Raw genomic sequence first — 72,089 nt, forward strand, 5'->3', positions numbered from 1 at the left:
CAGTAGGATTGTACAGAACAAACTAAATCAAAGTATTATGGACCACATGGATGAGCACTAAGAAAATCCGGAAGCAACATCCGATAGCTTATATTATGGACCAATAAGGAAATCGCAAAATAAACAACCAGGTGGATGAGGATGACCCAAATTCAGAACTGGATGGACCGATGGAACTGTACAAAGCTTGAACCAGAAAGTACATCAGAGAGATGCTACTGGCACTCCACCAGAGCACATCAGTATTAAGAGGAGAGCAATTACTAATTGTACGTACAGTACGCGGTCTAATTCTACAAAGAAATAAACACAATGATAATTCATGTTACTTTTCATATCTTGACACATGCAAAGCTGAGGATGCCCAAAAAAATATCACCAATATGCATGTATTTATCTTTTTAGCAACGTTTTACAACTTCATTAACTGAATATGAAGAAAATAGCTGAAAACTGATTGGGAATAACGAAGTTATCAGTTCAAAAGAAGAATGGCAATGCACAAACTCTCTAGTAAATAAAAGTCCGTAAGATAAATGAAGTCACAGTCTCCCTTACTTGCATTCAACTGAAGTTTCTTATTTCAGCTGAGAAGGTATTCAACACCTATTATATATTCACATGCTCCCTATCAGATTTAGAGTAGAAAATGATGTGCATGCAAAGTTTGAAAATAAATGAAGCCACAATACACTGGTTTTCTCCCAAGTAAATAAATACCGAGAATGCTGCAGAAGAACCTTTTCCTTATGATTTGCATGTTCCCCTTATTTCTGTAGAAATGTCTTATACACCTGATGAACAGGATGATGGCGACCTGCCTCCTGGAGCGGAGCCACAGCGCGCCCGAGCCCTGGGAATCCGGCCTCTGGTGCCACTGCAACGAGCTCCCCCGTCCCTGCGCTCTGCACCAGAACGCGTCCGGATGGCGGTGGATGAAGGATCACGACCAGAAACCGGACGTGCACGCGTAGGATGAACCCCTCATCGTACTTATAGGCGGGAGGCTAAGATTGGAGGTTTGAATTTTGACGAGCAAAAAAAGGTGATGCAGAGCGGGAAGGAGATGAGAGATGAGGATTCTGCTTCTCTCGTCCTTCGTCCCTTCCTTGATGGAAAATAGTAGACCGTTCAGATTTCGTGGTGCCACGGATTACTGCCGTGGAAAAGAAAGCGTCCCATGAATTAGTATGAATTAATTGCATTAATTGCTTGACTGCATCCGAGGAGGCTTTTGCTTTGCCTCCTGTGAAATTAGGATTGATTACTTAGAGGAGGCTAAGAGCATCTCCCAGTCGCGTCCCCCAAACCGTCCCCCAAAGCGATTTGGGGCGCGCCGGACAAAAAAAGCGTTCCAGCCGCGTCCCCCAAAGCCCATTTTTGTCCGGCGCGGCCCGATACGGTGTCCGGCGCCCCGAGCCCGTCCCCGTCCCACAGGGGACGCTCCGGGGACGCCGGACACAACGAAAAGCGAGGCGGGGAGTGGCGGGGCCGACGCGTCGGCCGGCACGGCTAATTTTAACCTAACCGCCGCCTACCTCGCGACGGAAGTTATTCGCGCGCGCGTGACACACGGCGGCATCTTTGCCTTAATGGCGACGGAGGGGCAGGCGAGACGTCTCGTCGGTGCCGCGCGGCCTCCACGCGTCGCCGGCGTTCGCACGCCACCGCCCGTTCCCGCGCGATCTTCCCGCCTCTTCTCGTCTGTTCCCGCGCTTTCTTCCCGACGCCGGCGTCTATAAAAGGTCTCCCGGCTCATCAATGGTAGCCACCACACCCCGCCGGCAACAAACACAGCCCTCGTCGCTCCACCGCCGTCTCCTCCATCACCGGTGGCAATGGCGAACCGCCCCGGCGATGGCCACTTCCCTCCACCGCCGTCTCCTCCATTGACGAGCCGGCAGCGGCGTGCGGCACTCGAGGAGGCACTCGAGGAGGAGGCCCGCCAGCGGCGTGAGGCGCAGCAGGCGGCGGATCTTGCGGCGTTCTCCGCCCCTGCCTCCGCAGCTGAGGAGGCCGCGGCGGCAGCAGCGTGGCAGGAGCAACGAGGCGCGACACCGTTGCGGCGTTCGACGCCTCGACGGGACAAGAGGCGCGACGGCGCCGGTTCCGGGAGGACATGGAGCAGCGATGGGCTGACGAGCGCCGGCGCCGCCGCGATGAGCGGCAGGCGCTGTTCCGCGAACGGCGTGACTCGACCGAGCGCCGGCGGCGTGAGTCGATCGAGCTCCAGCAGCAGGCGACGGCGGAGGAGCGTCGACGGCGGGAGTCGGCGCTACGGCGCTATGGGGGAGGCGGGCGGAGCAGTTGGCGGCGGCCGACGCGTATGCGGCGGCGATGATGGAGGCGCCAACAGCATGTGGAGGAGGAGGCGCCAATGGAGGAGGAGGCCGAGGCGGAGGAGACCGAGGTGGAGGACGACGACGACGACGACGAGTTCGACTGGTCCGACGACGACGCCCCGCACCCGGACGAGACGGCCGATCAGCAACGCGCCCTCGTCGAGTCCTTCGAGTCGGAGAAGAAGCTCCAGGACGACGCCCGTGCCCGCGAAGAGGCGCAGATTCGTCGCGCCGTCGAGCTCTCCCTCCTGCCGGCCCGGCGGGGAGGGCGGAGGAGGACTATCGGCGGGAGCGGCACCGTCCGGCCACCGCCGAACGCAAGGAGAGGAGGCGCGCGCAGGAGGAGCTGCGGCGTAGGGGAGGCGACGACGGGGCGGGGCCGTCGAACGCGCCGCCGGGCGGTCGTAGCCTAGGTTTAGATGAAATCTAGCCGTTTTTATTCAAACTTTGTAATATATAATCAAAATTGAATGAAAACCTTTATTTTCCTGCACAAATATTCATTTGGGGGCGGCGTTTGGGGGACGCGGCTGGGGAGCGACGTCCCCCAAACGCGGCACGAGCAAAACACGTCCCCCAAACGCTCAATCCGGCGCGGTTTGGGGGACGATTTGGGGGACGCGACTGGAGATGCTCTAAGGGTACTAGGCCAAGTTGACTTGCTCTAACGGAACCACTCACTGCACACCATTTTTTAAAGAGAAAAAGGACACACACTCTATTATTTATTAGAGTGGTTGCTTAAATCTTGTGCATAGAAATAAAATGGCATATCCTCCCACAGGCAAGTTTTCATCCTCTTCCTCTCAAACCACATGTGTTGGACTGCATAAAACATATTTCCATTTTATATGGATGGAAGAGTAGCCTGAGATTTTATAACACTAAAGATACATATCCTTTTATTATTACCATTCATGAATTTTATATGGATGGAAGAGTAGCCTGAGATTTTATAACACTAAAGATACATATCCTTGCCTCTATTTTTTTATAAATGTATACATTCAAATATATTGAGTGGTGACTACTTGCAGGGGGGGTCAATCTCCAGTGTACTACGGAGTAGAGATACATTTTTTTTTTTTTTTTTTTTTTTTTTGAACACTGAAGCTTTATTGATCTAGCAACATTTTACAAAGATAAGCGTGCACTGGGTCACGCTAGACACTAATGTTACACCTGTATTCAGACAAGCTGCATTTTCCGTATCTAAACACCTGAAACTAAAAGGGTTGTTCTGGAGTTTAAGAGCTAATCTAGCCTGATGATGGGCTCTGAAATTGTAAGCTCTAGGAATGTGAAAGACCTTCGAGGCATCAAAGGAAGAGGTAGCTTCCATTTGAGCAAGTTGTGGCCTAATTGCCCAATGTCCTGGCTTGAGGAGAAGATCCTTAGTGGCAGCAGCCATTGCTAAAGTGGCATTGTCCGTTAGGTAGGTTGCCTCCTGAATATGGAGAAGCTCTGCAATTTGGATTGCAAGCAGCAAGCTAAAAGCTTCAGCCTGGATGGCTGATGATACTGGCGGCGAGATGGCTGAGATGCAAATTTTGGAGCAAGGTCTAACACCGGAAATCTGCAAAAATATGCCTAAACCAGCAGGCATTGGGTGACCGTCAAGCCCTGGAGACCAAGCAGCATCGGAGAAAACAATGGAGCCTGAAATGTTGGAGATGTTCCTGATTGTATTTCCTGGTGATGGAGTCATATGCTGAATTGACTCAACCTGCAGATGTGCAGCAGCGTCAACAGTCGCTTCAGAAATTGTCCCCATAGTTGAACTGAGGTCTTCAGGGGAGGCTGCAGCTTCTAACTTGGATCCCTGAATAATTGCATTTGCTGCCGCAAATACCTGAGTAGGCCTACACAATTTCCTGCAAAAGAGTGTGTCGTTTCGAGCTTTCCAAAGACACCATAAGAAAGTGTATAAGGAAGTGAGATTAATTTGTGGGTGGCCTGAGTTAAGAAGAGTTTGAATCATGTCAGGAATAGAGCAATGACCTGCAGCTATCAATTCAGTTTTAATATACCAAGGTGAACAGAACCAAGCTGCTTTAGAAAAAGGACATAGGAAGAGCATGTGCATTTCATCTTCAACATTACCACACCGAGAGCAATTTTCTTTGATACGTTTAGATAATTTACTTGCCCTCTTACCAGTAGGAAGAGCTTTCCTAAGTAGCCTCCAGGCAAATGTCTGAACTCGTGGTGCCATTTGCTTATCTTTCCATACCTGATTAAGAAGAGCTAAGGTCTGTTGAGGAACAATCTTGGGACGCTGCCTCGGAGGAAGCTGTAAGTTGTTGAAGCAGTGCGTATATGCACTTTTAGAAGACCAATTACCTGCAGGGGTTAGTTTCCAAACTAAAGTATCTTGTCCAGCCGCATTAATTATAGGTGTTTGAAGAATTGCACTTGCAGTTTGTGAAGTGAACAGAGAATTAATTAAGCTCGCATTCCATTGCTTTTCACCAGGGATCCAAAGCTCTTTGACCGTAGCAGGATATCTGAAAGGTTGGTCTTGTATAACAAGATTATCATAGATATGTTCCCAACCCAAAAACCACGGAGAGCTCCAAATCGAGGTGCTACCATCAACAATTTGACAAATGGAGGCTGATATTAAAAGAGGTTTTACCTTGAGAATTGCAGCCCAAAAGGCAGATTTTGGTTTATTTTGCTTGGCTCTCCATATGGATGTATCATGATGGTATTTTGCCTTGAGAATCTGGGCTATTTGGCTTTGTGGCTCCTTTGCTAGTCTCCAAGCTTCCGAGAGGATTAGGCCTTGATTAAGTGCCTGCAAATTTCGAACACCGAGACCACCAATATTTTTTGCAGTACAAATATCAGCCCATGCTCTAAGGCACAAGCTTCTAGTTGTTTGATCATCTTGAACACCTGTCCACCAGAAATTCCTTATGATTGATGTTAGTTTTGAGAGGAATTTCTTTGAGAAAAGGATATTAGACATATAGTAGACAGGGATAGAAGAGAAAACAGATTTTATAAGGGTTAATCTTGCTGCATGAGAGAGTCTGTTGGCTTTATATGAACTAAGCTTGGATTTGAATTTATCGTAGACAAAGTTATAGGCAGCGGATCTTTCTTTGGGGGGCAAAATAAGAGGGTGGCCTAAATGGACAAAAGAACCGTCAATATTTGGAGCTGGAAAGATTCTTTTAATATCCTCTTTAACCTGCATAGTAACATTTTTGCTGAACAAAATACCAGATTTACTCCAATTTGGTAATTGCCCTGAATCATGACAAAAGTGCTGAAAAATATTTAAGATTGTATTAGCTTCCTGCATGTCAGCTTTGCCGCAAATAATGAGGTCATCCGCAAACATCAAAGAGTGAATAGGAGGACAATCTGGTCCAAACGAAATACCTGTGAGGTGTTTGGCTTGCAGTGCATCCTGTAGCATTAGAGATAGCTCATTTACAGCAAGAACAAAAAGATACGGCGACAATGGACATCCTTGTCTAATTCCTCTGGTACTATTGAACTTCGCAAAAGACTGCCCATTAATGATCACAGAGAATGTTGGCGAGGAAATACAAGCTTTCACAAGGTTTATGAAATGACTATGAAACCCTTTACGAGCAAGAGCCGAGAGAACGAAGTGCCATTCTATTTTATCAAAAGCTTTGGCAAGATCAATTTTCAGCATAAAGTCAAGGCTTTTCCAAGAAGTAAGAGAAAATGAGTGGGCAATTTCTTGAGCCACAATAATATTATTGCTTATGCGTCTACCTTCAATAAAAACTTGTTGGGAGGGGTGAATGTAATCAGGCAAATGCTCTTTCAATCTATTAGCTAAAGATTTAGCAATGATTTTGTAAACCACATTACACAAGCTTATGGGTCTAAAGTCAGAAGGCAAATACGAAGCAAGCTTCTTAGGAACGAGGGCAATTTGAGTATCATTGAGATGTGGTGGAATAATACCTGTCGTGTAGAAATTTCTTACCATGTTTGTCACATCGTCTCCTATCCAACTCCAGGCCGAAAGGTAGAAGCCCACATTGAATCCATCGGGTCCAGGAGAAGCATTTTTCCTCATGGCTTTAAGAATTCCCCATATCTCTTGTTTGTCGGGGATCGAGTTGGTGAAGTCATTGGTATCTTGCGGCAACGTTGTGTGTAAGTCTGGCCTGTCATTGTTAGTGAAGGAGGAGCGGAAAATAGTTTTAAAATAATTCACAAACTCCTTTGCAATATCATCGGGATCAAACAGATTGTTGCCATGAGTATCTTTAATAGAAACTATACGATTTCGCCGCCTACGCTTTTGAACAGCATTGTGAAAGAAAGATGTGTTCCTGTCACCTTGAGTCGCCCAGTGTTTTTTTGCTCGTTGCCTGTAAAATTCGGTGAGTTTGGTCAAGTTCTCTTCATATTGGGCAACTAACCTTGCCTGAAGGGAATGGTCTTGTAGCTGCACTGGTTTCATCTGAATCTCATTGATCCGATCTTGAATACAATCAAGTTGTTGTTGTAAAGGTTTTTTCTTTTTGCACCACCTTTTCAAAATTCCTGCAAGGTTAGTGGTTCTAGCATGGAAAGATTTATTAACTGTAGAGGCCCAAGCATTTTTTGCAATTCCTTGAAAGTCTTCCTCAAAAGTCCACCAATTTTCAAATTTAAAATGAAGTTTAGGTCTACAAAAGTGGGACTCCGTGGAAATCAGAATGGGCGCATGATCACTCAGAGAATAAATGATTGGTAAATTAAACACATTAGTATTAGGATACAGAGCACACCATTCTGCATTAGCAAGACAACGATCAAGCCTCTCAAAGATAGGTCTAGAGGAAAAACGCATATTTGTCCAAGTGTAAGCCGGACCACTAAACCCCAAATCAAAAAGACCACATTGTTTGACATAAGAATTGATAGCACGGATACGATGCTGATTTACATTAGTAGAAGTGGTTTCCATATCACTCATGATATCATTTAGATCACCTAAACAAAGAAGTGGCTTCCCTAGATTTTCATTTGCAAAGTTAGAAATGTGATCCCATATCATTCTAGTGTCATGATGATGAGGATCTCCATAAACACAAGCGAGAGCAAAATCCACATTAGTTGTTTTATTGAAAACTAGAGCTAAAATCATATAATGGTTAGAGAACTTGATCGAGACATAAACTTCATCAGACCAAAGCATCCAAAGCCCGCCCGAACGACCATTGGACGGAACTACAAAGCTATCAGCGTTGTTGAAACGAGAATTAAGATGCGAAGAATTGTACCTTGATGTTCTTATTTCTGAAACAAAAGTTATTTGTGCACTCGTGGATTTCATAAATCTAGCAAGGTACTCCATCTTAGAGGAGCTATCGAGGTTCTTGCCCATACCTCGGCAGTTCCAGGCGACGAGCTTCATGACATCCCGAGACACCTTTGGTGCTTGCACCGCTGCCCAATTAGACGCCTTTGGTGCTTGCGCCGCTGCCCAATTATGTGTCTGGTTGTTTCTCGCCCGTGTGTGCCTCATCACCATCGAGCTCTTGCTTCCATATGCTCTTGTCTCCCCTGAATTTTGAAGAGTGGCAATGGCTTCATTGCGAGGCTTGATGCCCAAAGTGATATCAACTGGTCGGCTCTCTCCTCCATCTGTAGCTGCAGTGGGTGCAGCCATAGTGCAGGCGTCACCAACAGCGGCATCCAGAACAACATCCTGAACCTGGTGTGCTGTAATGGCAACTGAATCGGATGGTTCCCCGAGTGAGTTCGACATGAGCATCAGCTGCCAGTTCAGAGTGAAAGGGGCCGATAATCCATCATTTTGTCTTCCTATCAGGCGGGATATTGGTGGTGTCGTCGTCTTCCTTAGGGAGGCAGTTGCTCAACAAGCCTGCAGAACAACTGCTAGGTCCGGTAGAGGTTCCCTTTCAGATAAATGACCGCTCGAAACTGGACCAGATCTGGCAAAAATAGAGGCAGAAAGAGATGGGATTTGGGGATTTTTGGGGACGTGACTCACTAGGAGAACTGGAGGAAAATGTGAGGGAAGAGTTGGTCGTGGGAATGGATAGTCTGGGCGAGTGGAAAGATGAGGAAGTAGATGGTGAACGAGTGGAGCTGAAGTTGGTGGTAGGTGAGGGACGAAATGGATGAGGCACTACTAGTTAATTCACAGCATCATCTACCACCACAAGATTTAGGACAATAAAAATTACAGTATAAAACAATGCAGCATAGTCGGAGGTCCAAACAGAAACTGTTGGTCAACGCTTAAAGTACTGTATGAAACAAAATTAAATCAATGACCAACTCGACCAGATCGTTGTGCCTTCTTAACAGGTTTCCGGCCGGAATCCAGCAGCCATGACAAACTCCTGGACCAAAGCTTCACGCTTACAAAATGACCATGTCCAGGGTCAGCTCGTTAACCTTGAACCTTAACCAACACAAGCTAGCACTCTAAATGTCACTCTCCTGGACATAAACATGACGAGACTTTAGACCAGGGAAGACGAAAAGAAAAGCCAGCACTGCATCTCTGAACATTGTGAAACGTTCACTCACTTAAGATACACACAACCCAGTATTAGTGTACATGAAACTCTCAATCTCAGGCTTTGCCTTCTTTCGTCATCACTAATGGAAGCAGAAATAACATGTACAGCTGACAAGAATTAAACAACAAGTTCACTGCTAAAGGGTTGCTGAAGTTCTTCCTAGATATCATGCACCAGCATATCGTGCACAGCATATACCATCTTGGGTTTGATCTTCTCCAACTTGTCCATTGTCCATCACCTCCTTCAAGTGCTCCACGTTAGAGAAATCACCAACTGGAAGATCCACCAAAATTCGATCGACCAATAGAGTGAAAACAACGCATGGAAATGAGGTGAAGAATGCAAACAATTTGAATCCGGATCTGAGCACATGAAAACAATGTATCAGGAATCCATTTGATTACACTTCGACATACATAGAAAATAAATAACCATCTAGAGGAAGGTCAAAAGAGTAAGCAGAAAAGGAATAAAGGGCAATAAAGTATGGAAGTATGGAACTAAGTGAAAGTATACTGCAAAGGGTCACTTAGTATGTAGGGTCATTAACCGACTGTTCCAGTCTTCCGTTACAAGAAAATCTAGCTTTTTTGTCTTATTATCAACGGAATGGGCTAGCCTGCTATGTAACAAGATAAAGCCAAGATGCTATCCATCAATTTCCAAGCCATTTGCAAAGAACCTCTCGAAAACATCAGTCACACTAAGCTCTCCTACAAGCAGTAACTAACAAACAATGGGGATGAGATATTCCATTCTTTATTCCAATAAACCATCATTGTGGTGGCAATTATGGATGAGCAACCCTATGTAGAACTTCCCCAACTTCACAACTCGATGAAACCATGTAACACAAATGCTACTGAATTCATAGACACAATATTTTAGTTAATTTTCATTGAATTTCGGAAGAAATTCAGCCATAAACTATCTCATTTTTAATATATTCACATCAGTTTCACAAAGTAAAGAAAACTCATCAATGTTACGCAGGAAAGATAGTTACTTACAACAAGAATAGCCGGCTGCCTTGCACTCAATTCATTTGCTATCAACCTGTAATTACATAATAAACAACATCACAATGCCTGATTAGTTTTTAAAAGCAAAAAAAGGTAAAACTAAGAGATGTCCACACCCATGTAATCTATATCTCTTATAAAGCAAAACTCCACTAGAGGGTCATTTAAGTTGTCTATCTCAACATGAAAGCTATCCAAATCATCCATTCTATTAGCCATCCAATTATCCACATCATCAACTTTTAGCCACCAACTACATAACCATTTCAAGTCAGCTTTTTTAAGTTAGCCTCTTGACTATTTACGCCAATTGAATCCTGCACGTTCCTACAAATAACATCCTATTCCAATCAACTTATATCCTTTTGTTTTTTATAAAATAGAGTGATCGGAGAAATTCCCGCTGCAACGCGCGGGGTATCCTTCTAGTATCCAAAACATGAGAGCATCATGCAAAGCAGACACACAAGGCATCATCATTACTACTAAAAAATGGAACTTGGGAATCGGATTGCCTACATTCACAGTCAAGGAAACCATCTAAAACAAGATACGCAGCATTTCACTTAGCAGACGAGTTAAATCAACAAGGACTATACATGGCGTTTCACTTAAGTAACTGTAACATTCCACAAGGCACGAATAAAATGGGAAACAAGATATTATCCCAGGAAAACAAGATTGATGTATCAACAATATAACAATTCACACACCATGCTTCCAAACCTTAAACTGGCATCTCCTAAAACCTACCACCACAGCCCGCTCAATTCAGCTGAACCAGGCTATTGCAGTCCACATACACTCAACCTGATATTTTATATCATAAGCTTTCATAACTGAAGAGTGCTGACCACTACACATGTATATCCCTTGTTTCAATTCAAGCATTGAACTCTACATATATGCTCTAGGCTAGACACTCTGCAGCACTCCCCCGCTGCCGCTGTTGGTGGTGCCATCGACGGATGTGTGCACAATTGCAAGTCAGATACAAATACACCCGACAAAAGACTACATAGCGACATCAGGAATAAAAATCTGACCCAGTTATCACTTTAGAGAGCCTACTGTTCCATCAAATAGCATTCAACATCAAATTCAAAAAATAGCATTCGCCAGGTGAAACATTCTATTTGACATATGAGCTAAATACCAACACCAAAATAAACTAAGGTTCCAACACATCTCACAATTCTCACCAAGATAAGAAAACCACCAACAAACTAGGAAAATTTTCAGATACCTAAATAATATAGGAAGGAAAGGCTCACCAGCCAGTGCCAGCCTCCAAGACCGACGGCCTTCTTGGCAACACCCTGCAGGCCACACAATTAACACCCGCCAAATATGAATCAGTATGATACTACTACGGCATTTCATCGGCACATATTGTCCAAACTTGCCCAGCTGAAAGACGGAGAAGCTCCAGCATTGCATCCGGCTCCAGCTAGTTGAAGCAGAAACTTGGCAGCTCATCCATCCATCGCCTGCACAACAACAAGGCAAGAGTCATCATCTCCACGTACGGCATGAGACACTACTACTACGCGCTAAAGCAAGATATACCAGGCAGACTAGACCAACCATGAGACGTGCATAAAATGCTTATGCCCACTCAGTACCTGAACCAACGCGACACAAAGCACATCGCTAGCCACTACTCAGAATCTTTCCATGACAGTAGCTACATGAAAGATTGTACAAATTTGTGACACATGTATACAAGTAAAGAAAATACCTACATCATGCACTATGTTACTTGCATAGTAAAACAAGTAAACCAATGTCCAAGATATAAAGCCAATTAACAATGCTTGGTTATCTTAATCTGGCAGAACCTTCTAGAACACATGTCGATGCACAAACAACTCCACAACTGCTGCAAAAGCAAAAGAGCATCAAGATCATGGTAATTAAGGGAGTTTAACTTCTGGATTCTATGTACAGCAAGAACAAAATAATCCCACAAGTGGCGTCCTAAGCCGCCGAATCCTGGGGAGCGGCGGAATAATTGTACATACCAATTCTTCTATAACTGTAGGCATCTGCAACTAGAAAGGTGATAAAACCATCAAATAACACACATACATGGTATCCGAGTCTGAATCAATTCCAAAATCTATTTAAAAAGTGCATCATGTTTAGAAAAACATCTTGGAGAATGCATCGCTGCACCCCTGCACCCAAACTACACTAGTACGATCCAAGTACATCAACTAACATGTAACAGATTTCATGCAACACACAAGCATTGCAGAAATGGCAGGCAAAAGTCACACACAGAGCGATCAACATGCATGCCTTTTCATGGCTTCTTACATAACATAGTTGGGAGAAGTGCTCCATCTAGGCAACAATGACACACATAACAATAAATTTGTAACTGGATAAGGATAATTGTAACTAGATGAAACCTAGTGCACACGAAAACAGCGGGAAAAATAACATCAAGAATACACATATTTCCATTCACAGAAAAAAGGATTAACACAACACAGCCCCACTCAATCTCTCTCCAACATGTTGCTCAAGATAAAAAAAAATCTACAAATATGCAGGAACATGTCATGCTATCATCAACCAGGGAGGACTGTAGAAGAAGCAGAATAACGCACCAAGTCAGGGAATACTACTGAATTTAAGCATCAGAATGACAGAATATAGACACAATTTTACACTTGGCACAGTGGAGTGAAAGGCTAAGCATTTCTAAAATTAAAATACTTACTCTGTGGGCTCTTGGGCTCTGAATTGAGTTCCATGTATACTAGTGATGCTTTGATAACAAGAACGTGTTATCTGGGCTGGCACAGTCCAAACAAGAACAGTTCTAATGGGTTTTCCTTGTAAGATCCACATGGTTTACTTTCCCTAAGCATCCACAAAAGCAATGAGCTAATTGCTCTAGGAAGAGATGCTTTACAAAGGCTACTGTTGTTGCTTCCTTATTTTGATAGGAAAGCCTAACCCACATGCACACCACAATAGTAATGCAGCTGAAGCAGAACAGAGTACAACATGTGCCATACAAATCAAAACGACAGGATATGACACCAGACGAAACAAAGCGTTGCTCCGTGTATAATCTGAACTTACCCCCAATTGCGATGTCCGAGCATCTGCTCCAGTCGTTGAAGGGACCTGGCCGAGGAGGCGACCTGCTTCATCTAGGCCCTTCCCCTGACCTGACCCTAGCAGTCAGACTGGTAGCATGAGCACCGTACCAAACATGGACCGGCATTGGTGGCCACCGCTCTTTGTCGTGTTGGAGCCAAGCAGCTCTCAAGATAACATTTTCCTACAAACCAGAAGGACCAAGTCATCAATCACACAAGCTACAAAAATCTGAAGTAAAATTGCAGGTGCACACTGTAACTAAAGAACACACAGGTATCATGCATATATATTGAAAGTTGCAAAGTGATACAATTAAGCTTCTTTTAAAATTACACTTTCGTAGTATCATAACAAGAACAAGATATTTTTATATAAAATTGTACCACATATATATGGGGTATCTTGCCACTATGACATAGCTTCCAGACCGAATCTACCACTGGTGAAAATATTTGTACGAGCATATTCATGAACCAGTTCATGATGTACATGAAGTGGTGTCAACAACCACACAGATCAATCCGCAACAACCACACAGTTGAAAGGTAACTACAGACTGCGTACCGCATTAGGATCTGGAACTTCAACAAATGTCCCATGAGGAGCGTTTATTGCACTAAGAGTAGATCTCTGCAATCAGTACGGAAGTTGTTGACATGCCTTCACAATTACAGGAAGAAGAAACAAACATGAGCCCAAAACTTTCTTACCTTAAAGTGGGGAATCTTACAAATATCTTCCTTCGAAAGATGCAACAACCTAAACAGAAATACATGGAGACTCAGTTGAAATGATTATTATAGCAAAAAGAAACATTGTTGTGAATATAAGAGGTGGAGAATCTTACTTTTTTGTCCTTATTTACTTTGAGGGCATGCATTTTCTCTTGCAGTTTTTTGCAGAACAAGTTACTATTTGTCAGAGGATAAATGAAGGATCAGGTATTTTTATTGTTTATGTGCAAAGAACTTACGGTATTTTCTCATCCAACCTGTAATCTTCCTCGTATGCTGATTCAATTGCTTCCAGACTTCCTATACAATATCACAATCCAACAAGAAGTTATAAAATATATAATCACATGAAACTTTATGGAGAAGTGTAGGATTATAAATTTATAATGCTATGTTGAGGTCGACTGACAGGCTATCAGAAGATGCCATGCTTATTTGCATTTTGTTTACACATGGAAATTAAAGAAATGCATTATGTTGAAAAAACTCCGAACTTTAAGAAAGGGAGAAAGGCCCTAGTCGCAAGATGTGCTTGAGATCGATATGTTTACATTGACTAGGAAATTCCTTAAGGCATTTGCCGAAGCTGAGAGTGGAGCATCCACTAAATCGTTAACACGCACGATCCAGTACAGAAACTGAGAAACACTTTGCTGCTGCACTCATGGTTTGATTTGTGCCATACTAATTTAGAATCAAGGAGCTACATGCAAAAGTAGCCAAAAAAGGGCTAAATTTAAATATAATTACACTAGTTGGTCCTATGAGAGAAAAATTTCTTTCACCTTCATTATACTCTGTATAGCGAGGACTAAAACTATCTTAAATATTGTCCACAACGGAGACATAAATGCTATGGAGGCACTATAAGATGATGAAGATAGGGCACCCCTTGGAGTGCATTCTCGTCGGTCATCTATGGTACACGCCTCCTGGGTGTTCCTTTCCGCACCTTGTTTGTTTGATCACCACTATTAATTAGGACAATGGAAGATTGAAAGTTACAAAAAAAAATCGAAATAGGGTGAACCCTGCCTATGCATCAATTGATGCATATGGCTCCGTTACAAAAGTTTGTAGCATCATTAACGTCATCTATGATGGGATGTGGCACATTGTATGTCTCAATTGTAGCATCAGCTATACCACTAAGTACCGTCAAAACTGTCTACTTTACAACAGAACTAACATCTCACCTGCTAATGAAAAGAAAAAAAAATGACCTGTGATTCTGAAATTGTATACAAAGAAAAAAATGAATAGAACTTTGGCCTAACGACTAGAGTGTCAACACTTGGCGGGTTAAGCATCAGCACCACTTGCCTACTCAGCCTTGCCAGGACGCTCGGCGTGAACAAAGATGGCACCGCTGGTGCCCTTGGTCTTGCCAGGACACTCGGCGCACTCACCACCGGAACTGCAGGTGTGCTTGTTTGCAGGTGGCCTTGAGCTTGAAGAAAAAATGGGATGCTAGCCCTTCTATTATTTTGAAGTGCCATTGTAATTTTTTAAGTATTATCACTCTACTAAAAAATTTAATGCCTTAGAAGTTTCAAATGTAGTGATAGCCAAAACAAAACAAAATAAAAAAGAAAACAATGACAAAGAGGAGAATCTTGACTTTTTCATAGGACATTAACGCTACGTCTTCTGCCCAAACCGAGTGCATATGTTTGAGCATGCTTCTTCAGAAGGTGTAGCTATTAGTGCCCTGGATGAAACACCAAATGACCACTTCCATGTTCCGATTGAATAAAAGGTTAAGGGCACACAAACCTAGTACAAGCAGAGAGCATTATTTATTTGCCTATGTTCAAAACATGCAGTTCCATGTTCTTACTTATAGATGGGATGAGCCAGGCTGATGATGCATTGTTGGCACCGCGAGGGATGCTTCCCTTATTCTTCATTTTGTGACTTAATGCCACAACAAAAACCTCCTTATACACAGTGCCTACACTCAAAACGCAAGAATCAGCCACAGTTTTTGGCTTGCCATAACAAATATGAATAAACAGGAGTGCTACACTACTGCAGATACTCTCATGTCCTCAGAACCAAATACCTACTTTTATAATTAGTTAACACAATGAAGTCAGTCACAAGTCACAAGGACCATCTAATTCAAAGGACAACATGCAGAGAAGGCAACTTTACAGTGACAACATTAAAGTTGTCAACTATAATACTTGTGGGTATCGCAAATATTTGGCTGCATAAAGACCAAATTATGTTGAACTGCCATAATACATGCTAATTTTCTAAACTGAAATCCATTGTTATCAATACCTGCATTGTTGTCATGGCAATAAGGTGGACCACACTCGGCACCATCTTTTCCACTGGCATTCAGGAACAAGAACAATATTGCAATCCAGGGAAGCAGAAACAAATCCTCATCTATCTAAGATTAATAAATAACACCATGAGTATATTTGAGATGGGGGGAAGTTAATTTTGACTACTTAGAATGATATATGACATTAGAACAGAGTGGTGTACCGTGAGTGTCAAGTAGTGCGACCGCTTTGCCATAGGGGTGTTCAGCACAGAACTTCTTTGTTAGATTCAGTGTCAGTCTCTTTCCCCTGTAGAGTTTGACCTTCTTTGTTCAAACAAGTATAAGAACTTTGAGTATCCGGTATGCATAAGGAATTTTTAGCACATATAATTTAACGTTGTGATCATTTTTTTAGCGAACATGATGTCTCTATGAATTGAGCTGTAGACTTCTGTTGTTCTTACCAGTTTGTTATCACCATTAATCTCGACTATGCAACCATCCTGGCTCGTTTTGAGGTCACTGGTGATGGACAAGTTGGAATTAATAGAAGACCATTTAGTTTCCTTGGATTCTGCAAGCTGAAATGGCTTTTTTGATGACTTTGTTGCTCCAAACAATTCCAGAATGAGAGCCATGCCACTCTCTGCCTAGTTCTCCCTGGGTTGAAAGGGGTACTATTTAATTAGAATGACAGCTTCATACTGGAAGCATTTGAGATACAAATGCTAAAGAAATTCGACAGACTCGAATAAAAACTTCTTGTTGTTAGCTCAAAAAAATTTGTTTTTAAGGAGCCTAAATACTGCCACATAATTTACCAGTCAAATACCAATTTGGATCTGCAGTGATTATGTAGCAATACCATATGCAGTTAGAAGTATCAATTATCATGCAACAATACAAGAATAAAAGGGACTTGATGAATAATGATATAAACTGGCAATTAAATAATCATCTTGAGTCTCAATGAAAAAAGGGTTAAACAGAAACGATACAAAATCTAAAGTTTAAAACAGTATGAACAATATAAATAGACTTTCATTTTCAGGTTGACATTTGTATAGAGTTTTACAATGTTACCAAAAAGTTCAAGTTCAAACCAATGATAGGATAGTATGGAATTGCCCTTTTTCTATTAAAAAATGAAAGGATATTTACATTTGTGAAGCCAATAATTGATAATCCTTAAGTGGAACAACCCAAGTTTCACCAATGACAGTACAATTTAGGAATAAATGCTACTCAATCATGACTTTAATTAATTTTATCTGCATAAATTCGACAATATGAAAATTAGGAATGATGGAATTTTAGAACAGCGTGAAATGAACAATGTAGATGAAAAATGGTTACGAATTCAGCTAGCCAAGCTAACTAAGTATTTCTGACATGTAACCAAGCTAAATTGTTCAAGAATTATGATCTGGCCTGGAATCCAAACTCCTAAAAAAATCATCTCAAATGATCAAGAAGGAACTGCTTATCCACAACGAAAATCTAACAACCAGTAGTGGATTGCAATCCAATGAATGATGGCACACATCAAATCAATCCCAAACGCACAAGCATGACAATCTCTGAAGCAAACAACAGCAGGTAAGTTGACTCCCAAAATGTCGGCGTCCATGGAATTCGGAGAGGAATGAGGATGCCATGAAAACAGGGAAGCAGAGCAAGGAACATCTCTGATGGGCAATGGGAGGCCAAAGGTGAGACGCAAACGGTAAAGAAAGACAATTGCTCGCTGCACATTCTCAAACTGAATCTATTTTACAGAATCTGCCAATGTACATATTGAACGTTCAGGTGAATGTGATGCAGGAAGAATATCGATAGAAAACAAATGATGCGCAAGCTAATATGCATACGGATCAGTGGTGGCTAGAGTACAGCAGAAGAGGGGGGGAACACCTTTTGGTGGGCGTCGTCGTGGTCGTGGACGAGCTCCTCCTGGTCGGGCTTGTCCAGATCGTCTCCCTCATTGGCTTGCGTGTCGGCGTCGGCATCCATGCCCTGCAGAAGCAGCTCCACGCTCGGGGCGGCGGGGGCGGTACAACATGCGAAGGGCGCTGCGACGTGAGGAGCCATGGCAGCGGCTAGGGTGGGCGGCGGAGAGCAGAGGGACGGCGGCGGCGGCGCACGTTTTTGAGTGAGATTGGAGCGAGCGCTGAGTGATCAATAGCGGCGTTGGGTGAGTGGGGAATCGAGGAGGGGCGTTGAGTGCAGCGAGGAAGAATGGGGAATTGTGGAACGATGCCTCGGAACTCGGAGCGGGAAGACTCGAATCGACGGACTGAGATCAGGTGACATGCCTATGGCGTTGCTGAGTGATCAATAGCGGCATGGCGACGGGCGTTTTGTGTGTTTTCGCGACGGGCGTTGGAACCGAGGCGTCCAAAGGGATTTAGATTCGATGGAGTATTTGACACAACTCTAAGACATTGTAGATGGAGACGCGCACTGGAATATACACATAAGTAATACTACAGCTTTTTGCTTCCAAAAGATAAAGAGTGAATTCCATCTTTTACCCCCTAATTTGCCATTTGTGACACCATACTAGTCACAATGCATAGTATCATATAGAAGTATTATGCGTATGATACTACTACATGTTATTATCTCCACAATGCATGGTATCATATACTAGTATCATAGTCTTCATATATTAATTGTTTTGTAGAATCTCAATGCAAATATATGTACAAGATTTATTTGACATTAATTTTTCTAGTAGTATGTGCTATGATACAGTATCTACCTATGATACTAGTATCCTCTCTCTCATCCTTAATTGCACTGCCACATCAGTATTTTGCATGCATGGAATGCATGATACTACCTATAATACTTGGGTAGTCTTACCCCATTTAGTGAAGTTTGTGCCACAGTTTACCCATTTATGAGTTGAAACGTTCTGGGTTCACGTAGCATCAGAGATGTAGTTTATCCTGATGTTCACCACTTGCTCCTCGTCCACAGAAGAGGGAGCTTCTTCTGGAGCTCAGGCACCATATAACACTCCATTGCAACCTGCATGCACATGTAATTTGCCATGGATAGCTTCTTGCCATAAACATGACCGGTATGGATTGTGAGACGGCATCGCAGGAGTAGTATTTGCTGATTATAACATTGCAGCAGCAGCAGCTAGACGAGGTCGATCTATGCGTTGGTGTTGTGTTGGGAGTAGTTACGACTTGCGAGTATCAAGTATGCATGCTGGTGGCCGCTCATGGAAGAGCTCATGCTGGGTGCAGAAGCACACATGTAACGTGCCACCGCACCTTGCATGCCATTGGTGTTGGCTTTCCCATTGCGGAAGCAGAAGTTATATGCCGAGTTCACTCAAATACATAAATAAAATCTGAGCTTATACAAGTACCACTAAACACATTTAGGTTAAGGAAGCATCTAGAGGTTTTCTAGATATGTGCATAGAGGAAAAGACAACGAATAAAATACGCCTACTAACGGCTATGTCTCAGTCGACAAAATGCTCCCAAATCTTAAAAGAGGTAAATTGTGGCACAAACTTCACTAAATGGGGTAGTTAGAAGGATTTATTATTAAATTGGGTAATTATTGTCACAAACGATAAACTAAGGGGTAAAAAATGGAATTTACTCAAAGATAAATAAATACTACCTCCGGTTAAATTTAATCGACACGGGAAATAACCTACATATGCATACGTCCCTGCCAACTCCTCCACATGGCTTCCGAAACATGATGCTCTAGGTCTATCATCCCTGGCATCCTCTTACCAGCCGGTGTTGCCCCACACGAGCCGACCACCACCAATATCGCACACGGAGGACCCCTACAACTATCAAGTATGGAGAACATATCACTTATCGCCTACAGATGTTGCTTGAATACAAATCGTTATGTTGCGAGATATGTACTAGCTCTGCTTGTTACTACTTTTAATGTATACCATCGTCTTAATACATACTCAAAAGAGGCACTGTAAGTCGTATGTCTCTTTCCAACAAAAAAAAAAGCTATCCTCAAAGTGCAACTTGGGAAGTCGCTTCTAGCTTATGGTTATCCATCGCTGCTAGCTTACGGTTAAATGTCGCCCTAGGTAAAACACCGACAGCCCCTATAGATATCGAGACGAAGGTGGGGTAGAAGAACGAGAGGGGGAGGAGCACCACCATCATTCGTCGGAAAGGTAGGGGATCGCTGCACCATCAAACACACCTTCCTTTTTCTCTACCACCTCTACTGGCCTCCGCGCCCGCGGCTAGCACGCTTTTAAGGCGCCTCACTGCCCCACCTTGCCCCAATCTCCCCATCCGCCGCCCCGACCACCCCTCTAAGCTTCGTCGCCACCACGTTCGTCTCTCACGCCGACACACCCTACACCCACACCCCTAAGATTTTGCTCGTCACTAGCGAATCGGTCTAGTATTTTTGGGCGCCTTCTCCAACGAGGCTAGCCACGGTGCCGCTGGCTCCGTCGATGGTGTGGTAGCAATGCGAGTGGTAGCTGAGGGGATAGAGTCATGGCGTCAGATGTCCGATGGAAGAAGAGATATGAGAGAGAAAAGAAACTAAAGAGATACATGGAAACATGTATGTTCAAACCGGTCAGCACATACGTCTATAGATCCTTATGTGCATATAGTAACGAAGGGCGTACATGCATGCATGTGTGGGCAGACAACGAATGCATGCAATACCTCGTCTCTCATGTTGTGCCAGGCGGTCCTTATAGTCGGCCGTGCCCACTACCGCGAGGAGGATGCCTAGCGTCGGGAGGCAGTTGCGAGAGACGACATCAATGGTACCGCCGCCAAGGATGAAAAAGATGGTGGAGGGCAGTGGCGCCGAAAGATTTACCAGCATTATAATTACATGATGGTCATGTGCCTAGTAGAGTCCGATGGTATGTAGCCTTACTCTTTAAATCAACCTTATATATCCATAGTATAACTCCACGCATAAAGCTAGGGTTTTCGATGAGTTTTTTTTTTGCATGAAATCATGTGCCATTTGTTCTATATATATTCCCCGAAACGGAAACATGGTAGCTTCACCAAAAGTTATGATTCTGTTTAACTTTCTTATTTCTAGTTATAGAAGAATAGGACATAGGAATAAGACCAAGTCAAGAAGAACCCAAGTTCTTAGAAAAGTTTGGTTTAATTTTGTTCCTTCAAAGTGAAAAAAAAATCACTACAAGTTTACAAACTCAAAAAGATAGTCATGTTTGGAAGGAGGTGTCATGTAAAAGTTATGTATCCATTTTACTATGTACACGAACCGTACATACCCATATTGTGAGTCCACGCCAGAAGGCTAGGGTTTCCAACATTTTTTTGCATGATTTCATGTGTCCCCATGTCCTACGACCCCGACAAAGGAAACATGGTAGCTTTCATCCCAAACCGGTGATTTTATGTGACTTCCATTTTTGTTAGTGATGGAATAGCATGGAAAAAAGACCAACTCAGAAACATGCACATGATTAAGCTCTTACAAATGTTCATTCGGTTCCTTCAAAGTATAAGTTATGCCGTTATAAGTCCAAAAACTTCCTCAAGATAGCCTTGTTTCATTGTGAAGGAGGTTCCAATTAGAGTATTGACCTTCCTTTTTACATGCATCATTTGACTCCCAAAAACTAGGGTTCCCGAGGTTTTTTTTTTCACGTGATCTCATGTGTCCCCTATTCTACGACCCTCGTAACGGAAACACACAACCTTTCACCCCAAATAGGTAATTTTATGTGAATATCGTATTTGATAGTTGTCGAGGGGTGAGCTCGGCAATGTTCATGGATATGGACTTAGGGTTTCGGGGAAAGGTGGTGCGTTGGTGGTTTCGTCGATTGGTCCGACAAACAAGGCTTATCCGATAGATTGATTATGAAGCTAAAGCGTCATAAGCTAGAATAGGCTAGGGTTTGCAACAAACATTCGATAATCTCTTGCTGACTCCTCCTAGCTTTTATATAGGAGGCTAGGTCTCAGAGTCCAGTTCGGGGCAGTTTACATATGTTTCTTGCCTAACTAGAAGTATGTCGGCTCCCGTAGTGGGTCTTTCCTTGTTCGGCGAGCTTCATTCTGTGGGCTTCGGCTTCTATCATCACGGGCCTCTGTACAATACGCACCAGGGTAACACAAGCCATGGACCCAATTAGGCATACCCATGTCAATAGTTGTAGGATAACAAATTTTATTACCAAATTGGTTTGGTTGCTCCAAAGAGTGAGTTTTCCGCCATAAGTTCAGAAACTTCTTACGAGATAGTCATATTTCCTAAACGAGGTGTCACTTCAAAGTTGTATGTGAGATTTTCGTCTTTAACTCAATCTTATACATAGTTTAGAACTCAATGCTAAGAAGGTAGGGTTTCTGACGGTTTTGGCGTAATTTCACACGTGTCACCCTTATTCTACGACACTCATAACAAGAACATGCTAGCTTTTCACCTAAAATTGTATTTTATCTGACTTTCTTACTTTATATTAATATAAAATAGGGCATAATACAAAGGCCGCCTAAACAAAAGCCAAGTTGTTACAATTTTTTGTTTTGTTGATGCATGGTTTCGATCAAAGTCCAAGATACTTCTTGTGGGATATATAGCCTAGTTTGTGAAGGAGGTGTTGGATTCATCGCCCTATTGTGTTCGATCTGGCTTTTAACATTGCATTTTGAATGTTTCCATCTTAACTCTTGACCTATGTAAAAGAGTTCAATCATGGTCACCACTGGAGACGGCGCCGGTGAGTCGGCATCGTGCTCTTAGCCACCCTCAACAATCGTCGTTGCCGGAGCAGGCGCTCGTCGTGGCCATCGTTGTCCCTATTTTATTCTACAGGATAGTTGACCGTGGTCCTTGGAGGCATCATATATCGTTGGCTCTTTCCGTCTCTCCGACTCTTACGCTTTTGTATCGGATGGGCTAGGTTGTGTTCATGGTGTCCCATGCAAAGTGTCACCATGACGACCTCTTTCCGTAGGTCACCGTCATCCTTGGGCCACATTTGCTTCCCTCGAGGTGTCCACACCTGCCGTATAATAATTCGTGTTATCCCGGGCTTGTCGAAATTATTTCAACAAAATCAATTGGAAGTATGTATTTTTTCGATAAAGGGAATATATTAATATCAAGAAGATACCAATTACGCCCAGCCTCTGCAACAACGCACCACCCTAATGGCACTACGGATGCACACAGCCAAAAAACAAGAAAAGAAACTAAGAAACAAAAGTCCCGATACAGTATCTCGGGCCTCACAACAGCAATACATCCACCGCCAAGACAACACCTGAATTACAGACTCTTCAAAAACGACGCCTCCAAGAAGGGAATAGTGCTCAAACACTGTCGTCGCCTGATCAAAGATCTTAGGTTTTCACCCTGAAGATAGTCCCCGCTCTCAAAACAATGCCTCCACCAAGATCATTGCCAGGCACAACCAATTAAGGCCAGACCTTGGGTTTTCACCCTGAAAGGTAGGACTCTGCACTTCACCTGTGTTGTCGCCCCCACTTTCATACCGCTGCCGTGAAGCCCGGAACACCAAGCAAGTCCCTCAACAGCGCAGAGACTTGAACCTCCCTTAGCTAGTCCTCCCCTCCAGCCTTCATGAAATTCTCTTCTTCCGATTTTCATCATGGATCCATAGTCACTTGATGTCAACACAGAAAAAGAGCTTCGCGCCGCTCCCTCCAGAACCAAACGGTCGGAATAAAAACATGGGTGCGCACGACCGAATACCTCCGATCCAGCAAACTCCAGGCAAAAGCACTGTTACATTCGCCGGCGGAGCCTTCCGGAACTCAACACTCCGGCCAGATCACGAGTACAGGCCTCCGGTAGGTCCTCCTCTTCACGCAAGAGAGGCCCTAGGACCGCCGCCTTTATTCAGGTCGGACCCCCACGTCGGGGACCATCCTGGGATGGCCACTCCAACCCTCCACCGGCGACACCATCGCCGGCTTCCAAGCACCTCCATCTCGCCGCCGGAACGCGGTGATAGATCAAAAGATCCACCACCACCAAGCAAAAGCACTGTTACATTCGCCGGCGGAGCCTTCCGGAACTCAACACTCCGGCCAGATCACGAGTCCAGGCCTCCGGTAGGTCCTCCTCTTCACGCAAGAGAGGCCCTAGGACCGCCGCCTTTATTCAGGTCGGACCCCCACGTCGGGGACCATCCTGGGATGGCCACTCCAACCCTCCACCGGCGACACCATCGCCGGCTTCCAAGCACCTCCATCTCGCCGCCGGAACGCGGTGATAGATCAAAAGATCCACCACCACCAACCGCAGACCGATCCTCTCCGGCGAAGAAGAGGGTCACCTCCACCGTCGAACCCAAGGCTGCTGCCCCGGGCGACCTCGTACCGCGGGAGAAGCCCAAGATCATCGCCCCTCACCGGCGAGAGGCGGAGGGAAAGGCGCAGCCCGCCTCCACCAGCCACCACCGCCGGCATATGCCGCCGATGGGAGGCGGGGAGGCCGCAGCCCGCAGCTGGATCGTCCCCGGGAAGACTGCCGCCGCCCCTCCATCCTCGTCCGACCGCCGCCGCCCCGGGAGGCGGAAGGGCCGCCGCCGCGTGAGAGACTCCTTGGCCGCCGTTCCCGATGCGTCACGAGGGAGGGCCCCCGCCGCCGCCACGCCCCGAGATCTTTGCCCCGGCGGCGCTGCCGGCGGCGGCGGCGGCGGGAGGGTTGGGGTGCGGGAGGCTAGGCTAGGGTTGGGGTTGGGGTTGGGGTTGGGGTTGGGGTGGAAGTATGTATGGTCGTGATTAGAACTTTTAAATTTTGTTCACGTGCCAAACAGCATGAGTGGTCAATGTGGATCATCAATTAGTCATACCAGTGGTGATTTGTTGTGGAGAATGAGTAATAATGACGCATCAGAGAAAACAACAGCTTTTTTTTGAAATCAAAAGAAAATGTCGATGGAGTCCAGGGATTTAATTATTGGTTCCATCGATCAGCGAGCGAACGAAATTCGCGTCCCAAATATTGCCTCATTTATATATGGCGCACGCGTGAGTGGGGCTTTCTTTTCGATCGGTCGCATGCGTGGCAGGCTGCTGCACGACTTACTTCTCGCGTGATGAATTAAAAGCGAGGGAACGAACGAACGCAAAGACAATTAAAAGCGAGGGAACGAACGAATTAGTAAGAGGGATGCCGGGCCCTTCTTCGATCGATCGGTTTTTGCTCTACCGGCCGGCGCATTCACGCGTAGCCCCGGTGTCCGAATCCGGGAACATGCACGATTGCTCTACCTGGACGTGCCAACTGCCAAACGGAAGAGCAAGCCCAGGAATCCGATACAAGGTAGAGTACGTAGGGAACTCGAGTTGGCCGGCGGTATTCCTCCTCCATACCTATACTATATATGCCGCTCGTCCCCTGCCACATCTCATCGATCGCACACGACGCGCTTCATTCCCTGTTTCCACCAGCAGCTCCGATCGATCTGATGGCCACCTGCAACAAGCGGCCCGCCGCCGTCGACCGCCCGGGAGCGACCACCTGCCGCAAGAGGAGGCGCGTCGTCGGAACCACCGCGCACTACGACACGGAGGCGCGCCTCGGCGAGGGCATGTACGGGGTCGTCGTCAAGGCGCGCCATCGCGCCACCGGCCAGGCCGTGGCCATCAAGTCCCTCTGCAACCCCTTCAACGAGCACGAGCCCGCCGACGCCCGCGAGGTGCTGCGCGAGGCTCGCTTCCTGGAGGCGTGCGGCGGCCACCCCAACATCGTCGGCTTCCGCGGCGTCGTGCGCGACTACGTCACCGACGAGCTCGCCCTCGTCATGGAGCACGTCCAAGGGAAGAGCCTCCACCGCCTCCTGCGCGAGAGGCGCGGCGGACTCCCGGAGGACACGGCGCGGGGCTTCATGTGGCAGCTTCTCGCGGCGGCCAAGAGGATGCACGGCTGCCACGTCGTCCACCGCGACCTCAAGCCGGCAAACATTATCGTTAGCGGCGAAGAAGAAGGAATCACCAACCTCAAGATCTGCGACTTTGGTGCCGCCCTGTCCCTGTCGGAGGCGCCGCCGTACGAGAACGCCGGCACGGGGTGGTACCGGGCGCCCGAGATGCTCCTCGGGTTCTGCATCCACGACGCGCTCGTCGATACGTGGTCGCTCGGCTGCGTGATGGCGGAGATCCTCAGCGGCGAGAGGCTTTTCCAGGCGGACGGACCCGTCTCGCTGCTCAGGAGGATCTTCGAAGTGATCGGCGCGCCAGACGACGCAACGTGGCCGGGGTTCACTTCCAGTGAGTTCGCGCCCGAGGTGCAGCAGGTGCTAACGGGCCAACGGAGCACGCTGCGAGACATCTTCCCGGAGGAGAAGCTGTCCAAGGAGGGCTTTGATCTCCTCAGCGGCCTTCTTGCCTGCAACCCTGACAAGCGCTTCACGGCGGCCGCCGCGCTCAAGCTGCCATGGTTCGCCTCCGTTGCTGCAAACGCTCAACCTCCTCTTCTTCTTCCTGCTGCTGCTGCTGCTGCTACGACGGCCGTGTCCATAAAGGAGGAGGAAGTGGAGACCGCTCCATCGACGCTGCGCAGAAAGAGGGTCACCGCAAAGAAATCCATGCTGCCCGTAAAGAAGAAGACGCAGCTGATCGTTCCACCGGCGACATGATCGAAGACGGCCACTTCAGGCACCTGGAGTAGTTTTCTTTCGATAAAGAAGCACCTGGCATAGTTGTGGTTGAATCCCAACTGATTGTACCGTAGAGTAGACGTAGATGTAGTGCTATATGCCCTGGATCCAACTGACGTACTGATCAATTCCTTATTTGGTGGAATATTCAGTTATGTAATATATCTCGTTTGATGCAATTTGTGACAACTTGATCAAAGTGATTTTGCCTTCTTGGTTTCGCAACTCTCAAACTCCTGGAATACATACAGATTGTCTAATAGTACCAATTAGCTAGATCCAAGCAGATAGCTCTACCACTAACTTTTCGATCACATATATTCCAAGCATTTCGTTCGCAAAGTAGATATCTGAAGATATAATCACTAATTATTGTTACAAACGCTAAAATCAACTAGCCATTCGATTCATAGATATGATTATCTTGGCGGTATTCTAGTGACGAGCTGGATATATGAGTCAGCATCCGGTGACCAACATTTTCTTCTCTCACAGGATCCGGTTACCAACATTTTCTTCTCTCACAGCATTTCATTTGCAAAGTAGATGTCTGAAGATATAATCACTAATTATTGTTGCAAACGGTAAAATCAACTAGCCATTTGATTCAACTACTACATATATACTAGATGGACCCAGCGCGCTCTGCCGCGCCGTCCTTTGGTGAATCCCATTTCGAAAAAAAAACATAATTATCAAACAACTCAACCTGTATGGCAGATTTCTATAGTTAGAAAATCACAATATATTTTCTCAATCTAGTACAAATATGAACATAATGAGAGAAATCGAACAATCTAACAATGTAGTTGCCCGGGGTTGAGGTGGATGGCCCCAGCGGTAAGGCGGAGGGCGATGGGGCTGCACTCGCCAGCAGCGTTTAAGGCGCAGAAGTAGTCCATTTTGATGCTTATTGCCGCGCCCATTTCTCCCTATGTCATTTCATCTGATGTCAATAACTTCATTATCAAAGAAACAGTAGGATTGTACAGAACAAACTAAATCAAAGTATTATGGACCACATGGATGAGCACTAAGAAAATCCGGAAGCAACATCCGATAGCTTATATTCGCTGTGTTGTGTGCCGACATGGATGACCAATAAGGAAATCGCAAAATAAACAACCAGGTGGATGACCCAAATTCAGAACTGGATGGACCGATGGAACTGTGGGGAATACATGCAATGCAAGCAACCATTTTTTTCCTAATTCTCATGGTAATGGCTACCGAAGCTTGAACCAGAAAGTACATCAGAGAGATGCTATTGGCACTCCACCAGAGCACATCAGTATTAAGAGGAGAGCAATTACTAATTGTACGTACATTACGTGGTCTAATTCTACAAAGAAATAAACACAATGATAATGCATGTTACTTTTCATATCTTGACACATGCAAAGCTGAGGATGCCCAAAAGAAATATCACCAATATGCATGTATTTATCTTTTTAGCAACGTTTTACAACTTCATTAACTGAATATGAAGAAAATAGCTGAAAACTGATTGGGAATAACGAAGTTATCAGTTCAAAAGAAGAATGGCAATGCACAAACTCTAGTAAATAAAAGTCCGTAAGATAAAGAGATGACAAAGCAGTATGATCGACTGGCCGGAAATTACTGTGTCCATCGTAAAGAGATGACAAAGCAGTACAGAGCAGTACACCGTCTGTACTCTCCTTATCCCGGATGCTGCTAAGTTAGCCGTGACCCGTCCAGCACCTCACGAGCTCGCCGACTCCGGAACTCAATTAATCCCCGGCCAACAAGCTCATCCTGCATAACGGAGGCCTGGGGCACCCCGTGACCGAATAGGTGACTTGCCCCGGCGCGGTGCCTCGCGCCAGGGTCATCATCCTTCACTGATGTCGAGCTCCGAGACATCCGGCAAGGCCAGAGTCGGACAATGGCGGACGAAGAAGAGTAGAAGACTCGAGCAGGACCAGTCTCTTAGCAATTTGAGATTGGATGCTTATCTCATTATGCAGGATTGGTAAGAGGAAAGCAACAATACCAAAAACTGGTTGAGTAGAAGTGCCTCAGCCACTTGAGCGCAGGAAATATAGGAGACTAGATCATCATAAAAGGATGAACTGATTCATCATGGAACAAAGTAAAACAAAGAAACAGAGGATGGATTACCTACTGGAAGATCTCGCTCAGGATGGGAAGTAGTCACCGCTCCCCATGACAGCAGCTCGCGATCGTTCGGCTGTCCATTGCGCTCATTCCTCCCTCCTCTCCTCTCCTCGACAATGTCAAAGTCTAAGTCGCACACGATTCCCGCACGCGGTTGTTGACGGTGGGTGTGTACTTATAGAGGCAAACAAGTCTTCTCTTGGTTGCTTGTCAGTTGAAGAGAGCAAGAAATGGGCGGATCGAGCAAGCAATGGACGGATCAGATGTGCTACCCTATGGATCGCTGACGTGGACGCTGGTATCCCGTGAAACCAAACAAACATGTATAATTAATGGTCCTTAATCCGAGCGGCCACCCAATAACTATGAGCGTCACATTGATGGGCATGCAGAACCTTTACTTTTGTGCAGAACCTTTACTTTTGTGCTCTTCCTTGGAGAGCGGAAAGAAACGCTCCTTTATTAGGCCATATGGATCGCCCGGTCGCCCCACTCCCATCTCTTGATAAAAAAAGTGGAGATATTTATTTGGAGCCATACGAAACTGCACCTGAATAAGTACCATATGCACGGTATGTTCTTATTCCGCTCTACCATGTTTTTAGAATTGTGCACTTTAGATAAACACTAGGTGTGCTAGATCATACTCATGCATGGCTACTGCGGCGCTCCTGCCGCACCTTAGCCGGCCGCTCCCTAGCCGTCGTGCACGACACCACCGACACCACCGGAGAACGGAGGGTGAGAAATGCATCCGGTAGTAGGAGCAGCTCATGGTTGCTCACCATCTAGCTAGTGATTTTTGGTTTAATTGATCACGCATGGTAGTGAGCTAGCTACACCCAAGCCTAGTGATTTCTAGCACATAAAAAGGCATCCGAATTTTCTTCAAAAAACAAAAGTATTATTGGTTAAGCTAATTGGTCAATTCAAGTTTACGAAGCAATAGTGCTCATTTCTTTTTTGCGTGACATTTGCTCAGTTTTGGGACATTCAGATCACATATCAAAAAATGACCAATATGAATTCATCAGTTCTAAACTCCCAGACAACAAAAAATAGCTAGTTCGATGTCGGTACAATGCATCAATTCCAATCTTATAATCATTCAGATTAGAAATACATATCATCCATACCCATTAATCATTATAACCCGGAACAGCCACTCAGCCAAAGTCCACCTACTCATAGACGTTAGTTTCTTCAACTGAGGAATCAGCAGCCTGAGCAATGATTAAGCAAATACTGATTTAGGTATCTCAACTTTTCATGCAACAACAACACATGGACGCCATCCAGCCATCAGGGCCTCATATGGCTTCTTCACTATCCCATCAACAAAGATAATGGCTATTAACTCCGCAACCAACAACCCTACAGCTGGACTTTCTTGCAATGCCCATTCGTCCAGAGCTTGCTATTGTCAGCATGGTGGTCGGTCAAGCATCTTCCATCCACAAGCGTGCCGCCACTCATCAACATTGTCCTCGTCCAGTTTTGCCATTGCCCCGTGAGGCCTTAGGATTTTCTTCAGCGCCCAGCATCTTGTTTCAACACCTAGCAAGATGTCGCAGGAATCTGAAAACAGAAAGAGAGAACATAAAAGGTTTACAGTGGAATGATTTACTTCAAACTGTACCTTGTCAAAAAATAGCACTGTAATTAATTTTAGATTCATTATGTGATGCTCATGACTCTTATAGTCACTGGTTTAAAAACCAACTGATACAATAATTTTTTTTTTCGAGAACCCGTAGGAGATCTGCACGTCATTTCATTAAGATCGAAAAGAAGCAACAAACAGTTTTACAAGTCCAAAAGGACCACCAATCCACCCAACTGCCCGAGGCAGTGCCCACACTAAACTCCTCTCCAATGCCTACGCCTACAAGATAGCCACAATACCCAATCCTGCATAACATCCGCGAGAACCCTAGCAACCGGAGTGTAGATGTTATCGAAGACCCGAGTGTTCCGTAATTATTCCAAATTACAAAAGACAAAATAAACATTGCATGAAACAGCTATGCTTCTTTAATCATACTTACTTCAGCTAGTGCCATTGCCAGAAATACATCATGCGCACATAGCTGAGAATCAGGGCGTGGTAGAGCTGTCTGGGCAATGTCCAAAACCAGATTTTCTACTCCAACCTGCAAACAATTGTCATGTGGTATCTTACACTAACAATAAACAAATAAGCTAACATGACAAGTACATTCAACTGGGATGAATAGGGGCTACTATGGTTCTTCCATGCTTGAGTCTTTTATAATTTCACAAACATCAAACTGTTTATCTATCACATTTCAGTACTTAAAACCTACCTAGTCCAAAAGATGCGCATAATTCAGCATCTATTCCTTACATTAATAGTACAGATATTGACCATGAAGTTTCCATAATTCTGTTTTATTATTCTTCAAGAAAGCATACATAAATCATAAAAACTCTGAAACTGTTCAAACTGGCTGGATAAGAAAAACAAGAAAAACATTCAATGTTCAACTAAATGTTAAATGTTATTATGGTGATGACCATGAAGCATCCATAATGACACGAAAGTCCTAAAAGGTGTTGCTGGTAGTTCCATAAAGCTGCCATCAACCAAACAATGGAAGCTTCTTAGTTGGGTGTGATGGCGTGTATTTCACACGTTCGTTGGGCAACCCCAAGAGGAAGGTATGATGCGCACAGCAGCAAGTTTTCCCTCAGAAAGAAACCAAGGTTTATCGAACCAGGAGGAGCCAAGAAGCACGTTGAAGGTTGATGGCGGCGGGATGTAGTGCGGCGCAACACCGGAGATTCCGGCGCCAACGTGGAACCTGCACAACACAACCAAAGTACTTTGCCCCAACGAAACGAGTGAGGTTGTCAATCTCACCGGCTTGCTTTAACAAAGGATTAACCGTATTGTGTGGAAGATGATTGTTTGCAGAGAAAATAGTAAAAACAAGTATTGCAGCAGATTTGTATTTCAGTATTAAAGAATGGACCGGGGTCCACAGTTCACTAGAGGTGTCTCTCCCATAAGACGAACAGCATGTTGGGTGAACAAATTACAGTTGGGCAATTGACAAATAAAGAGAGCATGACAATGCACGTACATATCATGATGAGTATAGTGAGATTTAATTGGGCATTACGACAAAGTACATAGACCGCCATCCAACTGCATCTATGCCTAAAAAGTCCACCTTCGGGTTATCATCCGAACCCCTCCCAGTATTAAGTTGCTAAACAACAGACAATTGCATTAAGTATGGTGCGTAATGTAACTAGTGACTACATCCTTGAACATAGCACTAATGTTTTATCCCTAGTGGCAACAGCACAACACAACCTTAGAACTTTCTGTCACTGTCCCAGGTGTCAATGCAGGCATGAACCCACTATCGAGCATAAGTACTCCCTCCTGGAGTTACAAGCATCTACTTGGCCCGAGCATCTACTAGTAACGGAGAGCATGCAAGATCATAAACAACACATAAGCATAACTTTGATAATCAACATAACAAGTATTCTCTATTCATCGGATCCCAACAAACGCAACATATAGAATTACATATAGATGATCTTGATCATGATAGGCAGCTCACAAGATCCGACAATGATAGCACAATGGGGAGAAGACAACCATCTAGCTACTGCTATGGACCCATAGTCCAGGGGTAGACTACTCACTCATCACTCCGGAGGCGACCATGGCGGCGTAGAGTCCTCCGGGAGATGATTCCCCTCTCCGGCAGGGTGCCGGAGGCGATCTCCTGGATCCCCCGAGATGGGATCGGCGGCGGCGGCGTCTCAGTAAGGTTTTCCGTATCGTGGCTCTCGGTACTGGGGGTTTCGTCACGGAGGCTTTAAGTAGGCGAAAGGGCAAGTCAAGAGGCGGCACGGGGGGCCCACACCATAGGCCGGCGCGGCCAGGGGTGGGGCCGCGCCGCCTAGGGTTTGGCCACCCCGTGGCCCCTCTTCGTCTCGTCTTCGGACTTCCGGAAGCTTCGTGAGAAAATAGGCACCCGGGCTTTTATTTCGCCCAATTCCGAGAATATTTCTTTACTAGGATTTCTGAAACCAAAAACAGCTAGAACAACGAACCGGCACTTCGGCATCTTGTTAATAGGTTAGTTCCGGAAAATGCACGAATATGACATAAAGTGTGCATAAAACATGTAGATAACATCAATAATGTGGCATGGAACACAAGAAATTATCGATACGTTGGAGACGTATCAGCATCCCTAAGCTTAGTTCTGCTCGTCCCGAGCAGGTAAAACGATAACAAAGATAATTTCGGAGTGACATGCCATCATAAGCTTGATCATACTATTTGTAAAGCATATGTAGTGAATGCAGCGATCAAAACAATGTGTATGACATGAGTAAACAAGTGAATCATAAAGCAAAGACTTTTCATGAATAGCACTTCAAGACAAGCATCAATAAGTCTTGCATAAGAGTTAACTCATAAAGCAATAATTCAAAGTAAAGGTATTGAAACAACACAAAAGAAGATTAAGTTTCAGCGGTTGCTTTCAACTTGTAACATGTATATCTCATGGATATTGTCAACATAGAGTAATATAATAAGTACAATAAGCAAGTATGTAGGAATCAATGCACAGTTCACACAAGTGTTTGCTTCTTGAGGTGGAGAGAAATAGGTGAACTGACTCAACATTGAAAGTAAAAGAATGGTCCTCATAGAGGAAAAGCATCGATTGCTATATTTGTGCTAGAGCTTTGATTTTGAAAACATGAAACAATTTTGTCAACGGTAGTAATAAAGCATATGCATCATGTAAATTATATCTTATAAGTTGCAAGCCTCATGCATAGTGTACCAATAGTGCCTGCACCTTGTCCTAATTAGCTTGGACTACCTGGATTATCACCGCAATACATATGCTTTAACCAAGTTTCACAAAGGGGTACCTCTATGCCGCCTGTACAAAGGTCTAAGGAGAAAGCTCGCATTTGGATTTCTCGCTTTTGATTATTCTCAACTTAGACATCCATACCGGGACAACATAGACAACAGATAATGGACTCCTCTTTTAATGCTTTAAGCATTTGACAACAATTAATTCTTTTCTCATTAGAGATTTGAGGATATTTGTCCAAAACTGCAACTTCCACCATGAATCATGGCTTTAGTTAGCGGCCCAATGTTCTTCTCTCACAATATGCATGCTCAAACCATTCAACTCAGTGTAGATCGCCCTTACTTCGGACAAGACGAACATGCATAGCAACTCACATGAAATTCAACAATGAGTTGATGGCGTTCCCGATAAACATGGTTATCGCACAACAAGCAACTTAATAAGAGATAAAGTGCATAATTACATATTCAATACCACAATAGTTTTTTAAGCTATTTGTCCCATGAGCTATATATTGCAAAGGTGAATGATGGAATTTTAAAGGTAGCACTCAAGCAATTTACTTTGGAATGGCGGGAAAATACCATGTAGTATAGGTAGGTATGGTGGACACAAATGGCATAGTGGTTGGCTCAAGTATTTTGGATGCATGAGAAGTATTCCCTCTCGATACAAGGTTTAGGCTAGCAAGGCTTATTTGAAACAAACACAAGGATGAACCGGTGCAGCAAAACTCACATAAAAGACATATTGAAAACATTATAAGACTCTACACCGTCTTCCTTGTTGTTCAAACTCAAAACTAGAAATTATCTAGACCTTAGAGAAACCAAATATGCAAACCAAATTTTAGCATGCTCTATGTATTTCTTCATTAATGGGTGCAAAGCATATGATGCAAGAGCTTAAAAATGAGCACAACAATTGCCAAGTATCACATTACCCAAGACATTTATAGCAATTACTACATGTATCATTTTCCAATTCCAACCATATAACAATTTAACGAAGGAGAAACTTCGCCATGAATACTATGAGTAGAAACCAAGGACATACTTGTCCATATGCTACAGCGGAGCGTGTATCTCTCCCATAAAGTGAATGCTAGGATCCATTTTATTCAAACAAAACAAAAACAAAAACAAACCGACGCTCCAAGAAAAAGCACATAAGATGTGATGGAATAAAAATATAGTTTCAGGGGAGGAACCTGATAATGTTGTCGATGAAGAAGAGGATGCCTTGGGCATCCCCAAGCTTAGACGCTTGAGTCTTCTTGATATATGCAGGGGTGAACCACCGGGTGCATCCCCAAGCTTAGAGCTTTCACTCTCCTTGATCATGTTGCATCATACTCCTCTCTTGATCCTTGAAAACTTCCTCCACACCAAACTCGAAACAACTCATTAGAGGGTTAGTGCACAATATAAATTGACATATTCAGAGGTGACACAATCATTCTTAACACTTCTGGACATTGCATAATGCTACTGGACATTAGTGGATCAAAGAAATTCATCCAACATAGCGAAAGAGGCAATGCGAAATAAAAGGCAGAATCTGTCAAAACAGAACAGTTCGTATTGAAGAATTTTAAAATGGCACCAGACTTGCTCAAACGAAAATTCTCAAATTGAATGAAAGTTGCGTACATATATGAGGATCATGCTCGTAAATTGGCGTAATTTTCTGAGCTTCCTACAGGGAGGTGGACCCAGATTCGTGACAGCAAAGAAATCTGGAACTGCGCAGTAATCCAAATCTAGTACTTACTTTTCTATCAACGGCTTAACTTGGCACAACAAAACTCAAAACTAAGATAAGGAGAGGTTGCTACAGTAGTAAACAACTTCCAAGACACAAAATAAAAACAAAGTACTGTAGGTAAAAACATGGGTTGTCTCCCATAAGGGCTTTTCTTTAACGCCTTTCAGCTAGGCGCAGAAAGTGTGTATCAAGTAACGTCGAGAGATGAAGCATCAACATCATAATTTGTTTTAATAATAGAATCATAAGGTACTTTTATTCTCTTTCTAGGGAAGTGTTTCATACCTTTCTTGAGAGGAAATTGATATTTTATATTACCTTCCCTCATATCAATAATAGCACCAACAGTTCGAAGAAAAGGTCTTCCCAATATAATGGGACAAGATGCATTGCATTCAATATCCAAGACAACAAAATCAACGGGAACAAGATTATTGTTAACGGTAATGCGAACATTATCAACTTTACCCAAAGGTTTCTTTGTAGAATGATTGATGTCTACGTTCCCCCTCCTTTCCTGTAGACAGTGTTGGGCCTCCAAGTGCAGAGGTTTGTAGAACAGCAGCAAGTTTCCCTTAAGTGGATACCCAAGGTTTATCGAACTCAGGGAGGAAGAGGTCAAAGATATCCCTCTCATGCAACCCCGCAACCACAAAGCAAGAAGTCTCTTGTGTCCCCAACACACCTAATAGGTGCACTAGTTCGGCGAAGAGATAGTGAAATACAGGTGGTATAAATAAGTATGAGCAGTAGCAACGATGCCAGAAAAGTGCTTGGCGCGTAGTTGATGGTGGTGGTATTGCAGCAGTAGTAACTCAGCAGTATTTAGGAACAAGGCCTAGGGATTACACTTTCACTAGTGGACACTCTCAACATTGATCACATAACAGAATAGATAAATGCATACTCTACACTTTTGTTGGATGATGAACACATTGCGTAGGATTACACGAACCCTCAATGCCGGAGTTAACAAGCTCCACAATAATGCTCATATTTTAGTAACCTTTAGTGTAAGATAGATCAACACGACTAAACCAAGTACTAGCATAGCATGCACACCGTAACCTTCATGCATATGTAGGAGGAATAGATCACATCAATACCATCATAATGATAATTAACTCCACAATCTACAAGAGATCATGATCATAGCCCACGACAAGAACCACACGGTGCACACACTAGTCACCTTTACACACGTGCAGGGAGGAATAGAACTACTTTAATAACATCACTAGAGTAGCACATAGATAGTAGTGATACAAACTCATATGAATCTCAATGAGATCATTGTATTGAAGTACATGGAAGAGAGATGAACCACATAGCTACCGGTACAGCCCCGAGCCTCGATGGAGAACTACTCCCTCCTCATGGGAGCAGCAGCGGTGATGAAGATGGCGGTGGAGATGGCAGCGGTGTCGATGGAGAAGCCTTCCGGGGGCACTTCCCCGCTCCGGCAGGGTGCCGGAACAGAGATCCTGTCCCCCAGATCTTGGCTTCGCGATGGCGGCGGCTCTGGAAGGTTTTCGTGGGTTTCGTCAATTGGTATCGAAGTTTTAGGTCACGACGACTTAAATAGGCGAAGAGTCGGAGTCGGAGGGGGCCTGGGCTGCCCAGACCATAGGGGGGCGCGCCCCCCCTTGGGCCGCGCCGCCCACAGGTGTGGGGCCCCCCTGGCACCCCTCTGACCTTTCTTCGGTGCTCTGGAAGCTTCGCGTATTTCTAAGACTTTCGGCGTTGATTTCGTCCGATTCCGAGAATATTTCGTTACTAGGATTTCTGAAACCAAAAACAGCAGAAAACAGGAACTGGCACTTCGGCATCTTGTTAATAGGTTAGTTCCAGAAAATGCACGAATATGACATAAAGCGTGCATAAAACATGTAGATAACATCAATAATGTGGCATGGAACATAAGAAATTATCGATACGTTGGAGACGTATCAGCATCCCCAAGCTTAGTTCTGCTCGTCCCGAGCAGGTAAAACGATAACAAAGATAATTTCCGGAGTGACATGCCATCATAATCTTGATCATACTATTTGTAAAGCATATGTAAAGAATGCAGCAATCAAAACAATGTGTATGACATGAGTAAACAAGTGAATCATAAAGCAAAGACTTTTCATGAATAGCACTTCAAGACAAGCATCAATAAGTCTTGCATAAGAGTTAACTCATAAAGCAATAATTCAAAGTAAAGGTATTGAAGCAACACAAAAGAAGATTAAGTTTCAGCGGTTGCTTTCAACTTGTAACATGTATATCTCATGGATAATTGTCAATGCAAAGCAATATAACAAATGCAATATGCAAATATGTAAGAATCAATGCACAGTTCACACAAGTGTTTGCTTCTTGAGGTGGAGAGAAATAGGTGAACCGACTCAACAATAAACGTAAAAGAATGGTCCTTCAAAGAGGAAAGCATCGATTGCTATATTTGTGCTAGAGCTTTGATTTTGAAAACATAAAGAGAGCATAAAAGTAAAGTTTTGAGAGGTGTATGTTGTTGTCAACGAATGGTAGCGGGTACTCTAACCCCCTTGCCAAACAAACCTTCAAAGAGCGGCTCCCATTTTATTTTATTTTTGGGTGGCACTCCTTCCAACCTTTCATTCACAAACCATGGCTAACCGAATCCTCGGGTGCCTGCCAACAATCTCATACCATGAAGGAGTACCTTTTTATTTTAGTTTTATTATCATGACACTCCTCCCAACCTTTGCTTACACAAGCCATGGCTAACCGAATCCTTCGGGTGCCGTCCAACAATCACATACCATGGAGGAGTGTCTATTTTTGTTAATTAATTTGGGACTGGGAATCCCATTGCCAGCTCTTTTTGCAAAATTATTGGATAAGCGGATGAAGCCACTAGTCCATTGGTGAAAGTTGCCCAACAAGATTGAAAGATAAACACCACATACTTCCTCATGAGCTATAAAACATTGACACAAATAAGAGGTAATAAATTTTGAATTGTTTAAAGGTAGCACTCAAGCAATTTACTTTGGAATGGCGGAGAAATACCATGTAGTAGGTAGGTATGGTGGACACAAATGGCATAGTGGTTGGCTCAAGTATTTTGATGCATGAGAAGTATTCCCTCTCGATACAAGGTTTAGGCTAGCAAGGTTATTTGAAACAAACACAAGGATGAACCGGTGCAGACAAAACTCACATAAAAGACATATTGAAAACATTATAAGACTCTACACCGTCTTCCTTGTTGTTCAAACTCAATACTAGAAATTATCTAGACCTTAGAGAAACCAAATATGCAAACCAAATTTTAGCATGCTCTATGTATTTCTTCATTAATGGGTGCAAAGCATATGGTGCAAGAGCTTAAACATAAGCACAACAATTGCCAAGTATCACATTACCCAAGACATTATAGCAAATTACTACATGTATCATTTTCCAATTCCAACCATATAACAATTTAACGAAGAGGAAACTTCGCCATGAATATTATGAGCTAAGAACACATGTGTTCATACGAACCAGCGGAGCGTGTCTCTCTCCCACACAAGCATGATGTAATCCAATTTATTCAAACAAAAACAAAAACAAAAGCACACAGACGCTCCAAGTAAAAGCACATAAGATGTGATGGAATAAAAATATAGTTTCAGGGGAGGAACCTGATAATGTTGTTGATGAAGAAGGGGATGCCTTGGGCATCCCCAAGCTTAGACGCTTGAGTCTTCTTGATATATGCAGGGGTGAACCACCGGGTGCATCCCCAAGCTTAGAGCTTTCACTCTCCTTGATCGTAGTATATCATCCTCCTCTCTTGACCCTTGAAAACTTCCTCCACACCAAACTCGAAACAACTCATTAGAGGGTTAGTGGACAATAAAAATTAACATGTTCAGAGGTGACACAATCATTCTTAACACTTCTGGACATTGCATAATGCTACTGGACATTAGTGGATCAAAGAAATTCATCCATCATAGCAAAAGAGGCAATGCGAAATAAAAGGCAGAATCTGTCAAAACAGAACAGATCCGTAAAGATGGATTTTATTAGGCCACCAGACTTGCTCAAACGAAAATGCTCAAATTGAATGAAAGTTGCGTACATATCTGAGGATCACTCACGTAAATTTGCATAATTTTCTGAGTTACCTACAGAGAATTAGGCCCAGATTCGTGACAGCAAAGAAATCTGTTTCTGCGCAGTAATCCAAATCTAGTACTTACTTTACTATCAAAGACTTTACTTGGCACAACAAAACACAAAACTAAGATAAGGAGAGGTTGTTACAGTAGTAAACAACTTCCAAGACACAAATATAAAACAAAGTACTGTAGCAAAATAACACATGGGTTATCTCCCAAGAAGTTCTTTCTTTTTAGCCATTAAGATGGGCTCAGCAGTTTTAATGATGCACTCGCAAGAAATAGTAGTTGAAGCAAAAGAGAGCATCAAGAGGCAAATTAAAAACACATTTAAGCCTAACATGCTTCCTATGCATAAGAATCTTGTAAATAAACAAGTTCATGAAGAGCAAAGTAACAAGCATAAGAAGATAAAACAAGTGTAGCTTCAAAAATTTCAGCACATAGAGAGGCATTTTAGTAACATGAAAATTTCCACAACCATATTTTCCTCTCTCATAATAACTTTCAGTAGCATCATGAGCAAACTCAACAATATAACTATCACATAAAGCATTCTTATCATGAGTCTCATGCATAAAATTATTACTCTCCACATAAGCATAATCAATTTTATTAGTTGTAGTGGGAGCAAATTCAACAAAGTAGCTATCATTATTATTCTCATCATCAAATATAGGAGGCATATTGTAATCATAATCAAATTCACTCTCCATAGTAGGTGGCACCAAAAGACCACTATCATTATAATCATCATAAATAGGAGGCAAAGTATCATCAAAGAAAATTTTCTCCTCAATGCTTGGGGGACTAAAAATATCATGAAAACCAGCTTCCCCAAGCTTAGAACTTTCTATATCATTGTCAACAATGGTGTTCAAAGCGTTCATACTAATATTACTACCAAGCATGCAAATAAGATTTCATAGGTTTTTTAATTTTCGCATCAAACAATCCAAGTTTTAAATCAGGAAATAGAACAAGAAGCTCACTCTTATACATTATGCCAAACTAGTGTAAACAAGAAACAAAAAGTTGCAATTGCAGGATCTAAAGGAAATAGCTTTGAGCACACACACAACGGCGCCGGAAAAATACTTTACCTGGGACCGTAGTATGAGTGCCTTTTTACCTTTCCTCCCCGGCAACGGCGCCGTGAAAAGTGCTTGATGTCTACGTTCCCCTCCTTTCTCGTAGACAGTGTTGGGCCTCCAAGTGCGGAGGTTTGTAGAACAAGCAGCAAGTTTCCCTTAAGTGGATACCCAAGGTTTATCGAACTCGGGGAGGAAGAGGTCAAAGATATCCCTCTCATGCAACCCCGCAACCACAAAGCAAGAAGTCTCTTGTGTCCCCAACACACCTAATAGGTGCACTAGTTCGGCGAAGAGATAGTGAAATACAGGTGGTATAAATAAGTATGAGCAGTAGCAACGGTGCCAGAAAAGTGCTTGGCGTGTAGTTGATGGTGGTGGTATTGCAGCAGTAGTAACTCAGCAGTATTTAGGAACAAGGCCTAGGGATTACACTTTCACTAGTGGACACTCTCAACATTGATCACATAACAGAATAGATAAATGCATACTCTACACTTTTGTTGGATGATGAACACATTGCGTAGGATTACACGAACCCTCAATGCCGGAGTTAACAAGCTCCACAATAATGCTCATATTTTAGTAACCTTTAGTGTAAGATAGATCAACACGACTAAACCAAGTACTAGCATAGCATGCACACCGTAACCTTCATGCATATGTAGGAGGAATAGATCACATCAATACCATCATAATGATAATTAACTCCACAATCTACAAGAGATCATGATCATAGCCCACGACAAGAACCACACGGTGCACACACTAGTCACCTTTACACACGTGCAGGAGGAATAGAACTACTTTAATAACATCACTAGAGTAGCACATAGATAGTAGTGATACAAACTCATATGAATCTCAATGAGATCATTGTATTGAAGTACATGGAAGAGAGATGAACCACATAGCTACCGGTACAGCCCCGAGCCTCGATGGAGAACTACTCCCTCCTCATGGGAGCAGCAGCGGTGATGAAGATGGCGGTGGAGATGGCAGCGGTGTCGATGGAGAAGCCTTCCGGGGCACTTCCCCGCTCCGGCAGGGTGCCGGAACGGAGATCCTGTCCCCGCATCTTGGCTTCGCGATGGCGGCGGCTCTGGAAGGTTTTCGTGGGTTTCGTCAATTGGTATCGAAGTTTTAGGTCACGACGACTTAAATAGGCGAAGAGTCGGAGTCGGAGGGGCCCGGGCTGCCCGGACCATAGGGGGCGCGCCCCTTGGGCCGCGCCGCCCACGGGTGTGGGGCCCCCCGGCACCCCTCCGACCTTTCTTCGGTGCTCCGGAAGCTTCGCGTATTTCTAAGACTTTCGGCGTTGATTTCGTCCGATTCCGAGAATATTTCGTTACTAGGATTTCCGAAACCAAAAACAGCGAGAAAACGAGAACCGGCACTTCGGCATCTTGTTAATAGGTTAGTTCCAGAAAATGCACGAATATGACATAAAGCGTGCATAAAACATGTAGATAACATCAATAATGTGGCATGGAACATAAGAAATTATCGATACGTTGGAGACGTATCAATGATCAGCAAGATTAACATCCAAATAACAATTTTTCAGCGGTGGCAGGTCAAGCATATTATAAATTTTCTTAGGCATAACAGAAATACTTGCACCAAGATCACATAAAGCATTACAATCAAAATCTTTAACCTTCATCTTAATGATGGGCTCCCAACCATCCTCTAGCTTTTTAGGAATAGAGGCTTCGCGCTCTAGTTTCTCTTCTCTAGCTTTTATGAGAGCATTTGTAATATGATGCGTGAAAGCCAAATTTATAGCACTAGCATTAGGACTTTTAGCGAGTTTTTGCAAGAACTTTATAACTTCAGAGATGTGCCAATCATCAAAATTCAAACCATTATAATCTAAAGCAATGGGATCATCATCCCCAATGTTGGAAAAAATTTCAGCAGCTTTATCACAGGCAGTTTCAGCAGTTTTAGCAGTTTTTCGCGCTTTGCATTAGAAGTGGAAACATTGCTAACACCAATTCTTTTATTAGTATGAGTAGGAGGTGCAGCAACATGTGTAGCATTAGCATTACTAGTGGTGGTAATAGTCCAAACTTTAGCTATATTCTTCTCTTTAGCTAGTTTTTCATTTTCTTCTCTATCCCACCTAGCACGCAGTTCAGCCATTAATCTTATATTCTCATTAATTCTAACTTGAATGGCATTTGCTGTAGTAACAATTTTATTTTCAATATCCCTATTAGGCATAACTTTTGATTTCAAAAGATCAACATCGAAGCAAGACTATCAACTCTAGAAACAAGAATATCAATTTTATTGAGTTTTTCCTCAACAGATTTGTTAAAGGAAGTTTGTGTACTAATAAATTCTTTAAGCATGGCTTCAAGTCTAGGGGGTGAATTCCTATTATTGTTGTAAGAATTTCCATAAGAATTACCATAGCCGTTGCCATTATTATAAGGATATGGCCTATAGTTGTTACTAGAATTGTTCCGGTAAGCATTGTTGTTGAAATTATTATTTTTAATGAAGTTTACATCAACATGTTCTTCTTGTGCAACCAATGAAGCTAACGGAACATTATTAGGATTAATATTAGTCCTATCATTCACAAGCATAGACATAATAGCATCAACCTTATCATTTAAGGAAGAGGATTCTTCAACAGAATTTACCTTCTTACCTTGTGGAGCTCTTTCCGTGTGCACTTCAGAGTAGTTGATCATCATATTATCAAGAAGCTTTGTTGCTTCACCAAGAGTGATGGACATAAAGGTACCTCCAGTAGTCTGAATCCAATAAATTCCGTGAAGAAAAATTTAGTCCCGCATAGAAGGTTTGGATGATCATCCAAGTAGTCGACTCCATGGGTTGGGCAATTTTTAACCAAAGATTTCATTCTTTCCCAAGCTTGAGCAACATGCTCAGTATCTAATTGTTTGAAATTCATTATGCTACTCCTCAAAGATATAATTTTAGCAGGGGGATAATATCTACCAATAAAAGCATCCTTGCATTTAGTCCATAAATCAATACTATTCTTAGGCAGAGATAGCAACCAATCTTTAGCTCTTCCTCTTAATGAGAAAGGGAACAATTTTAATTTTATAATGTCACCATCTACATCCTTATATTTTTGCATTTCACATAGTTCAACAAAATTATTAAGATGGGCAGCAAGATCATCGTAACTAATTCCGTAAAATTGATCTTTCATAACAAGATTCAAGAGAGCAGGTTTAATTTCAAAGAACTCTGCCGTAGTAGCAGGTGGAGCAATAGGTGTGCATAAGAAATCATTATTATTTGTGGTTGTGAAGTCACACAACTTAGTATTTTCAGTGGTTGGCCATTTTAGCAATAGTAAATAAAGCAAACTAGATAAAGTAAATGCAAGCAAACTAATTTTTTGTGTTTTTGATATAGCAAACAAGATAGCAAATAAAGTAAAACTAGCAACTAATTTTTTTGTATTTTGATTTAGTGCAAGCAAACAAAGTAGTAAATAAAACTAAGCAAGACAAAAACAAAGTAAAGAGATTGAGAAGTGGAGACTCCCCTTGCAGCGTGTCTTGATCTCCCGGCAACGGCGCCGTAAAAAGAGCTTGATGGGTGTATTTCACACGTTCGTTGGGCAACCCCAAGAGGAAGGTATGATGCGCACAGCAGGCAAGTTTTCCCTCGTAAAGAAACCAAGGTTTATCGAACCGGGAGGAGCCAAGAAGCACGTTGAAGGTTGATGGCGGCGGGATGTAGTGCGGCGCAACACCGTAGATTCCGGCGCCAACGTGGAACCCGCACAACACAACCAAAGTACTTTGCCCCAACGAAACGGTGAGGTTGTCAATCTCACCGAGCTTGCCGTAACAAAGGATTAACCGTATTGTGTGGAAGATGATTGTTTGCAGAGAAAATAGTAAAAACAAGTATTGCAAGCAGATTTGTATTTCAGTATTAAAGAATGGACCGGGGTCCACAGTTCACTAGAGGTGTCTCTCCCATAAGACGAACGAGCATGTTGGGTGAACAAATTACGATTGGGCAATTGACAAATAAAGAGAGCATGACAATGCACATACATATCATGATGAGTATAGTGAGATTTAATTGGGCATTACGACAAAGTACATAGACCGCCATCCAACTCGCATCTATGCCTAAAAAGTCCACCTTCGGGTTATCATCCGAACCCCTCCAAGTATTAAGTTGCAAAACAACGGACAATTGCATTAAGTATGGTGCGTAATGTAACTAGTGACTACATCCTTGAACATAGCACTAATGTTTTATCCCTAGTGGCAACAAGCACAACACAACCTTAGAACTTTCTGTCACCGTCCTGGTGTCAATGCGGGCATGAACCCACTATCGAGCATAAGTACTCCCTCTTGGAGTTACAAGCATCTACTTGGCCGAGCATCTACTAGTAACGGAGAGCATGCAAGATCATAAACAACACATAAGCATAACTTTGATAATCAACATAACAAGTATTCTCTATTCATCGGATCCCAACAAACGCAACATATAGAATTACATATAGATGATCTTGATCATGATAGGCAGCTCACAAGATCCGACAATGATAGCACAATGGGGAGAAGACAACCATCTAGCTACTGCTATGGACCCATAGTACAAGGGTAGACTACTCACTCATCACTCCGGAGGCGACCATGGCGGCGTAGAGTTCTCCGGGAGATGATTCCCCTCTCCGGCAGGGTGCCGGAGGCGATCTCCTGGATCCCCCGAGATGGGATCGGCGGCGGCGGCGTCTCAGTAAGATTTTCCGTATCGTGGCTCTCGATACTGGGGGTTTCGTCACGGAGGCTTTAAGTAGGCGGAAGGGCAAGTCAAGAGGCGGCACGGGGGGCCCACACCATAGGCCGGCGCGGCCGAGGGCGGGGCCGCGCCGCCCTAGGGTTTGGCCACCCCGTGGCCCCTCTCGCGTCTCGTCTTCGGACTTCCGGAAACTTCGTGAGAAAATAGGCACTCGGGCTTTTATTTCGTCCAATTCCGAGAATATTTCTTTACTAGGATTTCGAAACCAAAAACAGCAGAAAACAAGAATCGGCACTTCGGCATCTTGTTAATAGGTTAGTTCCAGAAAATGCACGAATATGACATAAAGTGTGCATAAAACATGTAGATAACATCAATAATGTGGCATGGAACACAAGAAATTATCGATACGTTGGAGACGTATCAGGGTGGCGAATTACCTCTTGGGTGGCAGACATCTATGCCACAAGGCCCACAAATCGTGCTCCTAATTACAACACAACAGAAATAGTGCTCCTAAATTCATAAATTTTATGAAGCACTTTACTTCAAGGCCCCATCATACTTCAAAACTGATCAACGGTTCATGTTCTAAAATAGAAAAACCAATATTATTTATACCAGAAAACACAAGCACACTGGATGCTACCAGATTGCATGCCAGCAAACTGTTTCACCATCAATACAATGGACAAAAGTTGCTGGGAGATATTTACCATCAGTATGTGCATATGCTTGGACCTGTAGGTCCTACGAGCTGCAGCTGAAGCCTAGAACAAAGGGCGAGTGATTGAGGCATCCCCACTCCACTTCTTCATCCTGTAAATAGACCTCGAACATGAAGTCAACAAAATAACTAGAGTAGAAAAAAAATACCACTACTGTTGGAGTAAGTAGTAAACATATAGAGCTGTAGGGTCTAAAGTGTAAAAGGGGTTGTCCATATAGAATAGCTGAGAAGGATCGAGAGGATAGAGGAGAAACAGAGAAGTACTCTCCCGTCCTCAACTCTGTAAGCCTAGTACAGACTACAGATCCAAAAATCAAGAATCTGAATATTTCCTGAGTGTGTTTCTACAACTACGAAAACAGGTTTAGGTTAGAGAATCTAACTGGTTATCCAATGTGAACATTCTATAATCATTTTTGTGAATGGGAAAATCGGCAGCACTGAAAAGAAATTTGCAGTGCATGCCCCTCTCATAGCCCAACACTCAAACTCCCACACCAAAATGGAATCGAAACAGAGCAGCCCCTGCGCAGAAATATGAGTGGATGGTGGAAATATTAAGATGGTAAGTGAAGCGGACCTTGTTGGTGGTCATCCTCGTTGTCAGCGGCACTAAATTCGTAGTGCCCAGACTGGTGTCGACATTGAGCCACTTGCGCAGCACCAGCCCACGCCATCCCTGCCTAGCTTGGCATCATCTCCTCCGTATCGGATATCATTTGAGAAGGGTAGTTTAATGTGTCTTGCTGCCTCATCCAGTATACTCGAATTTTAAGGTCCACAGAGCTGTGGAGCCACTATCATGTCTTCTAGATCCCATTTTTCTATCAATGTACCATCTGTCTTGTTGTACACCTATATCTCTACCTGCACAAGTAGCACGATTATCAGCATGTATGAGGTAAATAACTGCACTATAGGAAACAGGCAAACATGGGAACTGGAATTAGCTCAATAGGATAGTTCAAATACTTTTCTTGTTTCGCACAGGTCGCTAACTATGCCACTGTAGTAAACGATCTAAATGAACATTTTGTCAAGTCCATACCAGAATATGGTCAACAAACTAGATGAATTTGCATTTCTGCTCCTACTACAGTATGGCATACGAACAAAAACGCAACTCAATGGATTCTGTGCGGCCACAAATACAAATTTGCTGAGTTTTTTTTTTCGAGAAAACGCAAAGCTTGCGTTTCATTGCATTGATAGAAAGAACAACGTTACAAGCCTAAGACAAGGCCAAACACCCGACCACTCAAGACAAGATGACGTCCAACGGCTGCAAGACACATTACAACAAACGCCACCGAACTACCACCGGCCTAGATGCCATCCGACAAATGCACAAGACGCAGCATCATTGTGGATTTGCCTCGCACTTCAGGGATGTCCCGGCCATGCCGGGGCGACCTCGAACCCCCACGAGCTATCCAGATGGTGTGGACCATTCAGTGGGAGGAGGAGACCCCAACAGGCCCGAGAGACTTCCACCGACTGCAGAGGCCTTGAACCCGCCAGCGCTGCCCACGGCTTGAACATTGATCCACCATGCCCTGCCGCACCCCTCGCTTGTAGCAACATACACCTGCAGCCATCAGCCGAGACTCGTCGAGTGCTTCCATGTGTCCGAGAGCAGCAGTAAGGATCCTCCGCGGTCCACAATCCATGTCCACCGGGGCAATCATGTTGGCATGACACTAGCACATGTAGGAACTGCCAAATAGAGTCCAGGCGACCGCCGCATCCTCGCTCACCAACCATGGGTCATGTCTCCAAGAACTACACCTCCAAGAAGGTCGCAACATCAATGATGTCGCTATAGTCCGATCCCTGCTCAAAGCCGGATCAAGGTTTTCACCCGGAGGATTAGACCACAAGGACGGAGAAAAATCGGGGCTCCTCGACGACGCCACCAAGGAGGAAATGACGTGCCCAGACGCCATCATCGCCTGCACCGACAAGGTCGAGCAGGGCTTTCACCCGGAGCACCACAATCATCACTCACGTAGCGGTGGCAGCCTCCCAAGGAGACATTGGCAAAATCCAAACACCTCCAACAATCATGACATCTCGAGAACCCCGCTGACCCACCATTCTACCAACAAAGGCCACCAAGAGCCGCTCATCGAGACCACCATGGGACGACCGTGAGGACAACCCAAGGAGTTGTCCGACAGCCAAAGGGCCTGTGCACCGGACAACCCAGATCCACGGTGAGGCCACCAAGATCTGCGGCAAGTCGCGATAGCACACAGCAACAACCCGAGGTAGAGCACAGCAAGAGATGCCGGCTGCAAGCCAAAGGGCGCTGCCAGATAGGAGCCAAGACCACGCCAGAGAAGACATGGCATCGACCACCACATCAGGCCGAAAGCCAGCGTGCGCCTCCAGCCGAACGCCAAACACCCACGTATGGCCAGCCAAACCGGCCATCACGCACCAAGCACGCCTCCGAAAAACCTACAACCCTTTGTCGTTCCGGCAGCCGCGAGAACCGCGCAACCAGCAAAGCCAGCCCCTCATCATCTCGTCGTCAGCCACTCTGGAGCGTCGGAGGCCAAGCCTAGTGGCCACGCAACCACTGTCCGAGGACAGCGCCACGCCGGCCCTCAAAGCAAGCACCTTCTATCTCTGGAGCGCCGGCCGCTAAGCCTAGCAGCCGCGCGGCCACAGTCCAAGGACATCGCCACGCCGGCGCTCAAAGCCAGCATCTTCGTCGTAAGCCACCCAAGCGTCCGAGGCCAAGCCCAGCAGCCGCGCGGCCACCGTCCAAGGACAGAACCACGCCGGGGCTGCCTAGCGCTGCAGCACGACCTGCCCACGCCCCAGCCATGACGGGCTCGCAAGAGCCAGCCGCACCGTGGGGGCAGGGTCGCTGTCCAGGACGTACCTTGCCGGGGCTAAACACGAAGTAGAGGATTTGGGGAGGAGAGGATGAGGTTGGAGGAGGAGGGTGCTGGACACCCAGCCGGACCTGGGCCCGAGGGCACCAGATCGACGGCCGCCGAGCTGCAGCGCCGCCTCGCACGACGGGCCGTCGAGACAGCCTGAGCTGCTGCCATGGCCACCCGCACCTCGCCGACCAACCGCAGGGCACCCGAACGCCGCGCCGCCACCGCCCCACGGCCGCGAGGAAGGACCCGCCGCCGGCGGCTGCCGCACGGGATTTTTCCGGCGACGAGACCCCGACGGCGGCGAGGGAGGACACTGGAGGGGGAGGGACGAGGGGATCTAGGTTTTCCGCCCCCGAGTCGCTGCTGCGGAGCGACGCGGGGGGGGGGCAAGGAGGATGAGGAGAAGGAAGAGGAGAAGGAGAATATTATTCTGCAATGGGAGCCCAAAAATGAGACCAACCCAGGCACTGGCACCCGTTGGCATTTTTATTATAGAAGAAAAACTCCATGAGCACCCCGTTGAATCCAGCATTCGAACCGGGGCGGGCTGGGTGCGCTCCCGCACCTCAAGCCACCAGAGCGACGCTCTGTTCTCAACAAATTTGCTGAGATTAAACTCGTTGTTATTTAGTTGTCATAAACTGAAGTCCTTATAAGAATCTACCAGGTCCTGCTGCCGTGCAACCTTCGAGGGCTCCTCTGCCCGAGAAAGTGTGGAAGCTGATATAGAAAAGTTGGACACCGCCGAAAGTGAAATTCTTCCTATGGCTTGCCCACATGGACAGATGTAGGACCACCGAGAGATTACAACGGCGGAGCTCGCATAACCTTCTCCAGGCAGGTTTGGCACGACATTGGCCTGGCTTCGAATGACATGCAAGCCGCCTGAACATGACGCCTCCCTCAATGAATGGTGGCTGCAGGCCGAGCAAAGGACACCCAAGCCTTTGCGCAAGGGTATCGCTGCTGATGGCTTGAATGATCTGGAAACCGTAGAGCAACTCCGTCTTTGATGGTGACCACCCCTCTGTACCTCAGCTGCTTGAGCGAATCAGAACAGAAGCGGCGCTTTGGGCTAAAGCTGGAGCTGCTGGCCTGCGAGTAGCCCTGCCAGCAACATGGGAAGTGCACCGAATTCCTGTAACACATGATGTAACCCGCCTCCTAGGAGGCTTGTAAACTCTTCTCCTTTTCGATGAAATGAAACGCAAAGTCTTTGCGTTTTCTCAAAAAGAAAAGTCCTTATAAGAACGTAAGAGCAACTATAGAGTGCGCAAAGAGTAAACAGAACAATCAAAATACTAATCAAGCTCCAACAAACTGGCAGTACTTTAGCATTTTGCTGCAGAAAATGAGACTGCCATTTGTTTTCAAGGTACACAGGCATGTCAAAGGGTCAAAATTGCAAATAGTATCCAAAGCCTAAATGATGTCAAGATCCCTATAAGTAACACTGTAAATAGCAAGTATTTGAATTGCAGGACCCAAACTGAGCACTTGTTATGTTGAAAAAAAAGATGCACTATTATGTTTTCTATAGAATAGCATCTATTTCTATAGTAAACGATTTGGTGCTGATGAACTATAGACGATCGAATATATATCTACAAAATTCTTGAAACAACCTTACAAAGTGATCTGCTATAACAAACCATTTGGTTAAAAATATATCATAGAAAGTGTGAAAAGGGCATGTGACTGAAAAGGCGATGAGCAGGAAAGGGCATGGGACTGAATCTGTTGTCAAAACTAGAACCTGAACGCAAGTAGATGCAAAAGATTTTCTTGAAAGAAGCTTACAAATGAATTGTTGAAGCTCAAAGAGACATTCTAACAACGAAGCTGTAGTTGGCAAAACAATAAAACATAGGTAGATTTTTACCAACAATCCTAAGGAATAAAGCATCAGGGTGTAAGAATAAGAAATAAAGCATATAGCTTTATTCCTCCAAACAGCAATGCCTTTATTCATGGATATGGCTACTTTGCACATAATCCAAGTAGAAACATAAGAGCATCGTAAAATTTTGATTTCTTGCCAGAAAAGTGGGTCATATTGAATACAAGAATAGATAAAAATGGTGAAAAATTACTAGCATTGTAATACCAGTTTCAAATTCGTTTAGGCATTAGAGAAGAGGAAACAAATGCGCTATTTACCATATGGGATACAACCTTGATTAACTATCAAGTGGAGGCTAACTCGCAGGGGCAAATAATAGTTACCTATTAATAATACTCCACAAAACATGCCTCAGGTAGCCAGCTAAGAGAACAACCATGTCACACCTATGCCATCATTGGTGGACAACCAGTCACCAGGATGAGCTGGTGAGCTCAATGGGCCCAGCGTCTTTGTCTGTGTGTTGAGAATGAGCTGGAAAGGGGTGGCCGTGTGGCCTGTGTGTAAACGAGTTGGAGACCACCCCAGGTTATAAGGGGCCCTCCATGTACTGAACAGGATATGCGAAAAGATATGGAAAACTGAATTCTCATCCTCTCTGTTTCCTTGCCCGACTGCTTGCTCCTCCCATCCCAAATTCCCCAATTCCTTTTACCCGAAATCCCTAGAATCCCCTAGCTTTTGGCTGCTGTGATGACCCCAATTTCAAAACCAACCAAAACCCAATTTTTTGCAAGCACGGAGATAAAGTATGATCAGACGTACGCAATTCACTCTTTAACATCGAATCTATGGGTAAACCGTAGGCATCATGGATTAGAAGGCTCTATAAGTTGCTCAGAAGTCATGTGACCACCAGTTTAGGGAAGAAATTTGTCTGTGTTAGCACAAAAGAGGAAAATACATGGTCTGGGGAAGGAAGCCTATAAGATTAGTCTTATGGAGACTGTTCATGCTCATTTTAACTCCTCAGAGTAAAATAGAAGATGCTTATATCTGTAGAAGAAAGAAATACTCCATATCATGATTGCCCGTCATAGACAGGCTCTTTCATTCAGGTATAGATGGTCTCAGGTTGCGGTATAAGTAGCGCGGACTTTAATGTACCTATGTGACCCTCAAAGTAGTACTGTATTCAACAACTTCAAATCCACATTAAAGGTGGTGCTGATTTAAACTGTCCTTTATATGTGCTCTTATTCACCAAAGTGAGAGCTTAGTTATCTATTTTTTCCTTCCAATTAAACATTTGTGAAATCTCCCTGACTTGAGTTTTTAAGGCCAAGTTAGGTTAGGACATAAAAGAGGCCAGAGTTAAGATTAAAGGAACGAAATATGGCTTCTATGTTTGAAATCGCTGAACTAAACTACTGAAGAACATACCAGCTGTTCAGATTAGCAACTCTAAAAGGCACAAATGATAAATTATTTAACATCAGAAAGATGATAATTCATAAATAAGCAGTATTCTTTCTTTCTTTCCCTAGCAAGCTAGGCATTAAGTATGCACAGTGAGAACCATAAATTCATTTACTCCCAAGAAGAACTCACAAGGAAAGCTTAAGTATTATCTAATGTTCATTGGAGAAAACATCACCATATTAATTATTTTTTTCTTTCTTTCTAACCAGCTAACCCTGGACCAGTAAAGTATGTGCAAAAAAAACTATGCAGTTGTTTATCTACAGGAGCCACAACCACAAAGAAGTCTATTCAACTAGTATATACAAAAGAACACAAATTAATGTCGGCAAACTCTAATATAGATTAAAACCATTCACTAAACAACAACACAAAAAAAGAAAAATATTTAACAAATCCAGCGACGAACCAAGTATGCGATAATGAAAGCAAAGTTCAAATCACCCACTAATCGAGAAAGAATATGCGAGAGGGATGGATGGACACTCATTGGCAACCAAAATAGCAAACCAAGCAAAGAACAAAATATAACAGGCAGCCAATTTTTTTTGGCAGTGCTAGTTGCGCATGAACCAAACATACCCAAAGCCTTTTTTGGAGGAGTCATTCTCAGCGCCTTGAAGATGAGCGCGTAAGTGAAGGCATCTTCTTGCAATTTGTCAAATCTGCAAATTAAAAAATAAAAGTTAGGGTGCAAATGCAATGTTATTTCTTTTGGGAACAGCAAGGAACAACAAGAGCAAGCGCTGAAAAATAAATAGAGAGGAAGTAATGTCTCCTTCCTATTTACCTCCCCAACTTGGAGAAGTGCCCAGCACCGAGCTCACATTAGCAGGAGATTGTCGTCCGTTTTCGCCTCCCTCAGCTTCACCACAAATTTAGCAGGATCCGAGTACATCACGCGAGGATCTGCTTGTCAAAGGGAAGTTAGTTGTGAGGATGTGGTGTAATAGCTTATCGCAGCTTACAAATCTCAGAATCCAAGGACTGTACCGTTTAAGCCAGCAGTGATGAGAATGTGGGGATAATCTTGGGCTTTTACCTGCAGCATGCACCTCAGGTGAACACATTTCTGCATGTGCAGCAAGTTGTCTACAACAAGCCTAAATAGCACGTGCAGGAAGTAAACATATATAGCAATGTACGGACTTGATTCACACGATGACTATTCATGAATTAACTAAGTCTTGTCCCAGCAAAAATTTATGCATCCAAGGAACATCAGTGGTGCCACGACAAACATCAGCACTCAAATTATTAACAAACAGAAGTAAATGCATTGACGGTAATCTGAATTTAGTAAATTTGCGTAGGAACACACAAGGATAAGCGCTTATATTATCAACAGGAGAATAGGACTTGTAAACATATGCATACCGCAAGACCAATTATGGGCTTAGAACCAAATTGGTAGACAAAAGGTCTGGAGAAGCCGCAAGACCAATTATGGGCTTAGAACCAAATTGGTAGACAAAAGGTCTGGAGAAGCCACAAGATCAATTGCTTGGTTAATGCAACTTTCCATCAGAAGGAGATCTCTCCATGTAGTGGACCAACATTGCATGCCAACAGCATTCACAGAACACCCACCGAAGCTGGGAGGTCAGGGCTCATACTCACAGGCATGCGGCAGCAGCAGACCATCAGGGCCATCATAGGAGAGGAGCAGGAAGTCAGCCCGCTTGTCACACATCTGAAGGAACAAGTGCCAGAGCTGGAACGGTCATGCCAGGACGAACAGCCTACTGCCAGGAGTAGCAGGTCGGAAAGGGAGGACCAGGAAAAGCCACGCGAGGAAAGGCTTCACCTTCCTCAATAGTGACCGACACGAAAGCCAACCGAGTTCTCCAAAAGAAATGTAATTATTGTTTACTGAATTACTATCCAAACGAGTGACCCAGATACTGCATCCAAAATGAAAGAAACATCATTGCATGAGCTATCTGACACTACAAAATTATAAGGAATTTTCTATTTATAAAAGATACTAATATGACACAGTCCATACCAAATGTGAGCCACATCAGTATAGCAGCATGTGGTCTGAGCCATCAAGCTTCACCATATCTTTCTGTACACAATGGTCATGGGAAACTGAGTTCCATCAGAGCCAGCAGCCCATTTACATAGACCTAGAGCATTTACTGCATAAGAGGACAATGCTTGCATCATGAGTTACAAATCAAATCACTGATGAAAGCCTCTTATGAATATTTCCCTTGCCATTGAAAAAGCATGTCATAGTTGTCTATGTATAGTAAGACTTATGCAACTTTAGCCACTGTTTTAAGCAAAAGAAATATGTTTCCACATAAAGATTATACTAGTAACTTAATGCCAAAATATTTTCAAAACATCAAGCCTTCCATAAATTCTGCTAGCATAGATAGAATAGACAAAAACAGACTCCAACTGGAACAGGTAGCAGCGCGCTAGTATATTCTAGTTGTTGAGTTCTTCTGCAGAATAAAAATATGACCAGTTGGCCACCAGATCGATGTGAGCACCGGCGGAGCTTCGTAGGGGCAAACCCGGGTTGTGGCCCGCCCAAGAATTTTACCAAAAGCATGTATACGTATGTATCGGTGACTCTCAAATCTCAATCCACTAGTAATGGCATACACAAGATAACTAAACGAAGAAGGGAGAAGCACCAAGCGGGCAGCCTTCTACCGCTTCTGAGCGATCCAACAAACGACGACCGAGAGCTTTCTTATTCCCCACTATGAAGAACATATACAAAGTACTAGGTAGCTAGAGCATCTCTAGCTAAAATCCAAAACGATTTTAGAGCACCAAAATGCGCCACTAAGGGTCGGGACAGACTCTAGCCGAAACCCAAAAACACTTAAAGGAATGAAAAATAAGAGAGTGATCTCTAAACGAGAGGCGCCTCTCCCATATTTCTTCCCCGTCCAACTTGGTTCCAAAAAATTGAACTCCCGCTGACCGGCCGTCCCTCCCGCCCAAGTTTGCCGCCCGTCATCGTCGGTGCCACCGTTCTCTCCTTCTTCGGCCGGAATGGCACCAGATCTCATCCCAGCATGCCCACCGGAGTTTTCTGCCGGTGATTCACCGTCCGATTTTACCCTCGTGACGCCGTTGATGCCGCGGAAGCGGTTGGGCAATACCGGTGCGGTGCAGCCGGCCGCTGGCGGTAGCGACCACCAAGGCCACCGGCAAGTCCTCGGCCATGGCCAAACCGCCCATTGCGCCGGTGTTGACCGGCCCGCGGTCGCGGAAGCCGACAGCGGCGATGCAAGCCCACTCACAATCTATTTGTAGCTCGGCTACAAAACGCCGCATCCATGCGGCTTAAAATCTCGTATCTTCGCTAGTCTAGCATGTTTTACTTTTCTCCCCTTCCTCAATTTTTTACTACGAGTATATGATATTTCACTGAGATTTTCTGCCAAATTCGTAGTAAGTGAAAAAGATAGTGCTCTTTTTTTAGTTTGGCCCGCCCAGCTATTTCTTCGAAACTCCGCCACTGGATGTGAGCACTCCTACATTACTATACTGCTTAGGAACATAGCACAACATAATTTGGCAAGACATATACAAACATGAAGAGTATTATGACAAGCAAATTGCACTAGGCATCAGGCAATCTCAATGAATGACGATTTTAGAAGTTAGAGTTTGTGACCATTGAAAACAGAGGTTCACAAGCCATACTAAATTTTAAAGTGATACAGATCAGAGCTATACAAGAAGAATCGGATGGTGCTGTCCATGGCAACCAGTTTCAACAGATTCTTGTCAACGAGTAGCTTAATACCAGTAGCTAGTTGGCACAATCAGGCAATTTTACAGCACACTGCACACGAGATGTGCACAAGCAACAAATAATAATTAAACAGTGACACCAACCAATTCATATTAACTGGGAGTACCTTAGGGAGGTGTTCGGGGAAGTCGCCGGCAGGAGCTCCCCGTGAACGCCGGCAGGAGCTCCCCGTGAACGCCGGCAGAAGAAGCTCCGGGAGGAGTCCAGCAGCTCATCCTCTAGGCATCTCCGCAGCCAGTCTTGCGCCGGCCGCCGCGAGGTTCTGCCGGGCCCGCTCCTACCGCCGGCCGCCATGCTCGTTCCCACCCCAGAAGGGGAGGGCACCAATGGTCCTAACCGGCGCGCGGGGTTGGTCCGTTCACCGGTGTGGCGAGTCTGTGTCGGGAGTTGGGTAGCCGTAATCCAGCGCCCGGGCTAGGGTTGGTCGAAGGTTCTACGTCGTGCATCCGGTGGAGAAGGAGGCGTTGGTGCCCGGGAGGGGCTCCTCAACAGCACGGGACCTCGCCGGAGCCGGGAGGAATCGGCCGGCGACTGTGGCGGCGCAAGGAGGGGATTTGGGGCGCAAGGAGGGGATTTGGGTAGTGCCTAGTGCGTGCTCTTTGTGTTAGCTATTGCTTTGGCTGGGCGTTGGCCGTTGGATCGTGTATAAGAGCCAAATGGACGGCTCGGATCGTGTTGTGTGGGGCCATCCGGACGACTCCCATCTTCAACTTCTTTTATTTATTGATTGACTGGAGACGAATCGGCAAGGGATTTAATTCCTGCGGCAATAATCTCGCGGCGTTGGGTTCAACATCATACTGTAATTCCCAAGACGAGAGCAATTGATCATACTATCGGCTAATTCTTGGTCACCTGCATGGAATCCATCGGAGCACCAAATCTACTCCCTCCATCTGATTTCAACGGTCTATGAGTTTTTACCGATTTTTTATATTCCTCAAATTTGAAAGGAAATAGAAGTTTTTTCAGCTTTTAGATTCCAAATAAAATATAACCAAAATTTAAAATGTGGCCAGCCACCACCTACCCCCACTACCCTCTTATCCACCTCCCCTTCACCCTCCACACATTCCTCTCCTCCATCCTCTTCTCATCCTCCTCTCCTCCGTTCTATCCCCATTCCTCTCCTCCAACCACTATGGCGCCCCTCCCTCCTCTTCGGCCTCCTCTCTTTGAAGTACTTTGGTGCCCCTCCCTCCCCTCCGGCGATACTCTCCTCCATCCTTCGAGGTAACCAAAATAAGTTTTATAACAACCAATAATCCTTTATAGTTAATCTAGGGTTTTGTTTAGGGTTCAGGCCTAGGGTTTAAATCTCGAATATAGATCTTGGGTTTAGGTCTACATTTTAGATCTAGGAAAAAAGATAAGAAAATGAAAAGGAATATGAACGTGTCGGAGCTCACGCACTCAAAAATTGAGGCAACCTTTTTAGGGTCCTTATTTGTTTGCTAGTAAATGAGTATTACCTATCATCTATTGTGTCATTTTTGTTGTCGCTTGTTTTTATTTTGTGCATTACCTATCATTCCATGTGACTTCTCGTTCTCGTGTGTTACACTTTTCATCAAAATATAGCACAAGACCCTACATTTCACGTGCAATCTTGTCGCCACAGTCATATCGGGGGCTCATGGCCCTCTTTTATGCTTGAATACATCTATTGCCAATTATTCTATGTGTGCCATATCATTTTCAAATTTTAGTATTCTATGCTAGGTGGCAACTACTATGTATGATATCATTTTCCTTTGTGTTGTTAGGGATTATTTCTTTTTATGCATGAAACGATAGTTGTTCCCTGTCGTTTGATGTGCCATCTCGTTGCCGTGGGCATCCGAAAACGGAACAGGAAATGCTCAAGAACTGTGATTTTCCACGACACGTCTTTATAGCACACAGTTGATGACGTGTCGTGCCATGGAAGCGCCGGTGCGGGCAAAGCTAAACCTTAGGTTGGGCCGTTGGGGGAAGATGGCAACAATATCATCGGTAAAGATGGAATGCCCTCTGACATAGGGTGGTGGCTAGGGTGCCCGCCAAACCGGCAATATTTTTCCTAGTTGCTTATTCGATGGTTGTTGTTACCTACTTTTGAAATGCATTTGGAAGCTCTGCATTAGCGAATCTTACTCTATGTTTGGATCTTCCATCTAGTGAAAAATAATTTAACTTTAGATGGTGTACATTTGAATGCAAGTTGAATAGATTTGAGAAATGATGAGTTTTGTTGTTGTGTACTAACCATATCTTGTTGATTTTCTATGCGTAAATTTGTATGTTACAATCTTTGTTTTGTCACTTGTAGATCTTTTCATGTCTAAATTCGGGTAAAATGTAGCAAAGAGTAATTCTAGAAATGCAACGATGTTGGCAAACTAAAATACTTTAATAAATATGTTTGGGACATTTGTTTGTTGCAATAACAAAGTTTAGATTGAGAAGCTTTCACAAATTCCCTATGGAAGTTTGAATAGTAGTTCAACTACCCACAGGTAACCAGTAGACTCTTATATATATATATAATCTTTATAAAGCTGGTGTAAAAGGAAACCACATGGAATCACGTGTCTAAAACCCCAACTCCTTGGCTTGGAGTCCTAATATTGGTGCATAATGTTGGTGTAAAGAGGAAAATTCGATATACAACTTTGAAATTGCACCTCCTTCACAAATTAGACTATCCATTAGGTTTTTTTTTTTTGCGAGAACTATCAATTAGGTTTAGATCGAGTGAAAACTCCGAGTTGGAAGCAACTAAACTAATTTTGTATCAGCTTGGAATATGGTTGAGCTTTCTTGGTCGTACTCCCTCGGTCCTCAAATAGGTGTACTTGTAACTTTTGAAACTTTTTTTTTTTACTTTTGACCAAACTTACTCCATCCCATAAAAGATGTCTTAGGATTGTCTAAATTTAGCGGCGGAGACACCATTGTGCGTCCTCGTGGCGCTTCTTCTGACGCCGGCGAACTGGTGGCATGATTTTAGGATTCAAGATTTTGGGTAAATGAAGTCGATCGATTGGTAAAATGGTGAGATTTTCGATACGTTTGGCTCATAACAAAATAAGTTGTCCATGCGTGCAAGCAGATGCATGTCACGGACAGAGGGGTATTTATTTGATCCCCGCGCAAATTAGTGTGTTGCATAGTCTAGTCTTGTTTCCACCTTGAGACCTGGAATGAAGAAATTATTTTTGTTGGTGGGCAGCCAAGTTTGGTTCAGCGCGCGTGAAGGAAGTAACAGGTAGCTGCTAGTTAAATACCCATCGAATTTCAGTGTTATTGATTTAATAGAAAAACGAATCGTGTCATCTACTGCTCTGTACGGTTCTTTCAATGGGACTGGTTTATACCGTAGAACTTCTACAACTTCTGCAATAATCTCGCAACGGTTGGGTTTGGAATCATAATTCCCAAGACGGACGACGTGGGCTTAGCCCAGTGGTTGGGGTCGCAGTGGCGCACCCCAACGACCGGAGTTCGATTCCTGTCAGGGACGAATTTCGGAATTGTCACGCCAAGTCCCGCTTCTACTATTTTTACTATAACGCACTTTGGTGGTCGTCATTGAAAAGATCCTGGCCGTTCAATCTAAGTCAAAGCCTCCGCTTAAAATTCATCCGTCCGATCAACTTTCCACTGTAAGTTGCCCCTCTTTCCCTTTGTTGCCGCTAATCAAGATATAAATAATCAATGCAAATTAAGTAGGAGATATATTGTCAGAAAAAGAGACATTATAATCTGAAAAGCTATCTTATCGTATCTTTTCAATTTAATCTTGATTCACATCTTCCCATAAAGAAAAATAGAAAACATCACCTTTCCAATCCCATTAGCTACAAGCCTACAAACTCTGTCCTATGGATCTTGGCACCCACGAGCCACGAGTGCTGACACCGGTGAAGATGGGATGGCCTCGTTCTCGGCACCCACGAGCTTCGGCGCCTGCGAAGATGCGCGTCACTTGTGTGGCGCCGAGGTAGTCGACTGTCGAGGGAGAGGGCGCGCGGTCGCTTCCATGTTCCCGTGAAGATGGGCGACAGTGCGTCGCTCGCCTGGCGCCGACGGAGTCGAGGAGATGGCGACCACCTCCAGGTCCATGATGAACGCGGCGGCAAGGCGTGCTGGTGAGGGCTTAAGGCCGCCAGTGAGTCGCACGTACTCCTCCCTTCCGGTGTGAAACGCCGCCGCTACCGTCGCCTATCGCCTCATGTCGCGCGGTTTTCAGGGCTTGCCCAATCAACTACAAAATAAGGATGAGAAAAGTTGTTTGATTGAGCCCCGATGGTACCGCCGGAGGCACGGTGGTGCTGGTGAATAACATCTACCTCTCTTGCGCCACTGCGACCCTACGTGCGCGGCCTGATGCAGGACTTCCACAACTTCTACATGCCTTGTTCCACCCTGAATCGGTTAGTTTTTCTCCAATCTTCTGTTCGCTATTTGTCAGTGAATACATAATTGTGTCGATCTGAGGACCCATTTGATCAGGACGATTGCCAAAATTAGTAGACAATGGGGATTGTCGTCAAAGATGACCTTCTTGTCATGAACCCAACTGTTCATCTGTTAAATAGTTTATTGCGCTATTACTCGGTATGTCTGATTGCAGCAACGCTCTCCTCTCGAGGTATGTCTGATTTTAGATTCTTGGATTTTATTATAGCCAACTTTCTTGCTTCGGTCTGCTAAAAATGTGTCCAGTTTACATAGTAGGTTAACCAAATTGGATCAGCAACCGTGAACATTGAGGCCGTGAGAATGTCAAAACGTGCTGGCTGGCGATCTCAGTCACCATCTTATGTTCCTGTACTTCGTATCTCAAATATTCAATTACCATCTCTTGCTGCAGTGTAAAACTGATTATACGTTCATTGCTGATTTGGAGGTTCGGCATCCAGTTTACATATTAGGTTCGGCGTTTGCCGAGCGGGAAGTCGCGGTCGAGGCCGAACACCAACAGCCACATGGGCGCACTGCGGCGGAGCACTGTCGGGGACAGTGTGATCTCGGCGGCGACTACTATGACATGGCCTCCATCATGGTGTAGTATGCGAGGGCGTCGTCCAGTGCGACAACTCGGGTGGACTCGTACCCGGTGCCCGAGGGTGCAGTGACAGTGAATAGCTAGGCACCGGAGCGGGGGAAGCAGTGGCGATCTGACGAGGATGGTGACCAATGACGTCATGGTGGCGAGCAGCATGCTGATGCGGCGGTCACTAAGCAGTTTGGGCGCTTCATTGTGATGGATCGGGCGACCGAAAAAGGTGGAAATTTTCAGATTGACAGTGAGGTTGTGCGCTGGTTGGATTTTATAGCTGGGTTGTGCTTTTCTAGGCATGCACAAAAAATATTTGGGTTGGTATCTGCACACTTTTTCCCTCCTACGAAAAAATAGTTTTTTGTGCGTCAGTCTATTTTAGTGCGTCTGGAGCTGCTCTTAATCTTAAGTGCATGTGAGTTTGCATCAAAATGCAGAAGTTTGCTATATACAGAGAGTTTGTGATGTAAAGTTAATGCGTAAATGATATCAAAATGAACAGAACAAACATATATTAAAATTGTATGCGCGCATAATATTTCAGCTCAGTGTTATGTAAAACTATGTATCTTGTTCCGGATTTATTTAGAAATTTTCAATATGCCATTTACCTGAAAAGTAATTACATGTGCATTTTTAACAGACAAAAAACTCTCAAAAAAATAAGAGGTGACATGCAAAGAAAGCCTTTCCCATTTTATATGTGTTGCACACTCTTTTTTAGAATTTGAATCTATTGAATATGGGCACACATAATTTGGGTCAGTGTTATTATATATGTATCTTTATGTTACCTCATATCCACTTAAATATCATGCACCATATGAACGACTAGCACGTCACATGTTACTGGAGTAGGAGGATTGTGGAATACATTGATGGTATTGTTGTATTGCGATGATTAAGAAGCACAATGGCAGAGACAAAAATATTGAGGACCCGTGGCAACACCATTATAACAAGACCTCTTGTATTGCCACCGTTAGAGAGTTAAATTGTTCGGTCTAGAGAGACCGTAGCAACGCACGGGCATTCAACTAGTATCAAAAAGTGTCTAGTTCCTCCTAGACACGGTTTCATTTTTCATAATTCCCAAGACGAGGGCAATTAATCAGCGCGGGCTAATTAGTGAAGTAAATTCAGCGACACAGAATCGATTGACCACCAGGCATCTTAACTTTTTTTCGATCTTCAGATGTGTACGACAACTTTCCATTTGAACCTCAGGCTGATCATAGTGGGTAGTATTATGTAGTAGTATCATGTATATGATACTTTTTTATAATACTAGATCCATAATGCATAATATCATACTCCCTCCGTCCACAAATAAGTGGACATGGGGGATTTTCCAGTTCGTGGCAGTTTACATATGTTTCTTGCCTAACTAAAAATATGTCGGCTCCCGTAGTGGGTCTTTCTTTGTTCGGCGAGCTTCATTCTGTGGGCTTCGGCTTCTATCATCACGGGCCTCTGTACAATACGCACCAGGGTAACACAAGCCATGGACCCAATTAGGCATACCCATGTCAATAGTTGTAGGATAACAAATTTTATTACCAAATTGGTTTGGTTGCTCCAAAGAGTGAGTTTTCCGCTTACGAGATAGTCATATTTCCTAAACGAGGTGTCACTTCAAAGTTGTATGTGATATTTTCGTCTTTAACTCAATCTTATACATAGTTTAGGACTCAATGCTAAGAAGGTAGGGTTTCTGACGGTTTTGGCGTAATTTCACACGTGTCACCCTTATTCTACGGCACTCATAACAAGAACATGCTAGCTTTTCACCTAAATGGTATTTTATCTGACTTTCTTACTTTATATTAATAAAATAGGGCATAATACAAAGACCGTCTAAACAAAAGCCAAGTTGTTACAATTTTTTGTTTTGTTGATGCATGGTTTCGATCAAAGTCCAAGATACTTCTTGCCGGATATATAGCCTAGTTTGTGAAGGAGGTGTTGGATTCATTGCCCTATTGTGTTCGATCTGGCTTTAACATTGCACTTTGAATGTTTCCATCTTAACTCTTGACCTATGTAAAAGAGTTCAATCATGGTCACCACTGGAGACGGTGCCAGTGAGTCGGCATCGTGCTCTTAGCCACCCTCAAGAATCGTCGTTGCCGGAGCAGGCGGTCGTCGTGGCCATCGTTGTCCCTATTTTATTCTACGGGATAGTTGACCGTGGTCCTTGGAGGCATCATATATCGTTGGCTCTTTCCGTCTCTCCGACTCTTACGCTTTTGTATCAGATATGGGCTAGGTTGTGTTCATGGTGTCCCATGCAAAGTGTCACCATGACGACCTCTTTCCGTAGGTCACCGCCATCCTTGGGCCACATTTGCTTCCCTCGAGGTGTCCGCACCTGCCGTATAATTCGTGTTATCCCGGGCTTGTCGAAATTATTTCAACAAAATCAATTGGAAGTATGTATGGTGGTGATTAGAACTTTTAAATTGTGTTCACGTGCCAAACAGCATGAGTACGTGGTCAATGTGGATCATCGATCAATTAGTCCTACCAGTAGTGATTTGTTGTGGAGAATGAGTAATAATGAGGCATCAGAGAAAACAAGAGCTTTTTTTTGAAATCAAAAGAAAATGTCGTCATCTACATTTTGATACTTGATCGATGATCCATATAGTTTTAGCTCGTGGGCGAAGGAACCAAGAAACGAAGCAGCGCGCTAGAGAAAAGAGAAGAAATGCGCGCGCGTGGGCGACCGATGGAGTCCATCGATCAGCGAGCGAACGAAATTCGCGTCCCAATATTGCCTCATCCCAGTGTCGCTCGCGCACGCGGACGGCCGGCGCATTCACGCGTAGCCCCGGTGTCCGAATCCGGGAACATGCACGATTGCCACAATTAATTCTACGGAGTATCTGTACTACTCCAAACTGCCAAACGGAAGAGCAAGCCCACGAATCCGATACAAGGTAGAGTACGTAGGGAACTCGACTTGGCCGGCGGTATTCCTCCTCCATACCTATATATGCAGCTCGTAAATCCGACCTCCCCCGCCACAGCTCATCGATCGCACACGACGCGCTTCCCTGTTTCCACCAGCAGCTCCGACCTGATGGCCACCTGCAACAAGCGGCCCGCCGCCGTCGACCGCCCGGGAGCGACCACCTGCCGCAAGAGGAGGCGCGTCGTCGGAACCACCGCGGACTACGACACGGAGGCGCGCCTCGGCGAGGGCATGTACGGCGTCGTCGTCAAGGCGCGCCATCGCGCCACCGGCCAGGCCGTGGCCATCAAGTCCCTCTGCAACCCCTTCAACGAGCACGAGCCCGCCGACGCCCGCGAGGTGCTGCGCGAGGCTCGCTTCCTGGAGGCGTGCGGCGGCCACCCCAACATCGTCGGCTTCCGCGGCGTCGTGCGCGACTACGTCACCGACGAGCTCTGCCTCGTCATGGAGCACGTCCAAGGGAAGAGCCTCCACCGCCTCCTGCGCGAGAGCCGCGGCGGGCTCCCGGAGAACACCGCGCGCGGCTTCATGTGGCAGCTTCTCGCGGCGGCCAGGAGGATGCACGCCTGCCACGTCGTCCACCGTGACCTCAAGCCGGCAAACATTATCGTTAGCGGCGAAGAAGAAGAAGAAGGAATCACCAACCTCAAGATCTGCGACTTTGGTGCCGCCCTGTCCCTGTCGGAGGCGCCGCCGTACGAGAACGCCGGCACGGGGTGGTACCGGGCGCCCGAGATGCTCCTCGGGTTCTGCATCCACGACGCGCTCGTCGATACGTGGTCGCTCGGCTGCGTGATGGCGGAGATCCTCATCGGCGAGAGGCTTTTCCAGGCGGACGGACCCGTCTCGCTGCTCAGCAGGATCTTCGAAGTGGTCGGCGCGCCAGACGACGTAACGTGGCCGGGGTTCACTTCCAGGGAGTTCGCGCCCGAGGTGCTAACGGGCCAACGGAGCACGCTGCGAGACATCTTCCCGGAGGAGAAGCTGTCCAAGATGGGCTTTGATCTCCTCAGCGGCCTTCTTACCTGCAACCCCGACAAGCGCTTCACGGCGGCCGCCGCGCTCAAGCTGCCATGGTTCGCCTCCGTTGCTGCAAACGCTCAACCTCTTCTTCTTCTTCCTGCTGCTGCTGCTACGACGGCCGTGTCCATAAAGGAGGAGGAAGTGGAGACCGCTCCATCGACGCTGCGCAGAAAGAGGGTCACCGCAAAGAAATCCATGTTGCCCGTAAAGAAGAAGACGCAGCTGATCGTTCCACCGGCTGACATGATCGAAGACGGCCACTCCCGACACCTGGAGTAGTTTTCTTTCGATAAATTAAGAAGCACCTGGCATAGTTGTGGCTGTAATATCCAACTGATTGTACTGTAGAGTAGATGTAGATGTAATGCTATATGCCTGGATCCAACTGACGTACGTACTGATCAATTCCTTATTTGGTGGAATATTCAGTCATGTAATATATCTCGTTTGATGCAATTGGTGACAACTTGATCTATGTGATTTTGCCTTCTTGGTCTCGCACTCTGAAACTGATGGAATACATACAGATTGTCTAATAATACCAATTAGCTAGATCCAAGTAGATAGCTCTACCACTAACTTTTCGATCACATATATTCCAAGCATTTCCTTTGCAAAGCTTTGCAAACGAAATGTTGTGAGAGAAGAAAATGTTGGTAACCGGATCCTATGAGAGAAGAAAATGTTGGTCACCAGATGCTGATTGGCATGTCGTACGATCTCATCCAGCTCGTCACTAGAATACCGCCAAGATAATCATATCTATGTAGTAGTTGAATCGAATGGCTAGTTGATTTTAGCGTTTGCAACAATAATTAGTGATTATATCTTCAGACATCAAACGGTAAAATCAACTAGCCATTGGATTCAACTACTACATATATACTAGATGGACCCAACGCGCTCTGCCGCGCCGTCCTTTGGTACATGTGTTTAAGTTTTGCTACGTGGATTTTTATTTGTTGGCACGTAGGCAATTTCTTTTCTGGATCGTTGGGTTTTAGCATTGGGTATACTACGTGTGGTTTACATAATGCAATCAATAAATTCAGATTCAACTGATTTTGTTGTTTCCTCTCACGCTCCACCAAGCCAGAAGGGGTGAGCTGAGTGCGGCTAATTTCCAAGATATTAGGCTTTTTTGCCAGTTCTAGTTTGGGAAAGAAGTTCTTTTTTTTTTCATTATAGGATTTTTTACAACATCTGAACAAAGAATGTAAGAAGGCACATCCTTTTTTCAAACTGCGACAAATAAAGGGGACGCTGTTTCAGGCCTATCCAATCAGTTTCATGTATTTTGGATGCTGTTTTTTGTCGCGATATATTTTCTATACTAGTAAAATGAGATTTTTTCTTGGATGAAAACCACAAAATCAGCTGCTGCCACGATCTGCATGTGGTAGCTTGTAGGAAACCGTGTCAACGTGTCATCTATGGTGCCAATAATAGCTTCTGCGAGAGCATCATCGTCCATCTCCAATTCCTTGAGGAAGTTGGCGGTCCCAAATTCTGATCAATCCTTTGACTCCAGTCTTGCACTCTTGCAAATAATCAAGATAACCAACAATACCAACAATTGCATCAACTGATCAACATTTCAAAATGTGAGGAACGCCGGTGTCACACATAGATCAATTAATGAGAAATGCGAAATCCAATACAAAATATCTAGTGTTTTTTTTACAGACGCGCGCTTTGCTGCACCGTTTTTCACTTTTCATGTATTTTTTCTTGTATGTTGTTTCCTGTGTTTTATGCACATCGTACTTTGGCTGGGCTCTTTTGTTGTGTGGTGTTGCAGGCACCTTTTTTTTTTTGGAAAAATGGTGCTAGAAGATCACCGGCCAGGACATCGCCATCATGAAGCTATTGTAGTAATAGAGCAACTCAACATGTTCCACCTGCAAAGTTGACCCCGACATTCCTCTATTGGTCACATGTTCTCAGACATCCATGATACATCCATCCTAATTTACGAATCAATACAAAATTAAAAGAAGTAGAAGAGAAGAAGCACTACATCAAAATACATATTCATGTACTGACCTTATGTAGATTAATTATTCACATATACACGCTACACTGCATAGAAGAATTAAAATTATGAACACACCAAAATGTTAAGCAATGCATCACCCACACTGAACACAGAAGTCCCTAATTCATTGTAAGAAATCTATTTTGTAGACCGGAAGAGGCTATGTTATTGTTAACACATATCAAAAAATTATGGAAGAGGGATTACTGCAAGAGAGATGGGAAATGAGTAAGATGGTAGTATAAAGAAGGTTCAGGGAGGAAACTGATGACTCACGAAATACGCAGATTTTGACGACAGGGGCCATCTCGCCTCGGCTTGTCAGGCATGTATTGCTCTCACATATGACATAGGGATTTCTATTTTCGTGCCCCTGCTTCGTTAGTTGTACTCAGTTTTCCCCAGCTCGTTAGTTTTTCCTCAGTTTTCCCCTCCCTCTAGTTTGAAACCCCTCGAAGACGCGGGTTGCCGTCAGGTCGGAGGCCTTACCGTTACCGTGAGGTCGGTTCCTCGCTGACCGTCTCGTGCTGACGGGTGGATCCATCTACCGCTGATGCGTGGGCCGTTTTATTTCCTGATTGTATACGCGGTGCTGCCAATGACAAATGGGGCCGCTCTATGGGCTGCCGCAGCCAATGACCAGTGGGTCGTCTATTTATTTATAGAAAATTATATATTGCCGCTCTGTGGGGCCTCCGCAGCCAATGACCGCTGTGGTCGTCTATTTTATTTAGAGAATATAATATAGAGCCGCTCCGTAGGGGTCGCCTCAGCCCATTTTCGCAGCTTAATCTAAAGTGACTCTTATGCTAAACATTGTGCATCCCGACGTTGACCTAGCAAGTGGCGGCGAGCATAGCCGTTCTGACCATGCCGATATCGGCATCGGCATCGGCATCATTTGGAGGATGTGGTGCTCGAATAATAGTGGAAATGCGATATTATTTTTTACATGCATAATAAATAGCTAGATCTCTAAATCGATGCATATGAAGCTACATATATATTCTTGGTCATAATCCCCTTAATTATCTAAAGGGGATGGATGCATGGCTTCACGTCGTCGTCGCTTTCATCGTCGGCATCTTCGTCGTCCGAGTAGTAGTACCTCCCGCACATTGTTCCGTCGAACACCTTCACTGTGAGCACATCATCGCCTTCATATTTGAAGTGTACGAACCAGCCAAAATCCACACCGTGCGCGATGGCGAATTTCTCCCAGCCCTTGTCGAGGTACATCCGGCCTTGTCCGTCAAATAGGACCTCCACGGTCCAGAGACGAGGACCGCAGTCAGCTGCTCGCAGATACACCTTAGCTGGCTCATTGCCGTCAAGATAGTCCGCAAATTTTTTGGGAGTTCCCGCAAAGAGATCGAGCGCCGATCGTTTGAAATTAGGGAACCCTTGAAATTAAAGGTTTTTTAGAACATGCCCATAATTAATCACATGCATCATATATGTGGGAACGCGTACGTACCTTCTTGACCAAAGGGTCTTCATAGACGACGATGAAGAACTCCTCTATGATCAATGGCAGTGTTGACGGTGGTGGTGGCAATGATGATGATCCACTTCCCCTTCCCCTTCCCCTTCCGGTCCGCGTCCGAGACGTGGAAGCCATGGCAATGGATAAAGTGTATGTGAACGAAAAGAAGAGAGAGGCGGAACCTATTGACACAAGGGATGGCCGTGTGGGTGTTTATAAGGGAGAGATGACCGTTGTAGGGTTTACACAATAAAATAAGGAGGAGATGACCGTTGTGGGGGTTTATACACAATAAATTAAGGAGGAGACGACCGTTGTGGGGGTATAGTTTATCATTTTACCGTGAAAAGTAATGCCTAAAAGGAAAGTAATGGCTACAAGAAATCGGTGATGGTTTATCGTTTTTTGCGTGAAAAGTAATGGGTACAAGAAATGGGTGATGGTGTATCATTTTTTGCGTGAAAAGTAATGGCTACACGAAATGGGTGATGGTGTATCATTTTTGTGCGTGAAAAGTAATGGCTACAACAAATCGGTGATGGTTTATCATTTTTGTGCGTGAAAAGTAATGGCTACAACAAAATCGGTGATGGTTTATCATTTTTTTGCGTGAAAAGTAATGGGTACACGAAATGGGTGATGGTGTATCATTTTTGTGCGTGAAAAGTAATGGCTACAAGAAATCGGTGATGGTTTATCGTTTTTTGCGTGAAAAGTAATGGGTACAAGAAATGGGTGATGGTGTATCATTTTTTGCGTGAAAAGTAATGGCTACACGAAATGGGTGATGGTGTATCATTTTTGTGCGTGAAAAGTAATGGCTACAACAAATCGGTGATGGTTTATCATTTTTGTGCATGAAAAGTAATGGCTACAACAAAATCGGTGATGGTTTATCATTTTTTGCGTGAAAAGTAATGGGTACACGAAATGGGTGATGGTGTATCATTTTTGTGCGTGAAAAGTAATGGCTACAACAAATCGGTGATGGTTTATCATTTTTTGCGTGAAAAGTAATGCCTAAAAAGAGTTTATAATTTAGCTCGTGAAAAATAATGCAGAAAACCAAACTTTGCGTGAAGCTAACCGACGACAGAGAGAGAGAGAGGGTGGTGGCCCCGACCGAGAGAGAGATAGGGGTTATCCCGCCCGTTAGATCATACGATCAACGGTCGTCGGGCACGATCCGCGTGACATGGGCTAGACCAATCAGGGCAATGTTGGGCGTCTGTGAGAGTTTGTGAAGGGAGAGGGCAAAACTGAGTAGTATCAAGAAACCAAGGGCAAGTGAGTAGTAAACAGACTAAGGGATTCAAATATGATATTTAAAAAATGGAAAATGCGTGTTTTGTACAATGAAACCAATCTTGGCCTACCTCAAACTATTTGCAATACAAATCTACATGAGTGTGAAAATTATGGTCTCATTCAGACAAAGTATGTTTTAGGGAAAGCTGTTTTGGGTAGGGCTTATTATGGAAAACCATGCACCTTCATAGCTACTAGGTGATTTGAGAAGTGGCAATTTGTGGTGAAACTTGATTTATCTACGATTTATCTATGATTTGAGAAGTGGAAATTTGTGGTAAAGACTCCATGAGTAAGTGCCACTCCTCTTCGGAATTTTTTGCACATTAAATAACTCATTTAACTAGTTAATCCCATTTGTTGACTCTCTGTTGACCAGCCACTTGAGGGTAAAACTGAGTATATTGCACTAGCCAGTATTAGCACTAAAGGTGAAAACTGAGCATACAAAAAATGCTAGTATATGACTCGAGGGTATACATGAGTATATCTAAATTTCCAGGGTTAGACTCGAGGACGCGTGTTGCGGTGCAGAAGTGGAAGACATGTCATTGTTGACGCGTGTCGCGGTGGAGACGTGGAAGACGTGCCATTGTTGACTCGGGTCGCATTTAGGACGCGTAAGCCCCTCTCTCCCTCCCTCTGCACACAGTACGTCTCATTATCGCTCACGCACGAAACCACCCCTCTCACGTCCCATCAACTTCTCCAAAAACCCCAACCGCCGTACGAGCCCTCCCCCGCCGGCGATGGAGAAGAAGAATGCGTCGGCGGCCATCGCCCCGAGCCCGCCGCTCCGAGCCCGTCGCCTCCGAGCCCGTCGCCGCCGAGCCCGCCGCCGCCGAGCCCGCCGCCGCCGAGCCCGTCGCCTCCGAGGGCGGCGCATCCGAGGGCGGCGCATCCAAGCGCGGCGCCTCCGTGAACCGGGCCGGTCTCACGGCCGACGGACCACTTCACAAGATCGGCGAATGCTTATTGGCCAAAGAGGAGTACGTGGACAGCTACTCTGCTATGAGGCAAGTCTGTAGAAATTGGCGCTCAGGTTTACCTGATCCCGACGTGCACCTACACGAATGGATCATGCTACACCACACCCTTCCACACGCCGCTGAGTTCACCTTCCTCCATCTCGGCACATCCCGCTACGTCACCATAGATCTATCTGCAGTTCGTGCAAGGTTCAAATTCCTCGGCTTTTCCCGTGGCGTCACCATAGATCTTATTTTCAATCTTAGTGCTGAATGTTATCTTTTCAATATATTTTAGATTCTACTTCGTCGGCTTTTCCCGTGGCGTCATCGTGCTTGCCAGAAGAACCCACCGCACAAGATACGGCTGCTGAACCCACTCACAAAGAAATCGAACACGATGTTTGAGGCGCAGATGCCATCTCGTTTTTCTCGAAATCGCCGCCGTTATCAAATCCCCGACTATGGTCTTCGTTGCCACACATTACCCGCCGGAAATTGGTTGGGTCGATGAGAGCACTCCAACTAAGGATATAAATGAAGATGGGGATTGGGGAGAAGGAAGATTTTCGATCAAGAACCATGGTTTCCGTTGCATTACCCCGTTCAATGGTGAACCGTATGCGTAGCTGCGGACAATTTTGAGATCGGAAGAATAGTGTGCACCAATATACAGCTGCAGCAGCGCGCGAGCACCGTCAAGATGGAGACACTAATTTCATTTCCGAACTTGGACGTCGAAGTTCTACCTTGTGGAGTCGGATGGTGATCTGCTGCTTGTGTTGTTGGTCGGCGCGGCTTTGGCGGGCAAACCATTGGTGTACCGTGTGGACACTCGGAGCCGCTCTCTCCATCCGGTCACTAACATTGGCAGTAATGCCTTCTTCGTGAATTATATCCGGTGTATCTCCGTCGACACCCGCAGTGTACCCGACACTTCAACCTGGCAGCATCTACTACACGGATTTGGGTTATATCGGAGCGTACTCTCATGATACAAATGCCCGGGATAAGTG

The 72,089-nt window shown here is 44.7% G+C and overlaps 2 protein-coding genes and 1 long non-coding RNA gene across 5 annotated transcripts; 2 read left to right on the forward strand and 1 right to left on the reverse strand.

Moving 5' to 3' along the window:
* Window positions 1-25,504: 25,504 nt before the first annotated feature.
* LOC124663799 (putative cyclin-dependent kinase F-2) lies at window positions 25,505-26,674 on the forward strand. Its single transcript, XM_047201459.1, has one exon. The coding sequence runs from the start codon at window positions 25,505-25,507 to the stop codon at window positions 26,672-26,674; it is 1,170 nt and encodes a 389-aa protein (XP_047057415.1).
* Window positions 26,675-29,871: 3,197 nt separating this feature from the next.
* Window positions 29,872-56,390, reverse strand: LOC124666016. 3 transcript variants are annotated; one of them, XR_006990774.1, is made up of 7 exons: window positions 56,333-56,390; window positions 54,445-54,580; window positions 53,814-54,340; window positions 53,430-53,478; window positions 46,201-46,303; window positions 30,886-30,990; window positions 29,872-30,415 (listed from the first exon to the last, which is right to left on the reverse strand). It is a non-coding gene; the product is annotated as an uncharacterized LOC124666016 (long non-coding RNA). The 3 variants fall into 3 exon arrangements; XR_006990775.1 differs by lacking the exons at window positions 29,872-30,415; window positions 30,886-30,990; window positions 46,201-46,303 and adding exons at window positions 50,248-53,101; window positions 53,227-53,345; XR_006990773.1 differs by lacking the exons at window positions 29,872-30,415; window positions 30,886-30,990; window positions 46,201-46,303 and adding exons at window positions 50,248-53,101; window positions 53,227-53,345 and having other exon boundaries at window positions 53,430-54,340.
* A 7,968-nt stretch (window positions 56,391-64,358) lies between these two features.
* LOC124663800 (putative cyclin-dependent kinase F-2) lies at window positions 64,359-65,552 on the forward strand. Its single transcript, XM_047201460.1, has one exon. The coding sequence runs from the start codon at window positions 64,359-64,361 to the stop codon at window positions 65,550-65,552; it is 1,194 nt and encodes a 397-aa protein (XP_047057416.1).
* Window positions 65,553-72,089: the final 6,537 nt, after the last annotated feature.

This window comes from Lolium rigidum, chromosome 6 (assembly GCF_022539505.1).
Source record: "Lolium rigidum isolate FL_2022 chromosome 6, APGP_CSIRO_Lrig_0.1, whole genome shotgun sequence".
Lineage (NCBI taxonomy): Eukaryota > Viridiplantae > Streptophyta > Magnoliopsida > Poales > Poaceae > Lolium > Lolium rigidum.

Excerpts from the sequence above, each read along its gene's own strand:
- LOC124663799 (XM_047201459.1), top strand. The coding sequence starts at position 25,505 with ATGGCCACCTGCAACAAGCGGCCCGCCGCCGTCGACCGCCCGGGAGCG.
- LOC124663800 (XM_047201460.1), top strand. The coding sequence starts at position 64,359 with ATGGCCACCTGCAACAAGCGGCCCGCCGCCGTCGACCGCCCGGGAGCG.